This window comes from Heteronotia binoei, chromosome 21 (genome assembly GCF_032191835.1).
Source record: "Heteronotia binoei isolate CCM8104 ecotype False Entrance Well chromosome 21, APGP_CSIRO_Hbin_v1, whole genome shotgun sequence".
Lineage (NCBI taxonomy): Eukaryota > Metazoa > Chordata > Lepidosauria > Squamata > Gekkonidae > Heteronotia > Heteronotia binoei.
The window spans coordinates 155500956-155573044 of record NC_083243.1 but is presented as its reverse complement, the minus strand read 5'-3'; the positions used below and the strand labels follow the sequence as shown (position 1 = coordinate 155573044).

Sequence of the window (72089 nt, the reverse complement as noted above, 5' to 3'; positions counted from 1 at the left end):
GGGCAGCAGCTTGACTGAAAATCAATTTGACCCCTTTTTCCTTTTTTTCTTTCAGCTTACTTCCTCCTCTCACACACTGTACTTCCTTTTGCTACAGTCTTAACTTTGCTAGTGTTATTCCATTTTACTTGCTTCTTAGAAGGTATACTCACCCAGCAGCTCTTCCTTTTCTCTCTTTATCAACTGTGCCTCCTTCCCTTCTGCCCTTACAAACCTCAAGTATTTTCGCTCTTTTTAAAAATTTAATGCTGCACAGCGCTCAAGGTATTCATTACAGAGAGCATCAAGAGGCCTAGCACAATTTCTGTGCAATTGTCATAGCCTCTCTGTAACACTGCCAGACTGTAATATCGCCAGTATAAAAGTAGGTTGTTGGTGATATGTAAAGCTTAAAAAGTAAAGGTAGTCCCCTGTGCAAGCACCAGTCATTTCTGACTCTGGGGTGATATTGCTTTCACATTTTCACGGCAGACTTTTTATGGGGTGGTTTGTCATTGCCTTCCCCAGTCATCTACACTTTCCCCCCAGCAAGCTGTGTACTCATTTTACCAACCTCAGAATGATGGAAGACTAAGTCAACCTTGAGCCGACTATCTGAATCCAGCTTACGCCGGGATCAAACTCAGGTCATGAGCAGAGAGCTCAGACGGCAGTACTGCAGCTTTACCACTCTGCACCACAGGGCTCTTACACACCTACATTTCCTAGTGCTGTTTATACACCGGCAGAAAGCCGTAATGCAAAGCCTTCCACTTCACACATCCTGAGCTCAAAAACCACATCTATCTAATATAGCTTCATCCCACCCTTCCTCCAAAGAGCTCAGGCAGCACCTTCACCTTTTTATCTTCACAACATCTCTGTGAGGTAGACTAGGCTGAAGGAATGTAACTGACCGAAGGTCACCCAGCAAACTTCAAAGCAGAGTGGGGGGATCTGAACCCAATTTTTTCAAATCTTTGTCCAGCATGCTAACCAATACATCATACTTGCTTTCCAAATGAGCTCAAATCCACATGCTATCCATTCACAATATTAGACCACATGATTCAGAATTGATTCATCTCAGTCTGAGCATTATAATACATTGTCCTTAATTCTACCCTGCTGCCTAATGTAGATTCTCCAAGCTCTCACCTTGTATCTTCTTCAATTAGTTTTCTTCCTGGTCTTAAATCATTCCTGTAGTTCTTTTCTCCAAAAAGTGCTGTCAAAATACTAAGCATAAATGGACCACTCCATTGATTTTGTCTCAGTGCCAAGCTATAATCAGTTTTACAAGCTCGGGTCTATTTCCTTTCAGAATGAAATTGGTCTCCCGCTCTCCATGTTATTAAATTCTGAAAGCTAAATGCCTGTCTGCCTTCTGTTGGCTGTTTGTAGAAAACAGAAGTTTATTTTGATATAGGTACAACGTAAGGCCTTATACTGAGTCACACCAGCAAATATATGACATCTGTGCTGACTGGCGGCAGTTCTCCAAAGTCTCTGGTAAAGGTCTTTCCCCAGTCTGTGGTCTAGTTTTTTAAAAGGCTGGAAATGTCTGAGATGGAACTTGGGACCAAAGACAGAGTTATTTTTCAGACTGCAGCCAACTTTGATTTTTGCCAGTGTTATGACAGTTCTGATGATCACAGATGCCAACTTTGTTGCCACTTACACCCGACAACCCAATCACTCAAAAACATCAACTACGCCATCTCAGCTCATTCACTTGTTCATCTTCTAACATTATATATGCCAGTAAATGTCCACAATACCCTTCAGTTCTCTACATAGAACAAACTGGACAAACCCTACACCAAAGGATAAATGGACAAAAATATGACATCAGGAATCACAAGTCTGAGAAATCTGTTGGAGGACACTTTAACCTCCCAGAATATACTATGGGTGACCTCAAAGTAGCTGTTTTATTGCAAAGGAACTTCAGGAAAAAAATGGAAAGGGAAATTCCTGAATTACAAGTTATTACCAAACTTGGAACAAACACCCATCTAGAATTTAACAGGGATATTGGTTTCTAATTCTATCCCATTACATATATTAAACTCATTCGTACCAAGAAGGACTATACATCCTCTGTAAAGACTATACATCCTTTGCATTTTTATGCATCTCTCTCTATCTTCTATACATCCTCTGTAAGCACTGTGCATCCTATGTATTTTTATGCATTCCTATCTCTCTCTCTCTTTTCTCTTTTGAATAATATAATGAATACTTTTTGTAATAGAATGCAATAGATAGGTATAGATTTTTTTCAGATACAACACCTTTAAGAACATGCTGGTATAGTATTGAGAACAACATATAGCAATTGTTACCTTCACGCTTGAGAGGAGGTAGATGGGCATCATAAAGTTAATTTCCCCACAATTAGAAAAGATTCTCTTACACACTTATCCCCTATTTTGACATATTTATTGTTTCAAATGTTGTTTTCCCCTTAATTGGATCCAACCTGGAGGACTCACTGCCGGCGTCCCGGCTTACTGGGCCATGGCAGATGACCCCCAGGTGAAAGGGTGGAGCCAGTACCGCGCACACTGCGCTTCACCTAAAAAATTCCTCTGCGCAGGCCTGAAGGGCATATCCACACACACAACTCACAACGCATCAAGTCCTGCAGCGATAGGCAAGGGGCGAAACGGCAGGTGGAAGGTGCCACTGGAAGCCGCAGTCCCGATCCTGCATGTAGGCGGTTCAGGATATTGGTCGCCTGATGCTAACCCGGAGACGAAAGCATCTTTCGGCAGCACCCTGAACGACCAAGCAGCCTTATCTAGGGACAGCACTGCTTGCTCCACACGGAGAGGGGCCTAGAAAAGGTGGCCTAAACAAAGCTCGTCTCCCCCACCCCAGTTGGCTAGCCGCGGTCAACGGGCATCCTTACTTGCGGTCAAAAAATAACAACAAAGAAAAGGCATGCACCTGCCTCACAAAGTGTGCAAAGACTAAAGCTTGCATGTTGGAACATCAGAACCATGCTTGACACAGTAGGCAGTGGTCGCCCTGAACGACGCTCTGCTCTAGTTGCCCACGAACTTCTCAGGTTGAATATCAACATAGCAGCTCTCAGTGAGGTCCGTTTCCCTGAGGAAGGTAGTCTTCAAGAACACGGTGCTGGCTATACCCTCTACTGGTCGGGTAAGTCAAAGGCTGAGAGCCGCCTTTCTGGCGTTGGCTTCATGGTCAGGAACTCCATTGCCTCCAAACTCGAAAACCTTCCAACAGGTCACTCAGATCGCATCATGTCCATGCGCCTCCCACTTCAAAACAAGCAGCATGCAACACTCTTCAGTGTGTATGCCCCAACCCTTCAAGCAGATCCTGCAGAAAAGAACAAGTTCTATGCTGATCTACGCAACCTCGTACGGAAAACCCCTACAGAGGACAAGGTGATCATCCTTGGCGACTTCAATGCCAGAGTAGGTAAAGACTCGGAAGCCTGGAAAGGAGTACTTGGCAAACACGGCATTGGCAACTGCAATGACAATGGGCGCCTCCTGCTAGAATTCTGCATGGAGCACCAGCTCACCATCACCAACACTATCTTCCAGCAGAAGAACAGTCTGAAGACAACCTGGATGCACCCACGGTCCAAGCATTGGCACCTTATCGACTACATTCTGGTGCGCCAGAGAGACCTTCGAGATGTCTTACACACCCGAGTAATGCCCAGCGCAGAATGTCATACGGATCATCGTCTTGTACGCTGCAATCTCCGTCTTCACTTTAAACCCACACCCAGGAGAGGAGGTATCCCTCGGAGGAAGTTTCAGGTTGGCAGCCTCCAGTCAGCCGAAGTTAAAGCTGCCTTCCAGGCAAAACTCCAGTCAAGAATTGAGGACCTCAGTTGCCCCACAGACCCTTCTCCAGAAGCACTCTGGGAACACCTAAAAACTACCATCCTGCAGATCTCTGAAGAAGTCCTCGGGTTCTCCACAAGGAAGAACAAGGACTGGTTTGATGAGAACAATCAAGAGATCCAAGAATTACTGGCAAAAAAGAGATCTGCCTACCAAGCACATCTTGCTCAGCCCTCCTGTCCTGGGAAAAAAGCAACCTTTCACGCTGCATGTAGCAACCTCCAGCGCAAGCTTCGAGACATTCAGAACGAGTGGTGGACCAAGCTTGCAGAGAGAACCCAGCTGTGTGCAGACACTGGTGATTTAAGAGGGTTCTACGAAGCCCTGAAGGCAGTATATGGTCCATCATATCAGGCTCAGAGTCCCTTGCATAGTGCAGACGGCCAAGTGCTCCTCACAGACAAGGCATCCATACTGAACCGGTGGTCAGAGTATTTTCAGGTTCTCTTCAGTGCCAACCGCGTAGTTCAAGATTCAGCAATCCACCTCACCCCACTTCAACCGGTGAAAACAGAGTTGGATGAGATCCCCACCCTAGAAGAGACTGTTAAAGCCATCAAGCAACTGAAAAGTGGCAAGGCAGCAGGAGTTGATGGAATTCCACCAGAGATCTGGAAGCATGGGGGCACAGTACTACATAGCTCACTTCACAAAGTACTTGTCACCTGCTGGGAACAAGGCAAATTACCACAGGACTTTCGCGATGCAATCATCATCACCCTATACAAGAACAAAGGGGAAAAGTCAGACTGCTCCAACTACCGGGGGATAACCCTGCTCTCCATCGCAGGCAAAAGGCACACTCCAAGACAATGGAAAAACTCATCCGAGAGCTACTGTTTGCTGATGATGCTGCACTCGTCTCCCACTCGGTATCAGCTCTGCAGCATATGACGTCCTGCTTTGCAGAGGCTGCCAAGCTATTCGGCCTAGAAGTTAGTCTGAAGAAGACAGAAGTTCTCCACCAGCCTGCACCCCAGGAAGATTATCACCCTCCCTGCATCACTGTGGGTGAATCAGTTCTGAAGACAGTCCAGCAGTTCAGCTACCTGGGGTGCATCATCTCCTCAGATGCCAAGATCGACAAGGAGATTGACAACAGGCTGGCAAAGGCAAACCGTGCATTTGGCCGACTGCACAAAAGAGTGTGGAGCAACAAGCATCTGAAAAAAGGCACAAAGATCAATGTTTACAAAGCGGTTGTGATGACAACCCTCATCTATGGCTCCGAATCATGGGTTTTATACCGTCATCACCTGCGACTCCTTGAGCGCTTTCATCAGCGCTGCCTTCGCACCATCCTCAACATCCACTGGAGTGACTTTGTGACCAACACTGAAGTCCTCAAGCGGGCAGAGGTTACCAGCATCGAGGCACTGCTGTTGAAGACGCAGCTGCGCTGGGCAGGGCATATTTCTAGGATGGAAAACCACCGCCTTCCCAAGATTGCCCTGTATGGCGAACTCTCCACCGGCCATCGAAATAGAGGGGCACCAAAGAAGAGGTACAAGGACTCCTTGAAGAAATCCCTTAGCACCTGTCACATCAACCATCACCAGTGGTCTGACCTAGCCTCAGATCGCAAAGCATGGAGGCACACCATCCACCAGGCTGTCTCTTCCTTTGAGAACACACGCATAGCTGGTCTTGAGGACAAAAGGAGATTGAGGAAGAATCGCACTGCTACAGGACCAACCCTAAATCAGACTTTTCCCTGCAGCCGCTGTGGCCGGACCTGCCTGTCCCACATTGGTCTTGTCAGCCACCAGCGAGCCTGCAGCAAACGTGGACTATTGCACCCTTCTTAAATCTTCGTTCGCGAAGCCAAGCCGAGAGAGAGAGGATCCATACAGCTGTTGACCCTGTGCACTTGGGTAGGTTTGGGTGGCAATCCATGAGGTGGGGAAAAATGTTCAGATTCCAAGCAATCTTGCAAATTCATTCTGCAATGTAAAAAAAAAGTATGAAAAAAGTTTAGGAAAGAATAGGGGAAATGAGGAAAAACTGGGGGTGTTTTCGCACTCACGTTTTACTGGCGCCACGACCCTCCTCACGCCGGCGAATCTGCATGGATTTCGCACCAGAAGCGCCGGCGCACCCAGAAGCGCCGGCTACTTCCGTCGCTAAGCCAGCGCAAACGTTTTCCTGCATCTTTGCGATTTCCGTTTGCGCTGGCTTAGCGACGGAAGTAGCCGGCGCTTCTGGGTGCGCCGGCGCTTCTGGTGCGAAATCCATGCAGATTCGCCGGCGTGAGGAGGGTCGTGGCGCCAGTAAAACGTGAGTGCGAAAACAGCCTGGGATGTTAATGAAATTGTCTGGACACAAGGGGAAAAAATGGTAACGTGGAGGAATGAAAATGAAACATTAGAAGAATCTGGAAAATGCCAGAGAAAGATTATGTTCTAACCCTGAGGTATATAGCTCCCTCTTCAGTTCTGTCTCTCTTGATTGGCAGTGGTGGTCCTCCAAATCTACTCCAGCACAAAGTTCTACTTTTAAAACTGGAAATATCAGTGTTTGAACATAGGGGAGACCCTGTGGTCATGTATGACCTTTCTCTGAAACTGAGGTTAAAACTCAGTGGGCCATTCAAGTTGTAGCTTTTTCTTTCAAAGGTAGTATTCTTTCAAATACAGTTTTCATATAAGCTAGCATTCCTAATGGTATTTTTTTCAACATTCCTTTAACTGCTCAGCCCAGTGATTATTTTTGAATTTTTAATTGTACACTAAACCTTTTTGATTAAGAAGCTTTGAAGGAGAACAAAACCATGCAAGCAATTGCAACCAAAACTAGTAGTTGAAACAACTAAATAAATATAACAGCAATAAACATTCAACAGACTTTGCCCCCCTAAGTCGGAATGAAGAGTTGGACACAAGGCATTGGTATAACTATGGGCCACTTTATTAAACATAATAAGAATGGCAAGGGCACCCCATAAGTGCGGCCCAGTCAGGGCTAGGGGTCTCAACAGACCACTCCCCTGCCATTCACAGGCGAGAGACCCAGTCCCCAGCCGGAGCTGTGTGACACAGCTCCCACCAGGCCAGCCCAGCAGGGAGGCACGCCCCAGAGGGCCCAACCACCAGACGCACGTCTCAATGGAAGGCACCCTCTGGTCAAGCCTCCAGGACAGTCTGCATTTTTCCCACCCCGGGTCATCAAACCCCAAGGTTGATTATGCCAGACCCCTAACTACCCAAAAGGGGGATGCTTCATGGTCCTCCCCTAGCCGCATAATACCCCAAACCCAGTAAAACCTGCCAAACTAAAGTGACCAACCTATTTAACAGCGCCTCCCGATAGCCAAATCCACAAGCCACTGCTTTGCTATGTAGGGTAGGAAAAAAACTCCCCCCCCCCCAGCACTGCCAATCAGCTGGGGAGCAAAAAATTCCTACCCGGCCTCCCAACCAGAGACGACCAGCAATCGCCTACATAACAAACAGGGAGGGCTGATCGTTGTCCAAGACTGCAACAGGGAACAGAGGCTTGGTCGTTAGCGTGGCCAAGCCCCGCGCCTTCCAACTTGTGCCCAAACGGGCTGAAGATCCTCCTTCTCTTCCCTAGGGGAGCAAAGCTTGCCTGTGCAGCCTAGCAGTGTTGCTGCAGGCTGCAGGCAATAAATTGCCATCAAATAGTGGAAGAATAAAATGCCTTAATTTGATGCCTAAAGCTCACAGAATGGGTAATTAGGTTTGCCAAATGCCTGAAGAAAAAATTCCTGTCCCTTACAAAGAGGCTTAATGAAATGTTATTTACCTGGTGATATTTACCTTCAAGCCCTGAAAAGCTTCAACTGCCCAATTCTACACATTAAGTCTCTATTAAAGGTACAGGACATTTTCTCCAGTTCAACTTTGGGGCCATTCAAATATCTCTGGCAAAAGAGTTGCATAAATATGGAACCAGCACAGGAAATCTGGGTCCAAGGCCGTAGGAGCAAGCACAGGAAATCTAGTTTTCCGCCTAAAACTGGAGCACCACATGTGGCTGGGTAGAAGAAGAAGAGATAGGATTACTCTGAGAATGCATGCCCAGCATTGTCTCTCAACCCAGTGGCTCTCCATCGACGTTCTGCAGCCTCATCCCAATTGACCAGCCACGTCACTGGAGGATCCAATGTCACAAAATATACTCACAGGCAAGAATCCATCTTCAGAATGGATAGCTGTCTAGGATTATACATTTTAAAATAATCCCTATGTACAGGATGACAATGCGTGACTCTTTCCTGCTTTCCACTTGTGGACAGGCTTATCATACAGCATGGTGGCAGCTTCAACATGTCTAGCAACCCCATAGTTTTCTAGCTTTTGTGCCCAGCAGTGACCAAGTCTCCCCCATGCCATCAGAGTTTTTTTCATTGTTTGGGGGGGAATCAGGAAATGAGTATCATTACATCAATACAACATGATCAACGGACACATTCAGGGTCAAGCCAGGCCCTGTTGCTCTACCCAGTAAGCACAATTATATGTACAGAGGCAAGGTCTACAAACCAGTCTGGAGTCAGCAATCACAGGTCCAGTCCAAGGTCAGGACAAGGAAGGTTCAAGGGTCCCATTCAAGGACTGGGGAACAGGTGCAGGATCTGGGTCCAAGGTTGTAGGAGCAGGCACAGGTTACCAGCAATAAGGTACAAGGCAGCAAAAAAGGGGTCCAGTTCTGCTTGCTAGGTACGTCAACTTCACAGAAGTGTGGCAAGCAAGGTGTTCCTTTTATCTGCCTCCTTTCCTGACTCATCCTCCATGGCCCAGGTGTCATGCCTTACAGTTGCAATCACCTTCCTACAGGTGCAGGTCTTTACTAATTTCACTATCAGCCTGTCAGTCCTTGTCCTGAAAGGACACTGCTCTAAGAATTAACACTGATTGTTGGTGAGGAATCTGGTGAGTGCTTTGTCTTCTCTCTAGAGCTGTTAAGTGCTCTCTCTTCCTTCTACACTCTGCTGGTTTAGGAGAGGCTGGTAGAGATGGAGATACCAGCCTCTGTGGCATCTCCTTCTCCTGGAAGACTAAGCTGCCTGGCTGTGACTGGGAAGCATTCTCACTTCTTGATGCTTCCCCATTGGGTCTGCAGCTGGACCCAACTGCTCAGATGGGGACTCCATCAGTGCAGGGTCCAATTCTTTTGATTCCTCTGAGGAGGAGGTGGCAGCTGGCCGGCCGATGACACCAACCCATGTATAATTTTATAATTCCCAGGTTTTTTTAAGTGTCTCTATCCCGCTTTGCTGCAAAAATATACACATTCTATAATAAACTTACTTTAAAAAAATGAAAACTCAGAAAATGATACAGATTGTTATACTGTCGTGACATTGCTATAACATCATAACACTTCTGGTTTTGTTTTGACTGACATTCCCTCACTGACTCTTATTGACCCTTCCTCTCATTCACGTGTTTGTGTTCTGTTTTAATTCTATCTATCGACTGATCCATCGATCCAGGGCTTCTTTTAAAAAGAAAAGGCCCAGGAGGAACTCATTTGCATATTAAGTCACATCCCCTGGCATCACCATAGTTTCACACAAGGCTTTTTGTAGGAAAAGCCCAGCAGGAACTCATTTGCATATTAGGCCACACTCCTGATGCCAAGCCAGCCAGAACTGTGTTTCTGTGCGTTCCTGCTCAAAAAAGTCACCTACCTGTGTGTCTGTAGCGGTTAAGTGTGCAGACGCTTATCTGGAAGAACCGGGTTTGATTCCCCACTCCTCCACTTGCATCTGCTGGAATGGCCTTGGGTCAGCCATAACTTTGGCAGAGGTTGTCCTTGAAAGGGCAGCTGCTGTGAGAGCCCTCTCAGCCCCACCTACCTCACATGATGAAATTGATACCTCGATGAAATTGCTGAGCAGACAGGTTAAAACGGACAAAAGGAAGTACTTCTTCACCCAAAGGGTGATTAACATGTGGAATTCACTGCTACAGGAGGTGGTGGCGGCCACAAGCATGGCCACCTTCAAGAGGGGGTTAGATAAAAATATGGAGCAGAGGTCCATCAGTGGCTATTAGCCACAGTGTGTGTGTGTTTGTGTGTGTGTGTGAATTTGGCCGCTGTGTGACACAGAATGTTGGACTGGATGGGCCATTGGCCTGATCTAACATGGCTTCTCTTATGTTCTTATGTTCACAGAGTGTCTGTTGTGGGGGAGGAAGATAAGGAAGATTGTGAGCCATTCTGAGACTCTGAGATTTGGAGTGGAGGGCAGGATATAAATCCAATATCATCATCATCTTCTTCTGTCTGTCTTTCTATCATCTATCATTTATCTATCATCTATCTTCTCAGTTTTTTTATTGTTTGCTGTCTTGGGTGCCCTATATTGGTGGCTTTAAAATGTTTTAAATAATATTAATAAATAGCAATAATAAAAATATAATGATATTTATTTATTGGTTTTGGAAAAGCCTCCTGATGGCAGAGGGGGAGAAAATGGCCACTTTGGGACAGGGGTGGAGAAAATGACTGACATATGGGAAGGATGGGGAAAACCAAACTTTCTCATTAACAGCACAGCCAACCATTGTTGCTACAATCTTTCCCACAATTTCCTAACAAGGCACATTTGGGCAAGATCAGAAGAAAGCTGTGAAAATCCCAGGAGGTGCACAAATGTAACATGATGCTGTGGGGAAGCAGGGAAAAAAGCCTTCCATCCAACAGCATTAAACCTGGAGCAAATAATCCATGTGAAAATGGCCTTTGTCTCCAAAAAGTGTTAACAGTATATTTATACTCCTCTAATATGTAATTTTAAGACACCAAATCCTCCCCCAATATGTAATTTTAATGCATCAAAAGTTTGGGTGCAATCAGACAGGCATTTTGGCATGCCATAGTCACCTCCACCTCCAGATTTGATGGGTGAGATTGCATGTGTACATCTATTCCCTGTAGCCCACTCATGCCTAGCTCAAACTGCCACACTTCCACAATGCAGTAAAGAGACTCCGAGAACTTCCCAGTGGCAAAGTTGTTGCAGCACTTCCATGGTGCATTTCCAGCCATCTAATCTGCCTGGGCGTGCCATGGATATGCAGGAGCTGTGTGATCGCTCCACTCTGCATGTTTGTGGCCCATGACTCCATTGCTGAGTGGGCAGGCACTGTCTGAGCATTGTGGTGCATTTCAAACTGTATCAGCTTTTTAAAAGCCAAGAGACTACCATGGCTAACTCCTGGTCTGATCGCACCCTTTGTGAGATTCACACAAGCTCTTTCAGTTTGAGTATAAAGATGAACTGAAGTTGGAAACCTTCATGTTCACATTCTATTCCACTATATGATCCTGATGCCATAGGTAAAGTCCCCCACAATAATCTTCCTTTTTTGAGAGCCAGATTGATGTAGTGGTTAAGTGTGCAGACTCTTATCTGGGAGAACTGGGTTTGATTCCCCACTTGTCTACTTATAGCTACTGAAATAGCCTTGGGTCAGCCATAGCTCTCACAGAGTTGTCCTTGAAAGGGTAGCTTCTGTGAGAGCTCTCTCAGCCCCACTTACTTTATAGGGTGTTTGTTGTGGTGGAGGAAGGTAAAGGAGATTGTGAGCCACTCTGTGACTCTGAGTTTCAGAGTGAAGGGCGGGAAGCAAATCCAATATCATAATCACCTTCTTCTTCATCATCATCTCCTCTTGCCTTATCTTAAATAACAGACCCCCCCCCCAAAAAAAAAATACTGCACTCTTACAGAGAAATACAGGGACTGAATGTGAACTCTGATATTTGGAGGGGAATGACTGGGGCCAGAGAAAATTACTGCCATGTGGGCAAGATGGGGAACATCCAAGCTTTCCCATTCACACAGCAGCCATCCAAATCAGATTAAAACTGGGGAAACTCCACAAGATGCACAAATACACCATCATGCTATCGGGAAGCAGAGAGAGAGAGAAGAAAACTGCTTCCCAACATCAAACCCATGTCCATTTACCTATGAGGAAAGGCAATGCCTGACAAATACGGAAGTCAAAACTAACAAAATGAGTCTTTTTCTAACCTTTTATCTCTCCCTTCCTATTTACAAGGCTACAACACAGACACAAGCAAGCATCATGTCTGCAAACCACATATAAGCATAACATTGAGCCCAACAAAATAGTTTCAGTGATGCTGTCCTTGCTTTTCCTAACTAAAGTTGAATGCATCTGTGAAAACTACATAGTTCCAGACCATGAGTGATTCTGCAGCTGTATTTCATTAGCTCTGATCAGGACTCCAAATAAAAATGGGTCTGGACTAAGTGGTATGGCAAGTGAGAGCATTAATTATACCTCAACAAAATAATGGAAACCTAGTGTTACCAACCAACCAAGCAAAAGCAGTTTGAACATTTCCCAACCCAAATATTGATTCTTCTTGGTTACTGCACCTTCACAGCCAAGTTTACAACCCAATGCACTGACGTCTTCATGGTGACTTGTTTCTTGAGCCTTTAACAATAGCTATGAAATTAATTCCCTTGTAGAGGGAAAAAAATCTCTGGTGTACATGCAATAGGGCAACTAATGAAGTACAAATGAGTAAGTGGATACTTCAGGGAGAGCAAGGGAAGTCTAGCATTCTTATGCCCTGTGTTGAGTTTCCTCAATAATATTGAGACGCCAGTGGCATATTTCGATTTCAAGAGCTGCATGGCCAAGAGTGTTTGTTACCCTGTTACCTATTCTTAGTTACATAAAAATTCTGCCTTAAACTTGCTGTTTTGCTGTGAACTAATTTTACCATATGGACTTCTAAACCTCTCACCTATTTGATATGGTTGGCAGGATGCTCTAGTTCTGAGTTCTCCCCACAAATCTTGCAAGAAGTGGAGTGATACAGCTATTTATTTCTCCATGTAGATGTATCAAAGGGAGATTTCCATTTAAAAACAACAGTTGGACTTTTGAAAAGTAAAAATTATTGTTAATTCTCTGGTAGGTCCCTTCTGTGACATCTGATGCTCAACCACCTGTTTATGTGATTATTATTACTATATAGTGTTTTAAGATCACAAATTGAATTAGAATTAAATTAAATTGGTGAATTAAAAGATAGATGCTGATATGCTATTCACTTTCAGGTTTGATTTTGTTCTAGAGATTTGGGATCCTCTGGCCACAGATAAGTTTCACTAAAATATTTTTTGCTCAGAAATTTGATTGAAATTAGCGGGTTACAACTAATGTTAATCTAATTTATTTCATTGGGAATAAAGAATTATTAACTTTTGTTGCATTTGGTGCTTTTATAAACTTGAAATGGCTTTTGGTTTTTTTCTTCTGCACTGCTATAGCAAAAAAATAAAAAGCAGTGGTATAAACTATGGTGTCAATCTATCTCTTGCTGAAATCAAGGATAAAATTCTCAGTGAAACAGAACAGCATTGAAAGTCCCTTCTTTCTCTGATCTATTGATACTAACTTCAGAATGACTTCATACTTACGAAAGCATCAACTTTCTCATGAGTTAGGTTAACTTGCACTATTGGATTTGAATTGTTAAAAAAAAATCAGTGGCAGATTTGTCTGTTGAGAAGACAGAACAAGTTAACGGCATAAGACTATTTTTTAGCCATGCAAAACTCTTGACAAATAAGCAGCCAAAGCAGAAAGTGGCACAGCTCAAGCTCAGAGCAGGTGCCAAGTTCAAGTTCGGTACCTCTTTGACACTGGTCCGTCTTAGAGCGATGGACAGTAATGACTGCCTTGCCCTCAGATAACCTCAGGTCCCGTAGCAACAAAGCATTACTAGAAATATCATTTCTGGACCATGCCACTAGCTCACTGACTCTAAGAGCCCCGAAAAAAGCTACCAAGGAAGCAGCATGAAACAAAGATGCCTCAAAATATGAAGCACACACCATGCCCCAACCCCCCTTCAGACCCCTAAGAATCAGAGGGGAAATAGGTTTCCGTATGTCCAGCCTCTCTGGCCCACCCCTCCAGCATTTTCTGGAGACAAAAATCAGCTGTTTCTTTCTTATAACCCAGCGCCTTACTAGCAAAAGCCAATGCGGACAGGTGCCCCCTAATACATCACACAGCCAGTCCCTCACCTCGTAGAGAAACACAGTAGTGGAGCAACTGCTCCACCGGGAGGGGCCAAACAATGCGATACCCTACCTCAGCCCTAACGTCCTCAAACTGCCGCAAAGCACGTTCGTAAGACTTCCTGGTGCTAGGCGCAATGGTTAGGCCTATTGCTCAGCAGGCCTCGGCTCTCCAATAAGCCATAGTTCCTGGGGGATTTGCAACATCTCTCGATTAGCATCTGGGGTCAGCTGACGAAACCTCTCCATCTGTTTATGAGAGAGAGCCACCCCATTATTCACCCCAGGGACATGCTTGGCTAAAAACAATATGTTAAGCCGCAGACAACGCAGAGTGAAGGCCCTCACCAACCTCATAACCCTGCTGGGATTTGGATGAAAGGGAATTAATGACGTGGACTACCGCCATATTATCGCACCAAAAATGAACTGTGCGTTTGGCCATATCCATCCCCCACAGCCAAACTGCGACTAGAATGGGAAAGAACTCGAGAAACGTTAAGATCTCGGTTCACACCTACGTGCATCCAGGAGTCTGGCCAACTGTCAGCACACCAATGTCTGCGGAAATAGACTCCAAAACCCAAAGACCAGCAGCATCAGACATGGCCTGGAGCTCAGCTTCAAGCCTCATGTCATCTCTGGCCAACTGTCAGCACACCAATGTCTGTGGAAATAGACTCCAAAACCCAAAGACCAGCAGCATCAGACATGACCTGGAGCTCAGCTTCAAGCCTCATGTCATCTCTCCAAAAGGAGATCCCATTAAAGGACTCCAAAAATTCTTGCCAAACCTTCAAATCTTCCCTCATGTTGCTGGAAACCCATGTTCTATGCTGAGGCAAGCGTAAGCCTGCCACAGAACAAGTTAACGGCATAAGACTATTTTTTAGCCATGCAAAACTCTTGACAAATAAGCAGCCAAAGCAGAAACTGGCACAGCTCAAGCTCAGAGCAGGTGCCAAGTTCAAGCTCAGTACCTCTTTGACTGACACTGGTCCGTCTGGTCCGTCTATGGCAGGCCTAAGCTTGCCTCAGCGTCACAAAGCCTACGGAGAAAGGCTCGCCCGGGGCAACCACTTTGCAAGCAAAGTTAAGATGCCCAACCAGCTGCTGCGACTCAATCAAGGTGACCTTCCATTTAAGAAGAAAGGAATGAATCCTGTTCCTTAAATCTACTAGTTTTTGGAAAGGTATCCTAGACTGCTGCGCCAGGGTTATCCAGCTCAATCCCCAAAAGATCAGTTTTTGGGCCGGACCCTCCATTTCTTCCTGAGCCAAAGGAACCCCAAGTTCTGCAGCCAGCTCCATAAAGCCAGATAGCAGCTGTGCACAACGCCCAGTCCCCACGAGACCCCCGAAAAGATAGTCATCCAAATAATGAATGACATCCTGCAAACCCACTTTTTTGCGAATAGCCCATTCCAAGAATGCGCTGAAACACTCAAAAGCTGAACAGGATGCAGCCCTTTGGCAATGCTCTGTCCATGTAAAATTGACCCTTAAAAGAAAATCCCAAGAGCTCAAAATCAGCAGGATGAATGGTAAAAGGCAAAATGCAGAATTAATATCGCATTTGGCCAACTCTGCCCCCACCCCGCAGCGTCGAACCACGGTTATGGACTGATTGAAGCTGGTATACCTAACAGAGCATAGATGCTCAGGAATCCCATCATTAACAGACCTCCCTTTGGGGAAGGATAGATGGTGAATCAAACGAAATTCCCCAGGCACCTTTTTAGGCACCATGCCCAAGGGGGAAACCCTAAGGTTATGCACAGGGGGATGGGGAAATGGGCCCCAAACCCTACCCTCAGTCAACTCCTTGGCAATCTCATCTTTGACTACCTGCTCTAAACCCTTAACAGAACTAAGATTCCCAGACATAAATGAAACCCGGGGCCCCTGAAAAGGCATCCTAAAACCTAACTTAAAACCTTTTAGCAGGTAAACGCTGTCAGCCCTCCATGGATACCTGGACAGCCAGTGTTCAAGAGGTCCCATCTTTATTGGACTGGGACCCTTTTCCAGCCTGATAATTACCTCCCCCTTCTCCTGGTTTCTTTTGATTCTTACGCACCCAGACTTTCGGGCAGTTATTGAAGGAATGAGACCCGCCACACATGGGGCATTCGTGCTTGAACTGACAAGCCTTTCTGCTACACACTCCCTGAGAACCGAACTCCCAACAAAGCAGGCGGGGTTGAACTGCCTGCCCCGCAGAACTGTGGAAAGAGGCTGCCAAGGCTGAGGAGGTTGCAGCTGACCTGGCCACCAAATGCCACTGTCAGAGCAATCGCCCAAATTTGGCCACGCAGGAGACATGACCTGCAGCCACAGCTGCTGGTGAATGCGGTCCCACTGAAGAGAAGGGTACAAAGCGGCCCTCATCCTGAATTCCTCATCATATTGCATCCAGGCAGGCCTGCTAAACGTTGTGTACCCCTTATAAATTATGTCCATGTATTAGATAAGGGCAGCCGCCCTCCAAGGCTGAACCCGTGCAATCACCCCACCGTAGATAAAAAACCCAGGCAGCCAATTAGCCCAAGTCCACTCCACTTTGCGCTTCTTCAACTTTTCTTTTTCTTTCTCATCTAAGTCCTCCTTATCCTTCTTTTCCAACTCACGGAAAAGGAGGGAGAAAATATCCACGTACTCACCCTTTAAGATTTTGTCTTTGTTGCAGGCAAGAAATGATACCCCAAAGGCAAAGCTACATCCTCAAAAGGTAAGGCAGTAAAAGAGGCCACCCCATAAGGAGAAAGGACACCCCAACCCCCCATAAAAGAGCCTGCAAGACCCTGCTGCCCCACACCCGGCCAAACTCCACAAGGGCCACACTGTCCAGTCGGCCAAGTTCAATTTGATGACGAACCCATACCTGTGGGGGTAGAAAACCCTGGACTCACAGCAGGAATGCCCTGCCCGGCAGGTGAGGCATGACCCCAAGGCCCCCAAGGCCAAGCCAGCCCAGCATACGCTTGCAAAATGTCCCCAGCCTTACCAACGGATCCAACAGGCACCAGCGTTGACCCAGTTCCAGCAGGTCCTGTTGATGACACCGATCCCCCATCTGGACTGTCGAGACCCATGGCACTGCCAGTGATGAATGCACCAGACCTGCCCTCAAGAATAGACAACCTAGTTAACACATTTGCTTGGAGCGCCCCTTTAGAAGCCTTTTCCACTCCTACCCTTTCAGAAGGAGGAATACCAGATGCCTCCTCCAGTGCCAGCAGCCTTTGCATTATGCTAGCATTAACCCTCCTCATTGGAAGAAGACAAAGGGGGTGGTGGCCTCTTAGATGGAGCCTTAGGGGCCTTTGGCACTGGCTGTTTGCCCTTGGATTTACCAGCCCCCTTTCTACCTGACATCTTTGCCACGCCCACTAGGTAGCCACCCCTGGGAGCAATGACAAAGCCCTACCAATGACCAGTTAAGGCCACCTAGGGCAGACCCACAAAATGGCCTCCCTTCAAATCCTTCTAAAATGGCCACCCTTCCCAAAGAAGGAAAGGAAGCCAATATGGCCGCCACCCCAGACAACTAGTAGGGGAAGCAAAGAACAACACCCAGCCAGAACAACATTCCCCCCAACCCCTACAGGGTGTCCAAGCGCCTCAAAACAAAAAAACCTTTTTTAATAAAAAGGAAGGGAGAGGACCAACCCCCCCAACCAAAACAAGCAATTTTAACCCGAAGCTGATACACCAGCCTTAAATGAGCTCACTCCAGGCAGCCACCGCAGACCCCAGGAGCATGCCACTCCTGCTCCAAATTGTCCCGCCGAAGCCACAACAGCCACCACAGCTCCCAGGAACACATCACTCCTGTTCCCCTGCACACAAAAGCCGATGCTGGCACCGACGAGGAGGAAGGGCCTCAACAAAGCGAGTACCCCCCCAACGCCTTCCAGAGCATCCGGGACTGAAGCAGGGAGCAGAAGTTTGGCTGTTAGAATGGCCAAGCCTCGCCCCCTCAAACGCATGCCCAAATGGGCTGAAGATCTTCCCTTCCCTCCCCAGGGGAGCAAAGCTTGCCTAAGCAGCCTAGCCGCGTTGCTGCAGGCTGCATGCAATGAAATCTTTAAGCAACAACAGCCCCGCATTGGGTTTCTTCTTGATATAATAAGAGCTAGAATAGATTTTACACTTATGTTGAGTTTCCTCCCATCATCCTCTGGAGTTTCTCCAGTCATGATCCACACCAATTAATGGCTAGGAAAACTCATAACATGATAACTCTGATTCACACTGTGAATTAGTCCAAACAACAAAACTGGGGGTGGGAAACTTGTCCTCAGGGTGTCGATCCCTGTAATACCTAATACTTAGCCCAGCTATCAGTTGGACCTGATAAAGAATTCTTAAACAAATATTAGAAGTAACTATATAAGTCAACTTCTTCTTTAGATCAATATCTATACCAATATATACTAGCACCTGGAAAAACTGAACCTAGGATGATGCTAGTACAACACTGAAAACTCAAACTTTATACTAAAGTTAGAGTAAAATGGCCATGGACACTAGTGTCTCTCATACCCTGTTTTAATAATGGTCTATCTCAGCTTCAGAATCCAACAGAGCTGACCAGCAAAGGCCTTAAATCTGCTTTTTGCATTGTATTGGCTGGTGGCCAAAGAGAAAAGGATTATAAATAGCAGAAGTGAAATCGTATGTCTTGCTACCTCCCATCTCTCCAGCCAAAGCTGTTCAGGAAGTTCGTAATGCACAAGGCAGCAGAAATACCATATTAACTTGCAGATGCCAGACATTATGCAACGCTCTTCTTTTCTAATTATGCTGTCCTTAACAATTCTTCACTGCCCACTTGCACATGAACTACATTACAAACATGCACATGACCCACAGTGGTTTAACCTTTGCTTTGTCAAAATGGAATGTTTTATTATTTGAAATAACCCCACAAAGCAAAATACTGTATTTGCCTGGACAGGCTAAATCTTTCCCTCCTGAACTGGGTGGGGGGAAGGGATGTAAAGATATTTTGGATGGCCATCATATTTTAAACCATTGCTCATTCTCCAGTTGTGCTGAAACAGCTTAGCAAAGCTGCTTCAGCTTTTTTGCCTACAAAACAAAGATGTGCAGCTTTTAACAAAACATCCCCAGCATAATTAACATTGAGAAGAGTGGCTTTTCATGCCCCTGCATTCCAGAGAATGGAGAGAAGGTTTGAGTTCCAACTGAGCCAGGTATCTCCTGGTCTTCCACCCATGGAACAGAATGAAGACTAGAGGCTAGGCAGAATGACCATGTCCCATCAGGATAGAATCATGTGGGTAGCTGTGTTGGTATGAAACAGCAGAACAAAGTTTTAGTCTAATGGCACTTTTAAGACCAACCGTGTTGTATTCAGGGTATAAGCTTTCATGTGGAAGTGTGCTTGCATACAAAAGCTTATACTTTGAATAAAATGTCAGTCTAAAAGGTGCCACTAGAATAAAAGAATCACAGAGTTTGAATGGGCCATACAGGCCATCTAGTCCAACCCCCTGCTCAATGCAGGGTCAGCCTAGAGCATCCCTGACATTAAGACTCAATCATGTCCTATTAGACTCAGTCATGTCCCATCAGATAAGGCTCCTGGACTCTCCTAAAGTAAGAGCAATGTTTGCTTCCAAAAAGCCTTTGATTTAGTATTCAGAAGAATGAAATTTCTCATTATACACAAATGTAAGTAAATTTTTCAACCCTGGACAAAATTACAGGTGCTTCATCAATGACAGAATTCCTATATGAAAAAGATTTATGCATAGCAAATAAGCATACAGTAATTACTGCACAATTTAATTGTACATTCATAAGGTGTATAAATGCTGAGATGCCATGATTTGCAGAATCTTCCTGGGAAGTAGAAATACACATATGTGACAGCTGTGTGTGACCCACCCCTGAGCTACATACAATGTTCTCATGCTGGATTTTTGGCATTTTTGAAACAGCCCTGAGTCTAATGAAAATACCACAAAACTGGTAAAATCCATTCAAGATTGTTCCAAACTTGCTGACATTGATAATTTCCCAAGCATAAGAACTAGTTTTAGGCGTTTGGGTATTCCATGATAATGCAACATCTCTCTGCCATATATATGTCGGATTGTTTCAAATAATTGTTTCATTTTCGCCCCTCTGTAGGCCTGTTATATTGTCCAAGGGGCACGAATTCTGACTGCTGTCATCATTTGTGCAAAAATGTATGTAGAATTAAAATAAATGTAGGTATTTCATCCTGGCCACTGCAAAACAAGGGTGGTGTTAGATATTTTAGCTATCCACAGCTTCTTTTCACCAAAGCTTCCTTTCAGGAAACAGCATAATTTAATGATAAACAGGAAGCATCTGCTTTCTCCTATATGACAATAAAGTGGACTCCTTACTGCACAGCACATAGGAAGGAGAGGGACTCTTGAAAAAAATCCCCACTTCTAAATTGTTTTGCTCAGTAAACTTACTGTCACTGAAGTAAGATCCCGCCCTCCCCCTCTATAAACTGCATTTCAAAACATAGAAAAAAAGGACTGGATATAAGGCAGAGAACAGACTGAATTAGTCTTTGAGGACCGCTTTTCACAATCACATTGGATTTTTCTTTGGAAAGCACTGCACCTTGATAAATGCAGCTGTTTTGCGTGATGAGTATGCAATGAAGCACTCATATACCTGCTTTACCATTTGCAGAATACTCCATGGATTACCTTAATCTACATTTCCAACACACCTAAGTGATCATTTTAATTGCTCCCTCCAATTGTTTTCATCCAGAAGACTGTGCTGTTCAGCTGGTTTCTGCCTACCCCTTATTCTTCCATTTCATCCTAATCTGTTTTATGTAAATTTTGCCATTTGACTAGTCTGAAAGATTGTTTTAGTGTTTTATTTGTAAAATGTTAACGTTATTCGAACAGCAATTAGTTAATCTCAAACAGGTTTGTCACTTGAACAAAGCAGTAGACAAGTTCCAACAAAGTTTTATTTAAGATTAAGTTTTATTCAGAATGTAAGCTTTTGTATGCTCTAAGCAGACTTCGTCAGACCACTTTGTCACTTATCCTTGCTGCAAAACAAATTAATCAGTTGCTTTTAGCAAAATCAATTTTAACCATTAAAATCAATTAATGCAGGCTTTAGCCATGTTAGGTACAAGTTCTAATGACTGACTGAATGACTCTTCTCTTTGACAATTTTTCTGGAAAACCAATTTCAATCTATTGCTGCACTTTTAAAAAACCCAATGAGGCCATGGCGTCAATCCATCTCATGTTGGGTGTTTCTCTGCTCCTACTGCCTTCAGCTGTTCCAAGCATTATTGTCTTTTCCAGTGACTCTTCTTCTCATAAAATGATCGAAATATGATGTCCTTAGTCATTTTAGCTTCTAGGGGAAGTTCAGACTTGATTTGATCTAGAACCCACTTATTTGTCTTTTTGGTTGTCCACAATATTCATAAAACTCTTCTCCAATACCACATTTCAAATGAATCAAATTTCTTCCTGTCCATTTACTTAAATGTCCAACTTTCACACCCATACCTATAATAGGGAATACTATGGCATCAGTTAACTTGATCCGGGTCACCAGTGATACATCCTTACACTTAATCTTTTCTAGCTCCTTTATGGCTGTGCTTGCCTATCTCAGTCTCCTTCTGATTTCTTGGTTGCAGTCTCCCTTTTGGTTGATGATGGAACCAAGAAATAGAAAATCTCAAACAAATTCAGTTTATTCATTGTCAGTTTTAAAGCTGTGCAATTCCACAGTAGTCATTAGTTTTATTTTCTTGTTGTTCAATTGTGATCCTACGTTGGCATCTTCTGCTTTGACCTTCATTGAGTAGGCATTTCAAGTCTTCAGAATTTTCTGCCATTAAAGTGTAGTCATCTGCATATTACAAATTATTAATGTTCCTTTCACCAATTTTCACTCCACCTTTATCTAATCTAACTTCCCTTATGATGGTGCTCTGCATGGATTATATATGGAGATAAAACACATCCTTGCCTGAAACCTTTGCCAACTGGAAACCATTCTGTTTCTCCATGTCCTGTCCTAGCAGAATACAGTTGTTTATAAAAAAATCAAAAGCTGTGGCACACCTATTTCTTTTAAAATCAACCATAGCTTTTCATGATCCACACAGTTAAAAGCTTTGCTGTAACTTATAAAACACAAGCTGATTTGCTTTTGAAATTCTCTCGTATGCTCCAGTAACTAGTGTAAATTTGCAACATGATCTCTAGTGCGTCTTCCTTTTCTGAACTCAGCTTGAACATCTGGCATTTCTCATTCCACATATGGTAACAATCTTTGTTGCAAGATTCTGAACATCACTTTACTTATGTGAGAAATTAATGCAATGGTCTGATAGTTGCTGCAGTCTTTGACATCTTTTTTCATACTGGGAATGTAAACTGAACTTTTCAATTTTGTGGGCCATTGTTTTTTCCATATTTGTTGGCATATTCTTGATAAGATTTTGATGGACTCTGTTTCAGTGCCTTGGAATGGGATATCAGTAGATCCCATTTACTCTTGGTGGTTTGTTTTTCCCAGTTGCTCTCAGTGCAATTGGAACAGTTATAACACAAGATGCAAAATTAATACACACAATTTTAAATTGAGTCAAAAGAATTTATTCTTCACCAAAAGGCTTCTGGAATAAATATGCCACACTTTCCCAAATTGAAGGGGTCAGCTATGCCCACTCTGGTGCACCATCCTAGGTTAGGGTACCATGAGGGGAAGGCTATTTAGGAAGCATAACTGGCACATGGGATTATAGCAGGAGATGTGATTTGAGAGGTATAAGGATCCCAGGCTATAGAGAACTTCAAAGCTGATAACCAGCATGTTGAATAGGGTCTGGAATCAAATTGCAACCAGTGCAGTTGACACAGCTCTGGACTTAAATGTTCCAAATGGCTTTCCTCAGACATATAGCCACATTGTATATCAATGGAAGCTTCCAAAACTTCTTCAAAGGCTGTCCCATGTAGAGCACATTGCAATAGACCAGTCTGGAGGTTATCATAGAATGGCTCAGCATGGGAACAGCTTATGAAGTTGTGTGACATAGTATGCCCACACAGAATCAGAATTCTGAAGAAGACTACAGTTACTTTATCATTAAGGCTTCTAAATCATAAAGATAGAACAACAGCTACTGTAAAGGGTGTTTCTATCAATGAGATGAAATTTGACATGGATTAATCATTATGCCACGAGAGAACAGGATTTCAGCCAGATTCATGATCCTATTATGCAGAAATTACCTGGTAACTCCTTAAGGCAACTCAAAACAGTGGCCACCATGTTCTCTAACAGGAAGTAGCAGGTAAAACATGAGCAACCAAATGGTCATGTTTTTGACAAATACTACATTTCATATGTGAGGGAAACCTAAGTCTGTCAGAGACTACAAAATACCATTTAGGAAAACAGCTCCTTCTTCTTTTAACCAAGCCCTATGTGCAAGTCTGGATCTATCTTTCCTTAGCATTTATTTTCCTAGAGAGTCCTTAAGATCCTTGCTGCTGCATTGTTGGTCCTAACACATAGTAAATCCAGCAGTGGTAGAATCAGCAACATTAATATCAAGTTGTGGCTTGGAATTTGGCCTCTGCCTACTTTAATCATTCCCTGCCTGCATATACAGATAAAAGCAATGAGTAATGTACAAAATTAATCAGTTAACAATAGACTTTAATGATTTAATAAACCTTTTGGTATAGACCTATTGTGCCAATGCTGGGCTTATACTGATTGAATATATTAAAGAACAGGAAGCTAAACTTCACATCTTTGCTTTTTCATGGTACTGAAAGACGCAAACCAGCAGGCTGGTCTTATCACAATGTACAATTCAAGGAAAATGAAAGGGTATTATTCATGAGGGTGGGATAACTGAGTGCTGATTCACCATTCCACCCCAAATCATTTTATTTTAAGTGCTACAGTTGCTTTTATACAGGTTTTTTTATATATAACAAGGCTATTTGGCTAATATACTCTCTGCCTGCCACATGGTATTGTTGAGGTCAACAGCTTAGATTTATTTAAAGACTTGTAATAAGGCCCATTGTGAGGAGAAATACAATGGGTGCTAGAAATTTTGTCTGGGTGAGTGTCATGTCCTTGGTGGGGGAGGCTGCGAAGGGAAGGGAAAGATAGAGGGAGGCAAGGTATGTCAAGAAAGCAGCTGTTGGGAAAGGAAATGGAGAAATTGGGGAAATGTGGGGTAGGTTATCAGAGAAAGGGGTACAGTGAGAAAGAAGGGATGAGAGCAAAGGAGATGGAGGTAGATTGCTTTCCATCTTCTCCCCCTCCCTGCAGCCTTTAATTAGGAAAAGTACAGTGAGGAACAAAGCATCTTACATCATTCACCTCTCTCCCTTTTGATCTGCACAACAACCCTGTGAGGTAGGTTAGGCAGAAAGTATGTGGGTGGTACAAATTCACCCAGTCAGCTTCCCAAGCAGGAACCTGGGTCTAGCAGACCCTGCTCTTCATGTCAAAAAGTTTCCAAGATACATGCAAGAAATGAATTGACCAAGTTATAAAGACTTCACTGATCAGCACTGATTTTTTTCATTCAAGTCAAGTATGAATCTTCAACATTCTCAAGCTGAAAGGAATCAGCACTTGATGTTAAAGGCAATTTAAGTAATTGATCTATTTGCAAAAACAACAAAGAAACTTGTGACATTTGAAGATAATAATATAAATCTTTGTGAGCCAGAGTTTAACTGACAAAGTGGGGTTTAGCTATCAAAAATGTACATCACAGCAAATTTGTCAGCTTTTAAGGCACCACAAGACTCTGTCTTACAAGCAGACTTTTTTCGTATTGGCAGATGTGTGTGGAACCTAGCAAAGCAAGAGAAAGGCAAGTTCTTTACTAAGACACAGGCAATTTTTTTTTTTACTTTACAGCATATAAATGAAAAGATCCGGTTTAGAGTTTTTAAATCCAATCACACAGAGAGAGAGAGAAGCTTGCAGTGCCCTTCTGTTTATAATGAATAAATTGGTCTGTCTCTGTGCAAGGGTACAATGGAAACCTTCAAAAACTATTGATAATAAGTAACAAATCTGAACTTGAGATTATCATACTTCAACAACAACAATAATCACAACAAAATGAAAGGGAACTCCTGACAAAAAGCTGCTGAGTTAGAATTAATACACAAATTTGTCACTGGGCTTTTTCACATTGTCATTACTTATGTGTCGCTTTTGCTTTGGGGTGGGCTGTCTTTTCAGCATGTGTTTTGCTCCCTCTACTGATTGATATGATAGTACCTCACTGTATGTCCAGGCAGGGCTGGCTCTCTCACTAGGCAAACTAGGCGGTTGCCTAGGGCGCTGGGAGTGAGAGGACGCTGAATCAGGTTTCCCCCCCTCCTGGTGCCCAAGACAACCACCTAATTTGCCTTCTCCCCAGCGCCAGCTCCCTGCCGCCTGCTGCGTTTCCGCCCGCCCCCCAGAAGCTTGTCCTGCCGTCACCCACCTCCAAAGCTAGCCCTGCCACCCCCACAGCTAGCTCCCTCCCTCCCGTCCCCTCCAAAGTTCACCCTGCCACCACTGCCAGCTCCATCCCTCCCGCCCCCCCCCCCAGCTCACCCTGCCTCCGCCGCCAGCTCCTGCCCAGTCCAAAAAGCTCGGCACTACTCACAAGTAGGCAGCAGGCATGGGGCTACTCACGAGTAGCCCCGTGCCTGCCAGCCCAACCCCCACGAGCTCTGCTCGCTCCCCCCCACCGCTTGCCACGAGGACACCCAGCCATACCAGCTCCGAGATCTGTGGGTGTTTTGAAGAGACCTCTGGAGGAAGTTTCTTCCAAAGAAAGAGGTCTCTTCAAAACACCCATGCCTGCTGCCTACTCATGAGTAGCACCTGCTGCGGGGACTGAGGGGTGGGCACAGCTGTGCTGCCTAGGGCGTCGGAAGGGCTTGGGCCAGGCCTGTGTCCAGGGTATCTTGCTGCAGATTTAAAGTGCAGGAAAATATGATAGATATCAAGTAATGTAATATCAAAACAATCATTAGAGGGAGCAAAACATGCAGAAAAGAAAAAGCAAAGCCATCAGGACACACAAGAAAATGAAAATGAGAATGTAGAAGAGCACATTGTCAAACTTGGGATTGTCTTGCTCAGTAAAGAAGAAAATTATCTCTCATTAGAGCCAGTTTGTCTCTCATTAGAACTGGAGAGCCAGTTTGGTGTAGTGGTTAAGTGTGCGGACTCTTATCTGGAAGAACCGGGTTTGATTCCCCACTCCTCCACTAGCACCTGCTAGCATGGCCTTGGGTCAGCCATAGCTCTGGCAGAGGTTGTTCTTGAAAGGGCAGCTGCTGTGAGAGCCCTCTCCAGCCCCACCCACCTCACAGGGTGTCTGTTGTGGGGGAGGAAGGTAAAGGAGATTGTGAGCTGCTCTGAGACTCTTCGGAGTGGAGGGCGGGATATAAATCCAATATCTTCTTCTATCTTCTTCTTAGATATTTAGACTGGCTGTTCTACTCTTTTAAGGTACCAGAAGAAACTTAACTGGTTTGGGTTTCCCCTCTTCATGTAGTAGAATTTAGTGAGTTGATTGTTTTAATCTAAGCTTCTTTAATGATGGCTCTGTTAAAATGTCTAATATTTTGTTATGCCCTGCCATTCAGTACTAAATAGTACTAAACAGGAAATGCTTGCAGATTTGCCCTAAAACTAATATTTGTTTTCCTAGTGAACTTAAAGGGGATACAATTTCCCAAAAATTCTTCAATCAATATAAATGCATATGCAATCTAATATTAATAACAACCAGTCTGAGGGTTGTTGGGTTTTTTGTCTGCTTGGTTATTACATACTTGGATAAATTTTGTATCACTTGCAAATTTGGTGACTTTGCTATTCACATCCTTCCCAGGTCAATAGTTAATCTATATAAAATAGCACAGGTCCCAACACAGAGAGTTGGTACATCCTGCTGTTTACTTCTGTCCATTGTCAAAATCGGCCTTTCATTCCTACTCTTTGCTTCCTAACTGTTCAATCAACTGCTGATTCATGAAGTAACATTTATATTACCGTCCATTATGTGCTAGAATTATTTCATCTCAGGGCCTTCATCAGGGAATAATTCTGAATTTCAAAGCGTATCTGAAATGAAATCTTTTTATATTAACCAGATGGAGATTGATGCCCATCAAATACATCCAAAGGAAGCATACAAGTGTGAGGAACTGGTCAGGGTCAGCTTGGAAGGGTGACCACTATAAAATTTTCCCCAATCACCTTTATTTTATTTTTTTAATTTATTTTATTTGATTTATATCCCGCCCTACCCCACCGAAGCGGGCTCAGGGCGGCTTACAACACAAGGATTCTAACATAAGATTCAAATTTTAAATATAATAAGAATATACATAATTAGAAAATTAAAACATTAAAAACATTAAAACAGTGCATCAGTCAAACAGCATACAATCTATACACTTCCTTCAACATTTTGATAGTTTGGTGGTTTGATGCCGGTCAGTTATAGGCCAACCGGAAGAGGACTGTCTTACAGGCCCTGTGGAATTGTCCAATATCCTGCAGGGCCCTGACCTCTTCCGGTAACTGGTTCCACCAGCAAGGGGCTGTTATTGAGAAGGCCCTGTCCCTGGTTGACTTCAACCGGGCCTCCTTTGGCCCGGGGATTGCGAGCAGATTTTGGGAGCCAGATCGCAGTACTCTCTGGGGAACATATGGGAAGAGACGGTCCCTAAGGTAGGCAGGTCCTAGACCATATAGGGCTTTAAAGGTGATAACCAGCACCTTGTACCGGACTCGGTATATTATTGCCAGCCAGTGCAGTCCCCGAAGGCCCGGCTGAATGTGCTCCCGTCTAGGGAGCCCTAATAGCAGCCGGGTGGCGGCGTTCTGCACTAGCTGCAACTTCCGGGTTTGGCACAGGGGCAGCCCCAGGTAGAGGGCATTACAGTAATCCAACCTTGAGGTGACCGCTGCATGGATCACTTTTGCTAGATCGTCCCACTCCAGGAAGGGAGCCAACTGCCTCGCCTGCCTAAGATGAAAAAAAGCGGACTTAGCAGTGGCTGCTACCTGGGCCTCCATAGATAAGGCAGGCTCAAGTAGTACCCCCAAGCTCTTGACCCTGTGCGCCATTGTCAGTGGCACACCGTCAAGGGCTGGAAGGGGAATTTCCCCCCCCAGACCACGGAGACCCAAGCAAAGGACCTCTGTCTTCGCTCAGTTCCTCAGGCACACACACAGAAATCCTGTCAGAACTAAAGTAAACTAGGCGCCAGACAAAGAAATATTTATTGGATTACAAAATTCAAAGTAGAGGGATAAAAATAATATTGATAAGATCTGATCAAATATAATGAATCAGTTGGCAGGCAGATGGTTACTGGGATGATCAATTACTATTTACTAGAGGTTTATCAGGCTGATATAACATAAAAAATAAATATAACACTAGCAGGCTTTAGAACTATACAATACCCTAGAATAGGCAGGCAGTGCCTACTGAGCACTAGGAATGCTTTGCAGTTCAGATGATATAGCCCTCTGCTCTGGCTTCTCAAATCATAAAAATAGCCGCCCTGAGCCTGCCGAGGTGGGGAGGGCAGGATATAAATAAAATTTATTATTATTATTATTATTATTATTATAAACTGTCACTCTTTATCACACACACTGAGAACTCCTGACTAGTGCCAGATTAATTCTCCCACATAGACATACACACTAGCTTCCAGGACTCACACCTCTGAGAGCTAATATCAGCCCCTCGCTCCTGTGTCTCACAGCCCCAATTAGATTCCTTGTCTGAGTCTTGAGATTCCCTTCTAGCCGCCAGAATCCAGTCCTCCCTCCAGAGTGTTTGAGTGATCTCAGTTTATACAAGGAGTCTGCCTAGATGTGCTGGCAGAACTCCCAGAGAGAGTTTCCCGCACAGAAGGTGCCTGGTTTTGCCCCCTTCTGACTTCAAACTCTCTCTCAGATAGAAGCTCAGCCCAACTCTATCTCCACAAGGAACTCAGCCCCACTGGCTGTTCTCAGCTCCTTGTCCAGTTGCTTCACAACACAACTGACCAGCCTAAGTCCCAGTCTTCACACTCCAGACTTTCACTGAAGACTTTCTCTGCAAGACTCCAAATTAAACTGAAAACCCTGAGGCATTCCCTGCAAGCCTCTTCCAATTTACTACATTTCGTTTCCATGGCTGCGTCCCAGCCAATTGTTACAAGATGTTCCCAGCTTTCAGGCTAACTTGCCTGAGTCTGTTACAACACGTTAAGTGCTACACTGCAATATCAACAGATTCTATAAGCAACACTTTGATCCATAGGGACTATCTGTGCATACAGCCTGGTGCATACAGCCTGGTACACCTAGCTACTCACTACTATGTCCAATTTGGCATATCAGTTCATAGTGCATGTGTGACATTATGGGGATAGAATAACGATAATAGATATGTCCGGGGCTTTTTTTCCTGGGGAACGCAGCAAAATGGAGTTCCAGAACCTCTTCATAGAGACAAAATTCTCAAAAAATGTTTAAAAGTTCATGAGGGAACCTCTGTATTTCTCCTTCATTTCCCTCTTGAGAGTTCCGGCAACTCTTTTTGCATAAAAAAAGACGGGGTATAGTAGAATCAGCCAAAGGCATGCCAGAGACAGTGCGAGCCAATCCTGCATAGGCCACATCCAACAAATGAAAATCCTCAGATTTGCCACCATGGTAGAACTTTTATTTATTACTGATTGTTTTAATTTTATGTTGTAACCTGTCCTGAGCTCATATGTGGGGAGGATAGTAACTAAATTAATAACAAAAGCAATAATAACAGTCCTGCAAAAAGGAAACTTCTTATTATAATTTGCAGGTTTCTTAACAATAATTTCACTTAGCACTCCAACTTTCTGTCAAATGGTGGAGGGTATGAGTTGCTGTCATTACCCCAGTCATACATTCTTGATATATTCCTAATCCATTAATGGCTCTCAATGTATTGGTTATTTATTTAACTTTTCCCCAGCTGCTGCTTTTGTCATAGCCTAGGATGGATGATCAAAATAGGCTTGTGAACGGATGCCATTAAGTGCCAAAACTTGGGGCTTATGGTACAGTGGCACAAAGCTTTTATTGTACAACTTTGCAGTCTTGAGAAATGATCTAATTGTCTTTCCCTCTCACACCCCCAAAAACAACTTGTTGGCAGGGAGGTTTGTTTAATTATATAACTGTAGATAGCCTGATTCATAAACAGATTTCTGGAACATGTTTTATCTCCTCTTATTATGGGTAAACAATGAATTGGGCCCAACTGACACCTAGCTGCTGTAATACAAGCAAAAAGCAGAGACATTCACAAAAACAAAGACTTTATAACCGCTTCTTCACCAGTCTAAGAAATCAAATACTCCCCTTTAAATATATTAGTTCATTGCACTGTACATTGTGCTGTACTGGTATAATGTAAAGTAAGAAATGTATACATTGTGCTGAGACAACTACTCAAGGAAGATGTTCCCAAATTGTGCAAAGTGGAGCCTATTGATTCCTCAAAGTGAATTTCTCCCATTGTTTTAGCCAGGAAGACCAATGGGCAAATTCACATGTGTGTAGACCTGAGAGACTTCAACTCAAATATTATTGTGGACTATTGTCCTCTTCTCAGTATCATCAAAATGCTAGCCCAAGGTATTTACCACTCTGGATTTATCCTCTGCTTACCACCAGGTTTCTTTAGCAGAAGAATCCCATAAATACGTAGCCTTTTCACACCAGAAAGGCTATTCCAACTTAAATAGATGCCTTTCAGATTGGCTTCCACAGCATCTGTCTTCCAAAGAATGCTGCATGCAATATTTTTTAGATACCAGAAGTGTTAATACTTGCAAGATGACATTCTGATATATGGCACAGATTAATCTGTACATAATGCTATTCTTAAAAGAGAAAAACTGCATCTTACTTACCACGAGCAAAGATAAATGCCAATTTTATACAGACTCTGTGACTTGCCTAGCACATACTGTGTCACAGAAAGGCATACTGCCAAAATCGGACCTAGTAAAAGCTATTAGGAAAGCATCAAAATCAGATCATAAGGACACACTTTGATTTTTCTTTGGACCGTGTACAAACTGCTTGTAGAACAGTTTGCCTCAAAGACAGGTCATTTACATCATCTTCTTTAAAAAGATGTGAAATTTGAATGAGATGCAAGTATCAAATGAGTTTTAAGAAAATCAAGACTTCTATTCCACCGGTCAAGCTCTAAGCCCTCTTAATTCTGAGATGAAACAATTCTGGCTTCTGATGCTTATGTGTAGTGATAGCTAACAAGTGGCCCATGAGGCCTGGCCCTCTGACAGTTTTTTGGGGGCCCTCACCCTCATCCCGGGGCATTCCCTCTGTGTGATTGCGCAGGAGGAGCTAGTAAGAGCAGCCACTGCCCCTCTCACACCATTAAAAGAGCCACCAATCAGCTGATCGCCAGACTCTTTAAATCACACAGGAGGGAGAGGGATGGCCCCCAGCCTTTTCAGCTTTCTGCACTCACCCTTGTGGCCCCCCAGTGGCCCCCTGCAGCCCCCTCCCCCGTGACCCCTAGTTATGGGGCTGGTTCTGATTTGATGCAAAAGTATGGGGAAAAAGTTACTATTGCATTTGCTTCCTGAGCCGTGACAGACACAGAAATTATATTCTGTTATTGAAAAGGAGGTTTTGATACATTTTTGGGCAATAAGACTGCTTTGGGGTAGAAAAAAATATTTTCAGATCTGACCGCAAATCATTATCAGTCCTATTTGCTACAAAAGATTCTGGTTAGAGCAACTCCAAAAATGGCTGTGGGCTGCAAAGCTCATGGATTTTGACTTCAAAACAGTATATTTTCCAGGAGCCAGGGATGTGACTGCAGATTTATCTTGTTTGCCTATACCTCATACAAAGAATAGAGTAGAATTTGATAATGATGGAGAAGTAATTATTTCTTGTTCATAGTAAGTACTCAAGAGATAATTACAACTACAGAATGGGCAGAATCTATGCAAGAACACCAAGTACCGAATAAACTGAAGACTTACATAGTCAAGGGCTGGCCTTGCAAGAAGAAGATACCCCAAACCTTACAATTGTATAAACATGTACTGCAGGACCACTTCAAGATTCTGAGAAATGATGGCCTTGTGGTTACTATCAATCTGCAAGAACATTTGATTAATCTTTCCCATAAAGGTCAGCATACCTCCAGGACTGCCTCTCAGGGCCAGATCTAGAGGGGGAAGAAGGGGTGGCTTGCCCCGTGCACTGCCTGGGGGGGGCACCAAATTGTATGCTCCCCTGGGGGGGAGCACCTGCTGGAAGGCACATGGCATCCCAAGGCAGACTTGTGGACTGCTGCCCCCCTCCACAGCACAGGTCCATCAGTGGCTATTAGCCACAGTGTATGTGTGTATATAAAATTTTTTGCCACTGTGTGACACAGAGTGTTGGACCTGATAGGCCGTTGGCCTGATCCAACATGGCTTCTCTTATGTTCTTACCCCCACACCTCCTCCCCATGACGCTGCATCCCCTCCTCCCTCCCTTCCCCACCCCAGGTCTATTTCAATGCCTGGATGCATCACTCCCGGGCTATCTAAAGCCCCCCCCCCCCGTCGATCAGCTGATCAGTGGGTAAATGACACTGCACACTCACTCAGCACCGGGGTAGGCCAGCAGCAGCACAAAGGACCCACATCATGTTTTAAATTTTTGTATTAAGTTTGAATATAAAAAGGGTAGGAAATGTGGGATTACAGAAACAAACAAGGAAAGGGGATAGATAGAAAAACATAAACAAAAATACAAACAGAAGCAGCATATACACCTATTACATTTCTACCTCAAGACAAAATACCAGATTGTTTCTACCTGAAAGCTTTAAAGTTTTGCCCATTATAACCCTTTAATTCTACAGTCTTCTTATTTTGTTATATAGTTTTAGCTATTCTGTAGCTTATAATGTAAATCTAAACTTTTCATCTTCATTACATACAAATGAGAAAAGCAGAAGAATCAACCCTGAAACAGAGCTGACTGGTTAAATTTAACATCATTTAAAATAAAAGCTAACTAGTTGGTTTAACAATATTAGCAGTTAACATAAGCATAAAAGGTAAATATAGTTCCTTAATTCTTAATGTTAATTTATTTATTTTTAGCAGAGGGAGAAAGCAAAAACAGAAAACACAGTAGTTTATCTGTTTTGTTATAGACAGTTTCTCTTGTCAGAAATATCAAGAGCAGATTTAAAATTACAAAATATTTGTGTAGCCCGTCTTATTACAAATTTACCCAGATTGACTTTTTATCTACTTTAAACATTTAGAATTCTTTAAAAAATTTGGAGACTGTAAATCCTATTTTCATAATGCTCTGAAAAACACAAGTTAATATGCAATAGTTACCTCATCTCCCATACTCGATTATTTTTAGGTAAATAAAAACCCATGCAATTTCCTTAGCCCACTCTTAATTACATTATTCTATTTAACTTCCATAGATAATTATAACAAACTGAAGAAAGGCATCCCAATTCTTAAATCCTCATTTGCCATTATTTGCCGTCCTTTGTCTGGGTCGGGGCGCCCGGGAAGGGGAAATACCTCTTCCGGTCTTCGACGGGGCGCTGCTGAAAGCGGCGCACCGGGTTAGGAGTCTGGGAGTCTTACTGGAGCCTTCATTATCAATGGAGACCCAGATTGTAGCCACTGCCAAGTCAGCCTTTTTCCACTTGAGGCGGGCAAGGCAGTTGGCTCCCTTCCTAGAGCGCCAAGATCTGGCAACGGTACTTCACGCAACGGTCACCTCGAGACTGGATTACTGTAATGCCCTCTACATGGGGCTGCCTCTGTACCGAACCCGGAAGCTGCAGCTGGTGCAGAACGCAGCGGCCGGACTGTTACTGGGGCTCCCTAAATGGGAGCATATACAGCCTGGGCTGCGCGAGCTGCACTGGCTGCCAGTTACATACCGGGTTCGTTACAAAGTGCTGGTCATCACCTTTAAAGCCCTATATGGTCGAGGACCTGTCTACCTTAGGGACCGTCTTTCCCCATACGAACCCCAGAGAGCACTGAGGTCAGCTGGAAAAAACTTGCTGACCACCCCCGGACCAAGAGAGGTGAAGCTGCAATGCACCCGTAATCGGGCCTTCTCCTCTGTAGCCCCGAACCTATGGAACCAACTTCCAGAGGAAATGCGGGCCCTGCGGAACCTTGAACAATTCCGCAGGGCCTGCAAAACTTTCCTCTTTCGACTGGCTTTCGCTGATGAAGGAAGTGATTGCTAAGGATTACCGCCATCATATAAAGAACAAACAGCACTAGCACTTTTATTACTAATTAATTAATCAATTTTAAACTTATTAGAATTTTAACGTTAAATGTAACTTTGTTGTTTTGTTGTTTTTGTATAATTGAATGATGTTGTCAGCCGCCCTGAGCCTGCTTCGGCGGGGAGGGCGGGATATAAATAAAACTACCTATAAATAAATAAATAAACTACCTACCATTATGGAATCACATTGAACATATGAACATATGAAGCTGCCTTATACTGAATCAGACCTTTGGTCCATCAAAGTCAGTATTGTCTTCTCAGACTGGCAGCGGCTCTCCAGGGTCTCAAGCTGAGGTTTTTCACACCTATTTGCCTGGACCCTTTTTTGGAGATGCCAGGGATTGAACCTGGGACCTTCTGCTTCCCAAGCAGATGCTCTACCACTGAGCCACCGTCCCTCCTCATTAGCCCCTTTCATTGATTCAATATTAACCAGCTAAATGTAAAAAAAAAGGCAGAGCAAAAAACAACCCCAAAGCAGTTTAAAATCTTTTCTTTTTGAACGCTTTCCAAAATTTGATCATCTTGCTGAAATTTGCCTTTTCTCCTCTTGATATCTCCATGCGTTTTGCTGAAAGTGGTATGATCACCGCCTCGTCATATCCTCCGGGGCAGGCTATAGTTGATGCTGATTTCCGTTTCAGCTTTATAACTACGCAGTTATATGTCTCCATTTTGCTTTTCTTCCAGACCTGTACCAACAAATCTTTAGCCTTTTTTCTCAGCTTGACAGACATCACTGGGGACTCTTTATTACTCTGCTCATGTAGATTTTCATTTTCGCTGTATTTCAAAATAAAAGTCCCTGTCTGTTGTTGCAGCAACTCTGCTAAACAATGAAGTTCCTGCTTTAAGGAGCTTATGTTAATCATAATATCACACGTTTTGATTTGAGCTGCCATTTCCTCCATAAAAAAACCCTCAGTCTGTTAATCAAAGTTAGAGAATAGTTGAAAGACCCAATTAACCTGTTTCCTTCAGCTTCAAATTCTCCTCCTGCATTTCAATTATAACCATTTCAGTCCTAATTAAGCATCACATACATTTCTCTTGTAAGTATACCCCATTTTTGTTCAGACCGTATTGTAACCAGAAGGTGATCTCATTGACGCTTATTTATTTATAAACCAAATCAATTCAAATATCTTTGTTCAGTCCGGTTTAAACTGTTGAAAGTTTCCAGTTTGTTCTTTGCTTTCTGAAGCCTTCCTTGCGGGGGGAAAAAAGGGGGGGGTGGAATTTCCCTCCTCTTCACCTTTCTTTTGGAACAGTTCCAATTGTTGTTATGTTAAAAGATCCATAAACTGGTATTGTTAGAAAGCTGACTTACTTTCGTGGTAGAATTCCAGTGATTAAGGTAGAAGAATAATGCATCAGAAGCTTATTGAAAGAGAAAAGCAGCCGGGCAATCACCTCTTGCTGCAATCATGGCGATCTTGGTGGTGGGAGCACTGGAGCAGACAGGCTAAACAGGAAACAACCGCCGTTGTTTCTCTGGATCCTGTCGAGTTCCTTGCTAGCAGGGGGCCTCCCCAAGGCCCCCCTTGGGATGCTATGGCTGTAGCACTCCTCCTACTGCCCGATTAGGGGAGATCATTGGAGCCAAGCTCCTCCGACCACCTCCTAGCTCGAGGCGCTGAAACCCAGGAAGTCCAAGGACCCACATCCTAAAAGGGCTTTGCCGTTGCTGCATCCTCCCCACTTCCTGTATGGGAAGAGGGGCACCTTTAGATAGCCCAGGAGGAGCATGATTGCCCTTCTGGGCATTGAAATAGACCTTGGGTGGGGAAGGGAGGGAGGAGGAGGCTGAGGAGTAAGAAGAAGTGGGGGAATTCAGTGCCCCCACCCTGCTGGCACCCTAGGCCGGGGCAGCAAGCAAGCAGCCCCACAGATTGGCTGCTTTTGCTGCTTCTCTCTCTCTTTCTGGGAGCGAAAGCAGCCTCATGCCTGTGCCTCCAATCTGCCTCCCCTCCCATTTAAATGGGGAGGGAGGCAGATGGGCAGCAGCACAAGCGAGCAGAGCACGTACTGCCACAGCCAGGAAAAAGATCACCTTGTTCTGCTGCACTGCCCCCTTCTTTTGGCCTGCTCATTTTGCTTGGATGGGATAAAGTAAACAAAGGCTGCCTCCTAACCCAATCAATCAGGTGGGGCCAGTATGTATTGTCTGGTGGCAGAGAGGGGACAGAAGAACGGCAAGGGTGGTGAAAGACTCACAAGTATTCTTCAAGCCAGGACCAGGTCTTTTTCCTTCTTCCCTCTGTCACACCCCTCCCCCCTCCTCCATCCCATATCTATTTTTGCAAAGAAAAGTTGGAGTCCAGTCCTACTTAAGACTCATGAGTATTCTTCAAGGCCGGGAAGGGGACTGTTTCCTTCTTCCCTTTCTCCCCCCCCCCCCCCCCATCTCTGTGTTTGCAAAGAAAAGTTGGAGCTCAGTGGCACCTAAGATCCACAAAGTTTTCTTCAAGGTATGAGCTTTCCTGTGTCTTACTACTCTCTCTGTATATGTGTGTTCTGTTGTGCTTGTTTTGCTGCAGTTCTCCCAGATGCAAGTAGGTCTGCATCCCCTCCCTCTTCCCCTAGCCTTGCTACTGAGCCTCTGTGTGTGCAAAGCAAGTCAGGTGGACTGAGAATATCCAGACCACGTTCATCCAGCATATTTTGTTGTATAGACTGGGGATTTTGAACTTAAGCCTCCCAAATAGTAGGCTCATACTGACCACTATACGTGGTCATCTCTTTATTATTGCACTGCCTTTTAGTATTTTTCTGGGGAAGACTATAGTTTTGTAGACAAACACTCCAGTTTAGTATTGTAGACTCCCCACTGCAGGCAGCACAGGGAGATCAGCAATGAAGTATTGCAAGAGTGTTAATGTTCTAAGAATGTTTGTATTTGAAGTAAAAAAGGGTGTGTGGCGGGAAGTATTTGTGATTTCCCTACATTGTGCAGGGGGTTGGACTAGATTACTCTGAAGATCCCTTCGAACTCTATGATTCTATAATATATTTAATTGTATTTTTCTGTGTCCTTTTAAAAGTTTACATCTCCACTACCTGGCATTACATTTTATGGCGTACTTGGCCAGCCAGACAAGGTCTTATTTATGTCACCTCCTCTCCCCACGCCCACGCCACCTGCTCCTTTGGTCAGGCTGCCACTGGGGTCCAAACGCATAAAGGTAGCTGCAGGTGAGCAGCAAGTGACAGCACACTAACACCTAGGAGCAGGAAATAGACCTGTGCAGAATTACTATATTCAATGTAAGTTTAACAGGGACTAACAACAATAAAATAAGTAGCAGTTGTCTAGGAATTGAGGATACTTTATTACATTGGGTGATTTTTGAGAATACCACTTAGGTTTTTAGGAGAAGAAAGAAGATGAACTATAATAACTGGGTGGGATTTTATAAAGTATAAGAAATGTGTGTGTTTATTTCTTTGCAAAATGATATATGTATATATATATTTCCTTTTTTTAAGATTCTTTTAAATTTAAAGATACCTTTTGATATCAGAATTTTAGGTAATTGGCACCGGCAGAAGTCAAGATTTGGGGGGAGGGGAGGAGGGGAAAGTGTAATGTATGGGGAAGGTAGTAAGTGTTTATTAATATTTTATTAGTATTGGATATAATTACCATATATTACCAAATAAAATTGTTTAACACCGAGGATACTTTATTATTGAGCTCAAACATGACCTGGAATCTCTCTTAGATTTTTGTATTCAGATTGGCTTTTTTGTAATTGAATATCAGGAGAATGAATATGTAATTGAATATCAGGAGCAAGCCTCAGATTCGGTGGGAGTTCACAGAAGCACAGCTCCTGAACCTTTCTGAGAGTTCCTCCTCCTCCTTCTGAGAGTTCCACCTCCTTATCCATTGAGTAGTATGTGCAGCTGCATAACAACCCCTGGATGAGCTCCACCACCTATATTTCTACAGAATGACCCCTGATCAGGAGAATGTGCAGTGGTTCTTAATCTTTAATGTACTATTGCACCCCAAGCACTATAATGCATAAGGTCTTATTCAGTCAAAATAACTTAATCCTATTGATTTCAAAATAACTGAACCCTACTGATTTCAGTGGATTACTTCAATGCATGCTTATCTTTCCTGCTGAAATTTTAAAAAAGGGCTTCATTTTTGGCAGAACTGTTATGTCATGGTATCTTACCAAGTCATTTGTTTCCATTGTTCTCCAGTTCTGTAATTGTAGTCTTAATGCATTGTTTATTGGAAACTAGGGATGCCAACCTCCAGGTGGGACCTGGGGATTCTCCAGAATTTCAGCTTATCTCCAGACTACAGAGATCAGTTCCAGACTACTGAAGTCCCTGTTCTCCCCAGGCTCCACCTCCAAATCTCCAGAACCTTCCCAATGTTTATCTGGCAACCCTACCCTCCATTTCCCAACAGAAGCCAGGGAAAACCTAGTAACCCTTGCTTCTTAGCCAGGGAAGGGCACAGAAGGCAGCTGGGATGCAGTTTGCAGGAAGTGTACATGCACACGAAAACTCATACCTTAAATGAATTTTGTTTGTCTTAATGGTGTCACTGAACTCGAGCTTTGTTCTAACTATAGCCAGTTTTGGGGGGGAGGAATCTTGTGAATGATGTGACATGCACTTCGTTGTGAAACAGGACCACCAGATTATATATCTATAATAAAAACACTGATCATATACATATATATAAACAAAAAATATAAGCGGGTACAGTTTTTTACTTCCCGCCCCCCCTCAAAAAAATATGTAGATCAGGCCCTGCTGCCTCTTCCCATATGAGCCCCGCAGGCCTTTAAGATCTGCCACTCAACATCTCCTGGTGGTCCTCAGCCCCAGAGACATCCGACTTGTCTCGACTAGAGCCAGGACCTCTTTGACCCTGGCTCCTGCCTGGTGGAATGAGCTTCCCTTGGAGATTCAGGACCTTCTCCAGTTTTGCAGGGCCTGTCAAGCAGAGCTCTTCTGCCAGTAGAGTTGCCAAGTGCCCAGCCTGCCCGGCTGGGGACTTTCACAGTCATGCTTTCCACACACACGATGCAATGTTGTCACTCAGAAGTGATGTTATTGCACTGGCGATGTCACACACAGCCGCTCTAGGCATTTCCGAGGAAACTCTATGGTTTTCCTGGATGCTCTAGCCATTTGGGAGGAAGAAACTCTATGGTACCATAGAGTTTTCCCTCCCAAATGGCTAGAGCATCCAGGAAAACCATAGAGTTTTCCTGGAAACACCTAGAGTGGCTGCCACGTGACTTCGCTGGCATGATGACATCACTTCCGGGTGACATCATCACAATGATGACATCGGGGAGGTTCTGCCCACTGGCCCAATGTGGGCTGGCGGGTTGGAAATCTCCAGGGCAGGGGAAACCCAGCCTGGACTGGGGGCTTGGCAGCCCTATCTGCCGGGCCTTCAGTTGAGGTGAAACCAAGAGTCCCACAGTACAAAGCAGATTGTGTATGGACTAAGAAAACTATGGGAAATTAACGAAAAATACTGAAATAAATTTATAAATGCAAGTTAATTATTCAAGAAACATTTTACAAAACCATATCACTTCACAATATATAACAATTCATGAACACAGAAGTTGATGTGCAGGGAGAAAATGTAAGAAGTTAATTGCTGTTCATTATGTCAGTTTCCAACCGTGAAACACTTCCAAACCATTTGCCTGACTCTGCAGGTTAATTAAAGTGCCAGTACCAAAAGTATTTTGCATGCAGTTAATTTGGATTTTTCAAAGATTATTTTTCATTTTTAAAGATGCTGCATTAAAGCTTCATTCTTTGTTCAAGCTTTCTTTGTATATAGTGGGTAGCCAATAGCCTCTGACAGTAAAGCCGCCTGTAATACTGTTTCAAACAATTTTTTTGTCAAAGAAGCAGTGGCCATCACTTGCTATTAGGCCTCCTCCCCTTTTTATTCCAGTGAGTCAGGATCTGATGGACCTGTTGAGGCAGGGTTTGTAAATTGGTTTTAAGACTAGTCTGTAATTTTAGCTGTATATAGGATAATTTTAACTTGTTTTTAATTGCTTGACTATATGACTTTCTGATGGAACCCACCTTGAACCTTCTTTGTGGGAAGGGCAGGCTATAAATTGAATAAAATAAATAAATAAAAAAAATCTGGAAATGACCAAAATAATAATAAATCTGGAAAATAAATCTGGAAATGACCAAATTTAACCAAAATTCTCTTTGCATATGGTTGTTTGATTGGTGTGGCGAACTTATGCAAGTCCTTCAGGTATGAAAATGTACATTGTGAGGGTTTGAAAAAAATTATTTATTATAATGATTTATTAAGTACTTTTTTCATTGGTTTGTATTGTTTTTTTAGCAGATGACTACATCTACTGTTGAAATATCCAGCTGAAAAAGGCCATTGATGCCAAAAACATTCCTGGCATTGCAGCTATCTTCTGGCACTGCAGTTGTTTGGCTCTTTAATTGATGTAAGCCTGGATGACCTGACACTAAAACTATTTTGCTCATTTTAAAAGGCTGTGGACTATTGCTACTTGCTCTGGATGGATACACCCACCTTGACTATGCTGAAATTGACTATAGGAACACTGGGACCTTGTCACTGTGGAGGACTGTCTAATTTCAACTGTATGACAGGGTTGTTCATATGTATAAGAAACCTTAAGTAAGAAGACTTTAAATAAGAGTTGCAAATAATGGTTATAGTTTTTGTGGGCTGTTTGTGAGTGGTTGTGGCTTCTCTTGTACGTTCTTGTTTTTATCATTATTTCTGGCCAACACCCCCCTTCCTTTTTTTTCTTATCCTTTTGCATCACAGCTTACTTTGCCAGGCTTGCTCAATTGCACAGGAACTACGGAGCAAAGCCTCTATTTTCTCCATTGCCTGAGGCCTCTCCCTTGGGGAGGAAGAGGGGAGGAGGAATAGCTTGCTTTGCCAGGCTCTCTCAGTTGCACAGCAGAGCTACCAAGCTAGTCCTCTCTCCCTGCTATTGGCTGAGGCTCCTCTCCCTCCTGGTCCCCTGAGGAAGGAAGGAAAGAGTCAGAGCTTCCTTTGCCCAGTTCCCTGGATCGCACAGGGGAGATACAAAGCAAGCACCTTTAAGATCAACGAGTGCTAATGTTTTAAGCATGTTTTGTTTTAGGGGTTTTTTTTTAAAAAAACTTTGTATTCGTGTCCTTTATAAAGTTTATATCTCTGCTATATAATCTTAAATAAGTACACACATGGCCCAGCCTTACATGGCCCAGCCTGATAAGGTCTCATTTATGTCAGATTTGGCTCTCATGAAAAAATGAGTTAATCGCCTCTGCACTAGAATGTTGATATATTGCTGTATTGATAGGTGAAGCAGGTTCTCTGAATTCCCAACTTTCACATTTTTAAACAAAGAAGTCTCTAGCTATTTCCCTTGTGGAGGTACACCTTTTGCCTTATATCTCTGTGAGGGTAGGAGACAAAGACTTTTTAAAAATGAAAGTTGAAAATTCAAAGACCCTGATTAATCTATCATTATAGCAGCATATCAATATATTGATATTCTAATGTTGCTGTTTTTTTTAAAAAAAATTAAAAATGAAGCCACTTGATTTTGTGGGAGAGAGGGGTTGGTTTGGCAATGACAACAGTCCAATTATCGAAAAATGACTTGGAGGAGGGGGGAGGAATGACAAGCATTACACATGAGGAAAAAGTTGACTCAAAATCAGCTTCCAGAACATGATCAGGGTAAATGTGGGCTCAGAAAATACAGAAAAACTCACAGGGGAAAAATTGAAAACTGAAGGGCTAGGGGAATTTGTGAGGAAATCAGGGAATAAACCATAGTAATATGAGGCCAGAATGGACCCCCCAAAAAAGGAAAAAAGCCTACAGTCTAGTAGCTTCAGCCAGAAAAACATATTCTCTATAGCCATGTCTGTCCCCTTTTTTCTACCAGGTTCTCTACATTCTTCTCATCTGTCCAAGAGCCTGGAAGTTGTGAGTCATCAGGAAAATTCAGATTGTAAACTTTCTCTGTAAATTATTGGAATTTTATTTTCCTACAGGTACAATAGTTTTGTTGCAGCCAGTCTACCAAATTACTTTCACTCTTTCCCACCATCAAATAGCTTTTCCAAGATATGCTGCCCAATTTTACTGACTTTAATTAGCAAACTTTTTTTCCAGCATCTGTTTGTTTCAATAGGATCTAAAATGTCACTTCATCCTACATATCTATCAGTTTAGGAATGGTACTGGAAGAACTACTCTCAGAAGACAAAAGTAATTGAGAAGATTGCATTGCACTTTGTTACACTCATAATTTGCTTGCCTTTATATTGGCAAATGTTTATTGACAGTATATCACTTCACCACCAGCTGTTAAAATAACTGCTTCCTTATCTAGGCAATATGCATACTTAAAAAAACTAGACTCTTAGAATGAGAATGTGAGTTACCATAGACTTTTTTTTTTTGGGGGGGGGGTTCCTATTTTCTACATAGCTTAGTTTTTATACATAGATTTTCTAAACCAGATGTGTTAAATTCATTTTTATGAGCACCAGATCTGACATAAATGTCACTTTGTCAGGCTGGGCTATGTGTGCCATAAAATGTTATGTCAGGTACTGGAGATATGCGGAGTTTTGTTAGTTTTAACTGGGTTTTAATGGTGTATTATGTGTTATATGATACTATTATACAATACAATGTTGTGCACTGCCCTAAGCCCTGTCCTTCGAGGGAGAGTGGTGTAAAATCAAACTTAATAAATAAAAATAAACTTTATCAAGGACACAGGTAAACCCAAATAATGATATTATTTTTAGTCAAAATATAAACAAGGCAGTTGATTCCTAGCAACGAAAGCAATTTATTTACTGAGGAACCCCCCAAAAAGCCCCAATAAATGTATTTGATCATATACATGACTAGGTTTTCTCCCAAGAGATGCCATAAAATGGAGGGTATCTGACATTTCAATACAAATTAGTTACTTTTTGTATATATAGCACTTTTAGGAGATGAGTCATCTTCCTTGCAAGTTCCAGCACCACCCATACACCCAGCCTCAGCAGCTGAGTAGGGCTACAATCCTTCTCTTGTTCTTTGTTTTCTCTTTTCCCTTATCCTACCTCTGAGGATCTCGAGGAGGCACACTGGACTCCCCCCTTCACCATCCCATCCCCACCAACAACCCTGTGAGGTAGGCGAGGCTGAACAACTGGCCCCAGATTACCAAGATCACAGGGTCCTGGCTCGGGGGGGGGGGGGCTGAACCTGGGTCTACCAGATCTCCCCACCCCCAGTTCTCTTCCTCCCTATGTTTCCTACAGAAATGACAGGTCTGAGGGGAAGGCCTGATGGAGAAGCTGTTTCTGAAGCCCTCCAGAGGATGTTTTCTGTCATCTTGTGACCTCTTTCCCCTCACAGACTGAGGTGGGGGAGAGAACGGAGCTCACTGTCCCACACCTGCCCTGACATTCACTTTGCCTCCTTGCTTTGTGGCTGGTCAGATGTGCAGTGGCAACAACAGCACCCCTTTCCCCCTTCACTTGCTTCCAAGACTGAGACATCTTTGCCCTCAGAGCAGAATATTCCAGCACCACTCAGTTGCCACCCAGTACAGGCCAGTTGCCTCCCAATCCATGCACCATTCTTGCTCCTGCTCTCTCCTCCATTGGTCTTGTCCCTTTATTGGCAAACTGTCACTCCACATACCTGTTCTTGCCAACCCCTCTCATGGTCACTGTTTGAAAAAATGTGAAGCCAGTTGGTGCAGTGATGGCTGCGCTGTCTGCTCAGCTCCCTCCATCCATGTTGTGTCTTTGCCAGTCCTTGCTGAGCTGTGATTGGAGGAGGTAGCAGGGAGAAAACACCATGCCTCCTCTTTCTCTGCCTTTGTTGCCATTCCCTATTAGCTGCACCCCTTAGCCATTTCCTTTCTTTGACAGCTTTGACCACACACACTTCACCACCTGCATCCCCATGCCTAAGCAGCCTCCTCCCTTCCCTCCCTTGCACCAGTAGTTCACTGGCTGGAGAAGAGCCCTGGACAGGCCGGCCCTAGCCCCTGAACCATATGTTTGACAGCCCTGTGCCAGAGACTCTTGTTTTGGTTGCATAAGTCTAACAAGGCTACCTCTCTGGAAAAGATGTATTATATTAACTTGCAAAGTACACATCATGGAAACAAGAGCCAGGTGTTTTGTTGATTTTTAATTAATAATCAGAGTGGGTGCAGCTCTATCCTAGCTGGTAGCAAATGTAAACCTCTACAGGACAAATATTTTTCTATAGTTTGTTAAGCATCTTCAAGTCCTACTGAGAACAAGTCTGACAGTGTCAAAATTACACATGAAGTCTAACCTAGCAGTTTTAATTACACAATATATCTAACTTTGCCAGTTCATCATTACTTGGGAGCAGACTATATTTTGACCAGATCCAACATTCTGTTAACTGGATATGGTTTTCATCTCTGCTCTGCAAAGTAATATAACATACCTAGGTGTGTGTATACACATACACATATCCTTCTTCTCACTACATGTAACATGTCAGGTATTTGACAAAAGTAGGATTGCTAACTTATAAACTGGTACCTCTAGTTGGAAAACTACAAGTGCTCATTGATGCCTCTTAAACCTCTATTAAAGGGACCTCCCCCGCCCCAGTCAGTTGGCAACCTTAGATAAAAGTGGGAAAGTGCCCTCAGACATGAAAATTTATGTCACAATGAAGGTGTTAGTTTTTTAACATTCCACAGGATAGTTTTGTTCACAAATATGTTTCAAGAAAGATTTCTTCTCAACCCATATGCTGATGATTAAGAGTGGAAATCCATTCATGATGGCGATAAAAAAGTGTGACTTTTCAACTGCTTTTATAATTCAATAAAGTGGTACAGCTTTCACATACACTTGCAAGCTTCCTACTAGTTAATCTCCTAACTGTTGACCTCTCTGAGCCTGGACCAAATAAACTGTCTCTCCCAAGTTTATGTGTGAATCCAATCAACACAGCTAAATGGCTTTGCTTGGATGAGCATCACTGACCTTGCTCAAAGGGTAGCCTTGGGCAATTTATAATCTCTTAGCCTAACAAACCAAACAAATAAAATTCCACCCACCTCCCAAATGCATATTACCCAGGGCTGCCAACTTTTGAAATGCCTAGTGTAGCTGTCCCTTGACAGGCATCTTGATTGGCAACAATTACCAGATAATAAAATTTTAGCTCCACATTATTCTTTCTGCATATCAGACGTCTGATAAAGATACTAGTGTAACACAGGCTGTTATTTTTTTCTGATCAGTTGATTAACCCAAATGCCAACACCAATCATTTTGGGGGAAGAGTAGGATAAAAGGGTGATTTTTCAGCTCTGGATTTAAAAAGAGTCTGTTTATTTTTTTTAAAAAGTCATTTGAGGCAGAAAAACATTATAGCTGATTGCTTTATTGATACTGTATTACGAATGAAAAGTACAATAGGTGCAGAATTCCGGGCAGTTTGACTCTTGCATATTGAGTGCACACAAGTGAAATATTTCAAGATACATTAACACCCATTTCCCCTTCCCCACTCCCTCCCCTCCATATAAAACTTGAGCAGACAATAATACATACAATGACAAAAAAAAGTTTTTTAAAAAACAACAAATACAATTCTTCCCTTCATTTAGTGCAGAGGCAGCTAGGTCCATCACCAAAAGACTGAGCCTTTGCAGTCAGGCAGGATGAAATGAATGAAGCTGTTATGAGACAGTAAGACAGTGGAACCAGTTTGGGGGAACCATGCTCCATCCCTTGAGTGCTGTGGCTGTGCACTGAGGGGTGGAAGAAAACAGATCAGTATGGATTCCAACATTAGGTTTTGTTTTATAAGCCCCTTCTTTAAAAAAAAAATAGTGATTTGCAAATTATATATGTCCCAGGAATTAATTGTGCCACACCAATAAAGGGATTTGACACTTTGCTTCTAGAAGACTGTGCTCAGAACATCTTCCACTGCAGTATTAGCCATCTCTCCCTTGTAGATTCCTACAAAATGTATGTGCCAAAGAAACACCATCAACTGTACTGTACACCTTTTCTCACTGCAACAAGACTGGAAGATAACAATTCCCTTCCTGCCACTCACTTGAATATTGCATGCCTTAGTACAGATTTTGCAGATCAGCCAGGCCAATTTGATTAAATTGCTCTCCACTTGATAATTCTAAGGCCCATAGATGGTTTGAACAGCCAAGTGTTCGGGGGTCTATTTGAATATTCCAGTCCTAAAAACAAATCCCTTCTGGTCATGTTGGCAATGATTTTGCAGAAAGCACATTGCCTGAGCCTATGCATATTTACTCCAATGCTAGATCAAGCTACATAGAGCTGTGTGTAGTAAGTATGCATAAGACTGCAGCCTTAAAGAATACATGAAAGCCTGCAAAAAAGAAAGCCAAGTAGCCAAAATACCACCCAATTCTCTATGGTTTTAACTGTTGTCTTGTACAAATTGTATGCAGCTCTACTTCTTGTACTCAATTCAGGCCTGGATATATTCAGGGAAAGGAATCAGTGTGAGTTCTTTCTTGAATAATTAAAAAAAAAAACCCTTAAGTATACTGAGCTGGAAGCTTCCGGGTATATATTATCATAGAATCTGGGCCAAGGATTCTGACTAATATGGCCTTGAATCTATATTTGTTTAACTTTTAATGTAAATGTAATCAAAGCATACTTAAAACTATTGTTTCTATCTGGCAATAAGGTGATTACACAAACTGAAAAAAAGAGAACCATGAACTTAGGTTCTTCTGTAACAGCTAGAAGGACACTGAACCAACTTCCAAAATGTAAGCATTCCAAAGTCAAATTTACAAGCATATACTTGTTCTTTGTTGAGCATTCACTCCCTATAAGGTATTGGCTATTGAGATTTTCCCCGGTTGACAAACACTTAATAGTATTTTTAACTGTATGGATACTCCATCAACTTTGATTAATATTCTAGAACGTCAAAGCAAGCACATACTTCTTCGCAATATCAGGATCAGTTCTGTTAATAATATTACAAAACTGAGCCCAGACAAATTCCCTTTGCTGTTTCATCAGTGTTATATCTTGAAGAAAATTCTCATTCTTTATATATTCTACCATACCATATATTTTAGTTGCTGGGGCGGGAGGGAGGGGGAAGACTTGGCAGGTTTTTCAGTAAGAAGCTCCTAACAAAGCTTTGCTCTGCTTAATATAAGTCTTTAAAAATTCCTCATTTCCCCCTCCTCAATCATTTTTTTTAAACTTAAACTATTACTCTCGCCTCATTTTTAACTAATTGGAGCTCAGTTGTGTATTGCAGTACCATGGAAAAGTAAAACCCCAATGGCTTCATGGCTCAAAATTGCAAGTTAACAATTTTTTTTTAAATGGATACATTAAAAAGACCTACCCCTTCTTTAAAAAATACAGTTCAAGTAGTTCTTATGTTCTTTTAAATGTTTGGATATATAAGGCAAAGCAGGTACAGAACTGATTAATGTCCCCCTTTCTCTAAGCAATTGAGTATACAGGATGGGGGCATTGGTTTCCCCTCTTCTTACAATCAGACAAGTGACTATATATCATTTTTATCACTTTCTGCCCCCCCACCAATTCCTGAGCTTCAAACTGAACTGAATTTTAACCTTTCCCATCCCTGAATATCAGCTCAGATTCCTTGTATTGATCCTCAAAGGATAGGATAAGGAGTTTTTAAACTTCCCCTCCATCTCAGGAATTGAGGCAATGAAGATGATCTACCTTTCTCTAGATTTGCTACATTATTATCCTCCTCCTCCTCTGGAACTTTAGTACTCAAGTCAAGCCACAATTCTAACCTTTTCCTTCCTCTAGGAGGGGAAAGCAGGATGTTTCATTTGTATTAAGTAGATGACCTGTTGTTGCTGCCATTATAAGATAACTCTCAGAATTGTTCCTCCTTTTTTGACAAGGAAGCAAGTAAAATGAAGCAGCAAAATAATTAAATGATCAGTCATTTAAGCAATTCATCCTGAGGAAGGTCATTCAAGCAATCATCATGTATAATCTTGCCTAATCTGAAATGTGAATTTCATCAGGTCAGAGAGAAGGCGGCAGAGGGAGACCAAAAATGATTGTTGTTAGTGGAAGGATGCTGACTCTCACCCTGCAAAGGCCAATGGCTGCTCTATGTACAGTGAATAGTTCCATGGAGTAGAATGGAATTACTCACAAAGCATATGCCTTTACAATAGGCATGCTTCCAATTCTGGGTATTAAGGATGGTGTGAAAGACTTAAAGGAAAAAAATGTAGATTTAAAATGTATATAGTTGTATTTATGTATTTCTGCATGTGCGTGCGTATTTTGTATATGAGTGAAAGGCAATTAGCTCATATGGTCATGACCAAGCTATATTTCAGAAGAGAAAAAAAAGAACACACTTATCACACTTTCCTAAAACGAAAAGCTAAAAATTTCAAGTTCAGTATTCGAGATCTTGTCCTTCCCACCCCACCCTCTTGTAATTTTCTGGGTTTGTTTCCCCCCTTCCAACTTACATTAGCACCATAACAACATTTAAACATTACAACCTCTCTTCAGTTACTACACAAAAATGGTCCCATTAAAAATAGTGCTTTTCTGCCAAAAAAAAGTTATATATAATATATATTTTATATATTCAACTAAATCCGTGGCAAATGTGCAATGCAGACGTCTCCTCCATTAAAGTGAACCTATGTTCACACTTTCTTCTTTCTGTCACTTCCTCGGTGATTTTAAAGGTGCAAATACATTTGGAATTGTGTAATTAAACAACAACAAAAAAGGTAATGGGCCTCATTTCCTCTCTGATTCTTAAAATGTGCAACCCACCCCTCCAAAACATACTGTGGTTGTGATTCTTTTTAAAAAATGGATGGAAATGAGGCCAGAATTTAAAACCCTCAGATGTCCCCACCCCCTTTTGCGCTTTTATCATCAAGACAAATACACATTGGGCTTCTTTCAATTTCATCATCTTCTCTTGTTCTTCTGTGTTTTGAACATGGGTTGAAAGGTAGTGGCCCAATATTAAATAGTTCAAGTGCCTTAACGGTCCTTTTTAAGTAAAGGCTGTAAAAATGGGTAGGAAATGAAGAAAACCAACAAACAGAAGATTCTTTTAAAATTAAGAACAATGCCACAGAAATGCTGCTGCTGACAACATTGTAATCCTGTTCTTTCTATGTCAGTTGTTTGGTGTTACAATGCCCCTTGTTGTTGCTCCTTGGTGTAAAAGGGCATTTTCCCTCCCCTACTCTGCCCTGGTTTGGGAGAGAGAAAAGGGTGGGGCCAAGCTGGGAATGCCTCCCATAACATTGAAAAAAAAAATTAAGAATCCATTTTGCTAATTGTCACAGTTCACTTCTGAGTGTCTGTTGTTTCTGAGGTGGTTTGCACAAGAAGTGGCTTCTGGGTGGGGAGGGCAACCAAGGGACGATGGACCTTGGATTCCTCAGATTCTTGCAGTCCCTCGGTCTGCCATCGATACCTGCGGGCACGGAGGATGTTGGGAAGCCCTCTTTGAAGGCGCTGTGAGCTTTTCTTTTGCCATATGTCATATTTTGAATACTTGGTATGAGAAGGCTTTTGAAAAGGATCCTGAAGGAAGAGGAGGAGGAGAAAGGGAAGAGAAACTAAGTAAGACCTTTCATCTGATAGTTTAATTCATCACTAGAAAACCTGACAAACTTCTGAACTCAAATGAATTTCTTCAACAGGCACATATCTGAAAAATTGTTGCTTACTTGAATATGCTCAACAGAATTTGTTTCTTAACTAACCTAGAAGTCAACAATGTTGCTGAAAACAACGACTTCTTATACTATTTTGTATTGGACCTATTTCTTATACAGTAGTTTTACAAATACATGTAAAATGTGAGTTTGTTTCCAACAAGAAAAACATACTGGCTGTTGCATAACATGTAAAATATCCTTTCCTCAACAACCGTATTTGAACAGGGTTAATTTTCCTGAATTCACACACTGTGACAGAAGCAACATAGTGCAAGTATAAGATGATAATGAGAGCCCCAACAGTGTTAAACTTAACATGGGATGTAAGTCCCATTGAGTTCAGCAGTGCTTACTTCCAAGTAGGCTGCACTTCCAATTCACCTTTCTAGCTACTAACAGAGACACAAGAGGTTATCCAATTGTTCTCTCTTTTTACTTTACTTTTACTTAGCTATTGAACTGTTGATCCCAATTTTCAGAAGGTTTTTTTCAAATAAAGTTTGAGAAATCAAAATTTATATATGTCTCATGAAGTGGTGTTTAGCCATAACTGCAAACACAGCAGATATTGATGATAAAGGTCCTGTTGTCTTATGGCATTTTATTTTTCAAAATGCATCCTATTATACTTAGATATCATCTTACCTTGTTTAATGCTGGTAAGACTACAAGAGAAGATGATGAGAGGTCCCGCTCCGATTTGACAGATTTTGCACAGTACGTTTCCAATAGATTAAGATCGCAACTCCGGAAACAGCACTCCTCCACTATGCCACGGTTGAGCCGGCCTCTGTTTCTGCCCACCGGCCGACCTGTAATGGCACAGTCATGTTAGGAAAAAAGCCTTGGTACCCAGTTGACTGCATTTTTCTATAGGAATCAGATTTTAGTATCAATTTTTTACAACAAATTGTGATTTGGCCCATTCAACAGATTCGCATCAACATTTTTGGAAAATTCTACAGGTGGTCTTAATGTTTTACAAAGTAGTATGGACAATCCAGAATTAAAAGGGTGTGTGCGGGGGGAGTACAAATCAGAATATTCTAAACCAAGCATCTGAACATTGGTACTACGTTTGGCTTGCTTCATGCAGGACTGTTCTAGAAAAGACTGTCAAATACAAGTTATTACATGCAAATACACTTTCATTTTAATGTGTTGAACTCTAAAATATTAGTGAGCTCAATATTTCAACAGGGTGATAAATCTCAAGATGTCATACACTTATTCTGTTACTAGTTCAGTGACAATTGCTAAGTTGGCTATATTGTATTCTTTTATAAGCTCTTCTCAGGGTCTGCCTCCTTGATAAGATTACATGCGGTGCTAGCAGAGAAAAACTAAGCTTATGCTCAACACTTCAGACACAAATACCCTCAATACTGACAGAAGATGCTCAGCAGAGCTTTGGAGTGAAATTTGTTCAACCACAGTCGTACCAAGAGTGACTGCTAGATAAAACCCTAGGGAAGCCCCCTGTGTATCTCTTCTGTTATGGATATTTCTACCTTCCCTCCCTGAAATGACTACACTTTTCTAGGTCAGTCACCATCATCTGTTTTCCTTTCAAGACTGGTACCACATATTTCCAATTACGTAAATGGACACAGATTTGATTGTGTCCAAAATCAAAATCACCCTTCTGTCAGAGATGCTCTTTGGGAAAACAACTACTAGAAGTATTCCACTACAGAAGTTACCTCTGGAAGCAGTAGCTGAAGAAGAATTTGAGGTTATAAAAATATACAATTAGTTTGTGAATTCATGTCAAGATGCAAGTATTCCTAACAATTTAGCCTGCGATGCAAGTCAAACTGTGAGAGCATGCTGTTTACCTAAGGGGAATGCCATTACAGAAGGCAAACTAACTTGGCACACACTGCAATAATGCTTGACTTTTCAATAGTACTTGTAAGCATTCAAACTCTCAGTAATTCCTTTGTCAATACAAGAACTCGTGGGCATTCGATGAAATTGCTGATCAGACAGGTTAAAACGGATAAAAGGAAGTACTTCTTCACCCAAAGGGTGATTAACATGTGGAATTCACTGCCACAGGAGGTGGTGGCAGCCACAAGCATAGCCACCTTCAAGAGGGGTTTAGATAAAAATATGGAGCAGAGGTCCATCAGTGGCTATTAGCCACAGTGTGTTTGTGTATATAAATTTTTTTTGCCACTGTGTGACACAGAGTGTTGGACTGGATGGGCCATTGGCCTGATCCAACATGGCTTCTCTTATGTTCTTATGTCAGACCTATGTATTATGATTCCTATATTATAGTCTGGACACTGACCTAAGATCACCTGGCTGAGGGGAGATTAGAAGACTCTCAGAAGATCTCAGGTGGTCTCCTTTGCAGATTTAAAATATTGTCTTTCCATTTTAGCTTAATTTCAACCAACATTAAGAGATCCTTTGCTAATGGAATGATACATGTAGGGTCTCTACACATCACCTCGTCAGATGATACTAACTAGTCTCATTTTTAGCAATAAATTATATCAGCCACCTTCATTTGAACCATTCTCTGTGTTTTGAACTTCCTCTTAAGAGAAGGATCAGGGTCATGTTCATCAGCATATCCATCCCCTGCATCCTGTGACTAGAGCATAGCACATAGTATGTGGATTCAGCAGCTAGACACAGATTCTTGAACAGTTCCTCTTTCTTTGGAGCTTCCCCCTCCCCCCCCAAAAAACCCAACAGGAACTGCAAACAGCCTTTTCATAACACTGTCCAAGGTTTCTCAGTACTGCAAATACCCATGTGTGCATTGAGGAAGTGAGGTGGTGGATGTCTGTAGTATACAGGGAAATTTGAGACACACTTCTGAATAATTGGAAAATACTCTAAAGCCTGTGCCCCCTTCCCTCACACACCCCCTAACCACTGCTTCTGTCTGATCAATCAAGCACTAATCCAAGCGTAAGAAAACTTTGGGTGTAAACAATCTGCTCTTCCCCTGTCAGAGGAATGTGGGCACCAACAAGAAGGCCTTTGTCAGATGGCTGGGCAGCAGTAGCCATTGTCCCAAACCCCTCCCCCAAAACAGCTTCTCTCCCCCCACCTTTCTTTTTCCTAGTATTATTCTGAGGGATGCAAGGAGAGAATGTGCTTTGTCAGCATGAGTGGCTGGAAAGAGCTAAATTCTTATCAGCTGTTGGAAAGCAAGAAACAGGAGCTGTTGTTTACAAAGAAGTCAGATGCCTCTTTCTCGCCCCCCCCCCCACACATATCAAACCCATCATCTCTTCCTCATCTAGGAAGATACAGCCAGATCCAATATTTTTACCATTTTTATAAAAACTTTTGCACCCTCTGATCTGGAAAATGTATTCCTCATTGGCTCATGTCCCCTTCAGTGCCTGACTCCTTCCTGTATTTCATTACTAATGTGATGAGCATAATAGCAATAGAAGCTTCTGTGACACTTCTCTCAATCCTTTTACACTGGTTCAAGTGACCATTTTGATAAATGGTTCAAGTGACTATTTTAACACTTTATTATTTTAATCAATAAAAGTGGTTTAGGATAAACAATAATTGGCTTTGTCATTCATTAACAGCTCCTATACAGGGGTCACTTTAGCTCACTTCAATACTGCCACCAGATCCCCTTGCCTCAGTAGATATAGACAGACAGAGAGATTTCAATGGTGCTATAATGAATTGCTCCAAGCTAGGGTCCTGACCTTTGATGGTATTGGTCATAACTGGAGTTTAAAGGGTCTAAGAGGACACTACCCTTCTAAAAATATTATCAGGAGAGAGATTAGACAGTCTACATGAGGAAGGTATAAGGTCTGGTGGTCACAGATATGATCATGTGTTAAGCAGCTCTCAGTGATCTAGTGAGTTTGGAAGACTATTGTGCTAGTCTGGGGTTTTTTTGGGGGGGTGGGCATGGGTGGAATCTATTTTTATTTCCAGCTCTCACCCCTTGGGAATGAAGCAACTAGAAACAGACTTGCTTATGCTGAACACATTATTTCCCTCACTACTGAGTAACCACTGCTCATTAGGATTAGGGGTCAGGTCTTTAGATCAAAGAGAGTTCAGCTGTTGGGAAAGTTCTGAGTCCACTATCAACTCTATTAACCACTACCTTCAGTGGTTTTAAAATGCAATGCTAATGATGAACGTACCTTTCTTGCACCCAAGGAGAACTTACTTGTTAATTCTTCCTGCTGTCATTCCAATACAAAATGAATGCAGGAATGATTCAGAAGCAAAGAGGCAACACACCAGATTTTGGAGATGAAATAGGCAAAACAAGCATGTGTGTATATGTATGTGAAGAAGGCCATCAAGTCACAGTGGACTATGGCAACCCCACAGGGTTTTCAAGGCAAGTGATTAAGTGGAGATGGTTTGTCATTGCCCTCCTATGCAAAGTCTTCCTTGGTCTCCCATCCAAGTATCAACCCTACTTAGCTTCCAAGACTGGGCTACAATATATCATTCCACATCCCCTTTTCAATGTGAGGGTATCATGTCTAAGATGGACACTGGATAAATGGGTCAGTTTCCATGGTGTAGTAGCTGGATTAAGACAGAGACCAGGGTTCAAAAACCTCCACTTTGCCATGAACTTCAACAGGTGACCTTGGGCCACCTGGTACCTTGCAGTGATTTTTATACACTGCCCCAAGCTTTTAGCAGGAAGGGAAGAGAAAAAAACAATAGCATTAAATAATATATCAACTTAGTTCTTCAATAATGAGAAAACAAGAAAATGTGGCTCAGTGAATTTCCAAGATGTGAGCTAATATTTGTCAAATAAACACTCTCCCCATTCCAGATCTGTTATAAAGAGGTAACTGAAGTTTGTTAGTAAAAGAAAAGAACAGCGGCAACAACATTTTCCCTCTCCATTTTGAAATGTGTGGCTAAAGAAATGTAGCTGCACTTCCATGTAATTGTGCCCAGAATGGAAACCAGCTGGTTGAATTAGGTTAATTTGTATCTATTTTTAAAAATATCATGTGTGCGCATTGTGCTAACACTGATATGATGCAAGATGACACGCCACAAAATTTTGAAGTAACATGAAGCAGACTAAAATACCAAAAGTTTAGATCTACATAGGGTTCTTTTAAAACTTGCTTCTAAGAGACATGGTCAAAGAAGATACCTAATGCAAATATTAAACTTAAAACAAAGGCCAATGACTTTGGTACATTTTCCCAAGGCTGGTGTTTGTTTTCATCAATATTACACTCTGTGAATTAGAAAGCAGTGTTTCAAAATTCAATTTGCTCTCTTGTGCTTCAAAAGACCTGATAACTAGGTGCCAAATAAGATTATTGTTTCGATGGATACCCACTTTTAGAACTTCTCTCACCATTTTTCTATAGAGGGAAGCACAGGTTAGAGGAGGAGCCATGGCTCAGTGGTAGAACATCTGCTTGGCACACAGAAGGTCCCAGGTTTAATCCCCAGCATCTCCAGTAAGGATTAGTCATTCAGATAATGCAAAAGATATTGAGAACCTGGAGAGCCACTGCCAGTCTGACTGGACAATATTGATTTGATGGACCTGTGGTCTGATTCAGTATAAGGCAGATTCATGTGTTCATCCTAATTGCATTGTGTTATAATGTCTGGAGTAAGCTCAGCCTCAGTCTATAATCTTAAAATAACACTGGCCTACCTTACAGAGCTGTAGTGAAGCCTTCTCAGATAATGTGAAAAACACTTCTCAAAACATGAAATGCACCTCATAAATGCCAAGTATTATAGTGACAGCTGTACATGGTCCAACTCTACATGTTTTACAGGGAAGAACTAATGCTCACTTCCCTTCATGTGCAAAAGATACTTACTAAAATAAAATCCTCTGTCTCCACAGACAAACTGCAGTGTGTCCACCAACTCTCCACCACAAAGGGTTTCAGCATGGCTGTACGCAGAGGCAGAATCAACCACATATGCCAAGAAGGTGAGTGCTAGCAGTAGTATCCGCTTAGAAGTGCACATCTTCTGCACCTAAAGTATAGGTTAAAAAAAAAAAGAATGAAATTGTCCCTTCTGTATTACTGAGTCAGCTATGAAACAATATAGCAGCGAAGTAGGGCTTGGGATACCACCACTGACTTTTAAGGCAGCTCCTGAGAATGGTCCCCCTCCCCCCCCCCCAAAAAAAATTGTTTGCTTTAAAGCAGTGCTTCTGCAAGAAGGACCAGCATATATTTTAGCCTAGTGGGAAAGGAGACAATGAAAAACTGAACCCTTCTTGATTTTAATGCTAGTTTCAGTTGAGTATAATTTGTATTTGAAGACAAACTTGTTTGAAAATTAGCATGCAAAGACATAGGCAACTGTATTAAATATGCACTATGGAGAAGACTGACAGCAGATTCCTTTTCATACTAAGGTCTATATAAATAGGATAAGGTCTAAAATGCATGTTCCAAGTATTATAAAGCATGTGCTTACGGAACAGAGGTACCAAAGTTAGCCACGGCAGTCACTTTTGGTCAATCCTGTAACATTTTCAAACCAGACATTGAACTTGTTCAAGCAAATGTACTGAAGGAGGCAGAGGCCCAAGTGCACATGCAGTCTAGATAAGAAAGGAACTGCAACTTGTGTTTACACTCAAGCATATGTATTTATTTATTATTATTTATTATGTTAGATTTATATCCTGCCCATTCTATGAAGACTCAATGTGGCTAACAGCATAAAATAAACAATATTAAAACAGTAAAACAATCAGATAAAATCACAATGGTGTTACTTCATCTATTCTAGGCAGGATCATATAGTGTCTTCCTTTCTCCAAAGCCTTCAGATCTAGGCACTTGGTACTAATACGAGGTAGATCCAGGTAAGGTGGCAGCCCTCTCCCATTCAGATGTCATATGCCATCCAGGACAATTCAGTCATGCAGGCCCCGCGGAACTGCAATAAGTCTCACAGAGCCCTGATGGCTTCTGGAAGGGTGTTCCAGATTATTGGGACTGCCACCAAGAAGTCTCTTGCTCTGGTGGAATTTAGCCTAGCCTTTTTTAACTCAGGGACAATAAAGGATTTTGAGAACTTGATCGAAGTGCTCTCTGGGGAACATGTGGGGCAAAATGGTCCTGCAGATAGATAGGTCCTAGGCCATATAAGGCTTTGAAGGTTGATACCAGGACCTTGAAACGGATTTGGTACACAACAGGCAGCCAGTGCAGTGCCCTCAGCACAGGCTAAATGTGTTCTTGCTGGGGAAGCCCCATTAGTAGCCTGGCTGCAGCATTTTGTGCAAGTTGCTGCTTCCAAATCTGAGTCAAGGTCAGCCCTATGCAGAGAGCATTACAGTAAACTATTCTTGAGGTGATCGCGGCATGGATCACCATTGCTAAGTCACTGCGCTCAAGGTAGGGGGCCAACTGCCATATTTGCCAAAGATGGTAAAAGGTGTCTCTGGCAGTGGCTGCTACCTGGGCCTCCATAGTTAAGGAGGACTCCAGGAGCATCCAAGCTCTTAACCCTCGGTGCTGGCATCAACGGCGCCCCATCAAAGGTGGGTAAAGGGATCACCCTTCCCAGGCCACTGCAACTTCGATAAAGAACCCTCTGTCTTTGTTGGATTCAGCTTTAGATGACTCAGCCTGAGCCATGATACCACGGCTTGCAGTGCCAGGTCCAAGTTCTCCTGGGTGCAGCCAGACCGGCCAGCCATCAATAGATAGAGCTGGGTATCATCCGCATACTGATGACAAACCAGCCTATACCTCCTGACCATCTGGGCAAGGGGGCACATATATATATTGAGCAGCATTGGGGAAAGAACCACCCCCTGGGCACCCCACAGATAAGTGGGTCTCTCTGGGACGACAGTTCCCCGATTGCCACCCTTTGTCCCTAACCCTGGAGGAAAGAGAAAAGCCACTGTAAGGCAGACCCCTGTATCCCCACGTCAGCAAGACAGCTGGACTGCAGCCGACTGGTCTAATAGCAGCAATGCTGCTGAGCTGCCTTGATCCAGATGTCTCAGGAAGTCAACCATGAGGGCAACCAGCACTGTCCCATGGACTGGAACGGGTCCAATATGGAAGCATCCTCCAGGAAACCCTGTAACTGCGTTGCCGCTACCCTTTCTATAATCTTACCCAAAAAAATGTAGGTAAACCAAATTATCATCTTTTGGCTTCTAAAGGGGAGGGAGAGCAGAGGCAGAGCAGTGTCCTTAGTTTCTCTGTCTCAGGACTACAATGTCTAGCATCAATTACAACCCTTTCTACTGTGATGGATTCCTAAAGAACTGTTTTGGACAATTGCTTTAATCAGCATTGTTATAACTATAAAGAATTGTTAAAACTATGTTTTCGGGAGGAGGGGGAGAAGCAGTTTGAAAGGGAAGGGAGAGTTTGTATGGAAGGAATTTTTTTTGTTTCAAGGTCTTGATTCTAAAATTCTAGATTGGTTTAAGAGAATATATTATTATTCCCAAGAAGGGATAACTAATGTATGGTCATCACGATAGCACAAGGCAGACAGAGTGACCTTTTGTAGAATTGGAATGAATCCCATGAGTGATCTAGTATAATCTATTCTTGGCTTAGCCTCAAGCTTTCTAATGTGACCCCAGACAGAGTCCAAGGCCAATTTCCTATCCATTAATCCATATTACCAGTGCTGGATTACCAGCTTTTCAGTAATTTATGGTATGTGCTGTCCCCAGTGGGAGATGCAACCTAACTTTCTAAAGTGGTTACTAGCCCCCCACAGGGGAGAAAATACTTACTGTACTAGGCAAGGAAAACACAATGATGATCCAAGGATAATGCTAATTTCTTACTTAAAATAAATCATCTGATTTGGTTTTGAACCAAGTACGCGTTCAGAACATTCAGTTTAAATATTGGACACTAGCTCTTTTCCTGCATATTCAGCATCTAAAATCTCACAGGTAGTAGCAGCAAAAAGCCCTATGCAGAATATGAAAATATGAATAGCTAATCAAATAACCATGTTTGCTTAAAGTAATGTTTTGATCACAACCAAGTTGGGCCAAAATAAAGCCATTTGTGGTTATTTTAGTAAATTTGTTGGGAATAGGAGGATTCTCCTATTTGTCTCTCTTGCATACTTTAGGAAGTTGCAAAACAACAAGTTCAAGTATGCCTCCTAAAACTACCTGCTAAAGAGGCTTCATAAGATTAAGGTAAAGGTAGTCCCCTGGGCAAGCACCAGTCATTTCTGACTCTGGGGTGACGTTGCTTTCACGTTTTCACGGCAGACTTTTTACGGGGTGGTTTGCCATTGCCTTCCCCAGTCATCTACACTCCAGCCCCCCAGCAAGCTGGGTACTCATTTTACCAACCTCGGAAGGTTGGAAGGCTGAGCCAACCTTGAGCCGGCTATCTGAACCCAGCTTCCGCCGAGATCGAATTCAGGTTGTGAGCAGAGCTTAGGACTGCAGTACTGCAGCTTTACCACTCTGTGCCACACTAATCTCCTTCATAAGATTAGTACTGCAATAAATTAGTTTTTATATTTTACAAGAGCTGTTCTCATTAGACATAAAATATTATTTAAAATATTTATACCCCACTTAATTTTCTTAGACAATGAGATGCAAGGACAGAAAAGCCTAAACCCATTAACAAAAGTAAAAATAGCACACAGATTAAAAACATAGCCAGATCTGCCAAAAACTGCTCATTCTCTACCAAATGCCCTCTAGAACAAACTTGTCTTGCATGTCTTCCTAAATGCTGAAAGTGAAGCTATAGACCAAATTATGATATTTTGGCTTGTAAAGGGAGTGGAGGCAATGTTCTCAGTTTCTCTTCTTCATACAGTCAACAGTGAGTAGCATCAACTACAATCCTTTCAGCTATGATGGCACTTTGGAGCAACTGTCCAGCTAAGCTCTGAAGTTCAAATTGGCAGAATAAAGGCAAAAGCAGTCATCCAGGTAGGAGAAGACGATATTGTATATCCCACCCTCCACTCCAAAGAGTCTCAGAGCAGCTCACAATCTCCTTTACCTTTCTCCCCCACAACAGACACCCTGTGAGGTGGGTGGGGCTGGAGAGGACTCTCACAGCAGCTGCCCTTTCAAGGACAACCTCTGCCAGAGCTATGGCTGACCCAAGGTCATGCTAGCAGGTGCAAGTGGAGGAGTGGGAAATCAAACCCGGTTCTCCCAGATAAGAGTCCGCACACTTAACCACTACACCAAACTGGCTCTCTAAGGTATAACCATCTTGCAGAATACCCAGGCATTTACCAAAAAGGAATTCAATGAGCAACAAGCTGTTCAAAGGGCACTATTGTTTTGTAGTACTACAGATTGCTACTAGTTTCCCCCCACCCATACTTGCCAACTCTCTTAAAGAATATGCATTAAGTATGTTAATTTACAACTGTGGTATTTGAAATTCCCTGTTAGATCACTAATGCAAAAGGGCCCGCAGAAAAGATTACATGGTTGACATAGGAAGAGTCTTCCCAAACAGGCTAGAAGCTCAAAGTGAGTTTGTCACATGTTCTATTGCCATGTGCAGGAATCAACTTTTGATCTGCCACTCAATGGTTTACAGCAGCAACCCAGAAACCATGCATGATAACGGATGCTCAACTGGCACACTGTAAGTGTGGAATTGACACAGCTAAGCTTTTCAGACATCTTTCCTATTCCTCTCATACATCCAATAGTCTGTGTGAGTAGGGCTTTTTTTGAGCAGGAACACAGAGGAATGCAGTTCTGGCTGGCTTGGCATCAGGGGTGTGGCCTAATATACAAATGAGTTCTTGTTGGGCTTTTTTTACCAAAAACCCTATATGAAACAATGGTGATCTCAGAGTGTGTGGCCTAATATGCAAGTCCTACTGGGCTTTTTCCACAAGAAAAGCCCTGGTGAGTAGGGTTCCTTCTCTGAATCTGCATGCAGGGGGGAGAAATTGTGCAAGGTGGCTTCAAAGATCCCATTGAGCTCGTTGCATATCAGTCTTAGTGAAGATGTAAACTTACTGCAAGGTACCTCTGCATTTGCAACTTATCTTTTAGGACAGAAGAGGAATAGAGGCTGCAACATTTGATCATGAGTTTTAAGGACAACCAAGAACCACTCCCTCCCCCATTTATCTTCTGCATAATAGGTGAGCCTCAGATAGCTAGTTTAGCCACTTTGTCATCGACCCTGGTAACAGTCAATTTATCACAAAGAGTTGCTTAATTTTTATGTTTGACAAACTCTGAGCAAACAATTTCTTTTCCCAGGAGGCCTCAGATCTGGGAATTTATCTGTCTGCTCACAAATTCTTGGAAAAAAAATGCTGATAAGATTTATTTCCCCTCCCTGTCCTAAAAAATTCTCTCCCCAGCACTGTTCAGTGGGATCACTGCAACAGTAGATGATGTGGCACTTAAAAGCCTTTCCTGCCCAAAATGCAAACACACACACACACACATAGCGAATCCAAGCTAAACAACAGTATTTTGACACAGCTCTGAAAGATAACTGCACACAAGAAATCCTAGCTGACCTCCATCTTGTGTAATGGAAGTGGTGGATGGGAAGACTTCCATCCCAAAATAAAGCCAACTTCCATTACTATTCTGTCTTCTCATTCTGCTAGACTTTTTCCTTATCTTTATCTTACTCTTGAAGCCAATGGCATTTCAGGATGAACAGTCATTGATTCCTTCTATAGTTGTAGATTCCACCACACAGTAACTGATTTTCCATAATATCAAGGATCCCAAATCACTATATTAAACTGTCCTTTCCTATCCTATCCAACCTATGATCCAGAAATTGACACACAGATGAGGAAACAGTTATTTTGTCAGAAGCTGTGATATTTGATATTCCCCAGTTCTTCAACTGCATGGAAGCACCCTTCAATTATCTATTAAAAACTGCCTATGAAGTCTTAAAATGTTATGTTCTCCTTCGGTCATGGAAAGTACAGTCACAGACAATTTATAGTGTCCCCATAGGGTTTTCAAGGCAAGAGACATTCAGAGATTGTTTGTCATATTGCCTGCCTCTGTGTAGCAACCCTTCAAGTTCCCTGAGTGGCCACCCATCCAAGCACAGATTAGGGCCAACCCTGCTTAGCTTCCAAGATCTGACAAGAACAGGTTAGCCTGGGTCATCCAGGTCAGGGCATGTTTTCCCTTACCCTCCATGCAATGCCAAGCCATTTCTCTCTCTTCTGGACAAGAGGGAACAAACAAGGCACACTTACATTACTTTGTTCATAGATTCTGAATGTCTTTTTTTTTTTAAATGCCCTGTAATAAAATGCCCAAAAGGAGATGACACTTGTATTGCAACTTAATCCAACACCCAAATGGATGTCTGTATATTCCAGTGTACAGCTCGGGTATTATGCATTATCTCATCCTTCTTCTTAATGCTGACTTTTCAGCAGTAAGGATGTTCACCTTGGGTTTTCCCCCCTCTCTTTCTCTCACAACTCCCTAAGACAGTAAGAAACCAGGCAGAGAACAGCTTGTTTACTAGTCAGTGCTGAACTCCTCAATGCTCTTTCTCATCCCTACCTGAATCTTCTGCAAACAAGTGAGACAATCTTGCATCTTTCAGCTTACTCCGTAGCAGACTGTAGACAATGGGGCAGGGGGACAGATAAAAGAGGCTTAGTAGAAGGCTTAACAGTGTTGTGATATGGGCTACTACCAGTAACAGCATGACTTATGACCTTAAGGGCTGTACCCAAGGGCTCTGAGAGAGAACAGGAAAGGGACTGAGGGGTGGCATGATACAGGTTTACAAGATTATGCATGGCATAGAGAAAGTAGAGAAATAAGTATTTTTCTCCCTTTCTCACAATGCAAGAACTTGTGGGCACTCAATGAAATTGCTGAGCAGTTGGGTTAGAACAGATAAAAGAAAATACTTATTCACCCAAAGAGTGATTAACACATGGAATTCACTGCCACAGGGAGTGGTGGCAGCTACAAGCATAGTCAGATTCAAGAGGGGATTGGATAAACACATGAAGCAGAGATCCATCAGTGGCTATTAGCCACAGGGTATAGATGGATCTCTCTGTCTGGGGCAGTGATGCTCTGTATTATTGGTGCTGGGGGGACAACAGTGGGAGGGCTTCTGTTGTCCTGGCTCCACTGGTGGACCTTCTGATGGCACCTGATTTTTTGGCCACCGTGTAACAGGGTGTTGGACTGGATGGGTCATTGGCCTGATCCAACATGGCTTCTCTTATGTGCTTATGTTCTTAAAAAGTCATGTTGAGGATATGGTTATTTAGGAGGTAGGGGGAAAAGATGGAATTACACATTACTAGTCCAGTCAGAATACAGCACCAAAGAGAACAGATGTCACTAGCTGGCTGTATTAGAAAGATCTATATTATTGTTTGTTGTACTTGTGTATGCCAACATATGCACAGGCCATCAAGCCTGGACTGGTGAGAAGTGAATCCTAGATATGTATAGATTACACTTTCACAGGAGTATTCTTCAGGAACACCTATATTGCCAGGATAAGGCAGCTCTCTAATTCTACACACTGAGAATTTTTTTTCTATTTAATTGAGTATGCTTACATACTAGGTATGTGTGTGACAGATAAAAACCCCATTGCTTCAAAACAGGAGCCTTTTTAATTCTACGTTAACAACACTAATCTAATTATTGTAAGCTAGTTTTATTGCCTTTGAAATTTCCTTTTTTCAAAAAAAAAAAGATTTGTAATACATCAAAGTATTGATAATTAGACTTTGCTGGATGTTATCTCATGTACATGTACTGTCCTACCACTCCCCCCAAACGTGAAATCAGAGGTTTTTTAATATACTAGAGACTGAAGGATAAACTAGACATAACAGCTGCATGAGCCATGTTGGTCTGCAGTGGCAATGCAGGATTCAAGTCCACTAGCACCTTACAGACCAACAAGATTTCCAGGACATAAGGTTGAAGAATCACAGCTCCCTTTGCTAGGTGGTGGCATTTAAAGCATAGCATGGAGCTCCTTGCCTTCTCCTGGATGGCCCAGGCTAGACCAATCTCATCAGATCTCAGAATCTAAGCAGGGTCAGCATTGGTTAGTATTTGGATGAGAGACCATCAAGGAAGTCCAGGGCTGCTACATGGAGGCAGGCAATGGCAAACCAACTCTATTAGTACCTTGCCTTGAAAACTTTATGGAGTCACCATAAGTCATCTGCAACTTGATAGTACTTTACACACATACAAGGGACTGCTCATCTCCCAAACCTGCTTATCCACAGCTTTCCCCCCTCACAGTGGGATTTACTTCCAGTCTCACAAATCCACCAGAGAAGCCACAGAAGTAGAAAAATAGTTCAGGTCTTCCCTACTGCCTGCCTATCCTGAAACTATTTCTCCACTGCAAGTATCTGATCCTTGACAAAAATGTCTGCTGCCAGTGTCTAACTTGCCCCTTACTTTTGGACCTGTATACAAATAATTTGATAGGACTGAAAAAAAAAACCCAGCTCCAGTACAGGAAAAAATCTTTCCATATATCCTAGCAAAAAAGGTCAGCCTTAAAACTAATGACATCAATAAATGCAGAGCAACATGTTAAATCATACTGGGTTCCATATGTTGGGAGTATGCTAAAGGTCTATGTCATAATTGCACACTTAGAAACACTTGACCAGTAACAGAAATCATCAGATGGATTTGCCATGATTTGAGAATGAAGCTCTAGTTTATGCATAACCATTTTCCTGACTGCCTGGGGAGAACAAGCATTATCTCCAAGCAATGAGGCATGGAAGCTTTTGTGGATGGGAAGTGCCCCCCCCCCATTTCAAGCTACCAGCATCATACAAATGATTAATATCAATATGTGTAGGCAACTGCTAGGCTAGTAAAAATGTTTGTGGGCTAGTAACTTGGGCTGTAACCTTTTGGTCTATTTGATCAATTAAAAAGGGCTCCTAATTAGTTAGGCAGAATATCTTTTGCAACTGTCAGTTATTTAAGTAGTTACACATTCATGAGCAGCAGGTGCCTTCTTTGAAGGATTTCTTTCTCTCTCTCATAGGAAGGAGGGAGCGCTTCTTCTGAAATGACACCAGCTGCTGTGACATGCATCCATCATCTGGAAGACTTCTTCAATGTGTAAATCAATTATTTGTCTGAATCTGATTATGAATCATAAAATCTGATTATGTCCATAACAATACTTTTGTGGCATTTTAAAATTCCCATGGCTGTAACTCCTATTCCCCATTCCTTGCAATTGTCCTTCCGTCCAACAACATTCAGAACTAAATCTGAATGACACCACCAAAACAGAGAGTTTACACAGCTTTCATTCAGTTAAATGTAGCCTGGTCCTCCCTTGACTACTTCCCTTAGGCACACAACACTCCCACACAAAGTATACTATAGCCAAGACAGCTGAGTTAATGCTGTTGCTCTGTCCTGGTGTTCTTTCTTTCTTTTCAAAAAATACATCTTTTTAAGCAGTTCTTTGCTTTAAGGCAAGAGATTAGTGGGACAAGTGAGCTCCACCTAGCTGCAAACTTTCCTTTCTGCCTCCTGTGCCAGCAGGCAACATACACCGTTTTAAGCCATCAGACCTTCGTCTGCATTTATACCACTCAAAAGCAAAACAGCCCAACAGCTGCATAAAATAAAACTACAGAAAGCAGATAGGTAGGAAAGAAAAGAAGCAGTAAACCCTGTTTATTCATCTCACTAGGGTATATGAGTATTGCTTGAACTTTGGTGTGCAGCCCAGAAAAAATGATTTATTACATTAAATAAAAAAGGAAACACAATCCTGCTTAACTTTCTAAAGGCATCTGGCAGAAACAGGGAAAGGAGATTTAAAGTCGCTCTTTTCCCCTAGCCAACTGATCAATTTTAGCTGTCCAAGTTAGCAAGTTGTTCTTTATTGCCCCTCTCTCATTTTTCTGCATTTGTTTCCAAAATCTGAAGTAAATATCTGAAGTATAAACATGTATCTCTCAAACCTCCAGTGAAGTCAGAGATCATGGTGCCTGGTGTACACTGGCAAGCAATGCACCCACAACGCACTGCCAGGAAGTACAGTGAATTCAGCCCTGCCAGTTCCATGTTAAGATGATACAGACTCACACCCCTGCCTTCTGCCTATTTTAAAGCATCCTGTCTCACTTCCTTCTCAGTCTCTCCCATGCCACTGATGGAGCAAGTTCTTTCCTAGCAAAGTTCTTGCTACCAAAAACAAAACAAAAACACACCAGTTAGCTTCACTGCCACAGCACTCTTCATAATTTTTAAAGGTTAAGCATAAACCATTCTACTGCACTCAGCAAGCAGCATCTCTTGTGCCAATTCCACAAACAGTAACTTGCAATCACAGGTTTCAAAGCCCAGATCCTCACACAGTAAAGTATTTCTAAAGTGCTATCTTATGCAGTTAAAAGTCTAATTGATTGCAGTGGACGGCTGTGGAACACCCAACTAGTTAAAAAGAGCAATTCGAGTCGGTGGTCTTCCATGTAAACTATTGGTAAAAACAGCTTTCCACTTAAAAAAAAAAAATACTGGGAAAGCTCCAATAAGTTTTGCCAGACATGAGATTTCTAAATTCATGATCTTTGTCAACTGTTTAGGGAGCCCTTTCCCACAGCTACTTGAATGGATGCACACTTGACTTAAAATCTTTTTAAAAAGCCAACAAGGAGTGCTAGTGCCTGTGAAGTAGTATTAAAACTAAAGGTAGTCCCCCCTGTGCAAGCACCAGTCGTTTCCGACTCTGGGGTGATGTCGCATCGCAACGTTTTCATGGCAGACTTTTTGTAAATAACCATATACATTAGTGCAGAGTGATGTGCCAGCCTTAAAACACCCCCTGCAAGTGTTTCACTTACAGCCACAGATGCAAACCTTTCTCATTCAGCATTCTGAACCGCACAGATTAGAAATTGTGTTAATATATTACTGGCTGAAAGCAGTTCAGACACATCTGCTGGTACAGTTATGTTAGACTACAGTTTCCTCATGTGCCCCAAATCCCTCCTGCTCAGCAGAGTGCTAAAACCTTTCCAAGTTTCTCAAAACAATTACTCTAGGGGAAAGCAGTTGGAAGAGAAGAAAGAGGGGAAAATAATAAAAAAAAATCCATACAAAGTAGAAGGCCCTATGCCAACTGTTAACTCTCTCTCTGTTTTTTTGGCTCCACATCCCTGTTTTTCCCCTTCCTTCTCTGAGTTTTCATTCCTCCGGGACCTAACATGCTGCAGTGTTTTTTAAGAAGTGAATTTAATAACCGCCAGAGCTGAGGAACTACGTGTTCTTTACACAAAATGCACAAATCTTCAGAAGTTTTTCCTTCAAATCTTGAGAAAAGTAGGCAAATGGCTTTGTAATAAAAAGTTAGTTCCATCCAGCACATGACCTTGCATGTCCTTAACACACAGAGATGCAGTCCAGCACAAGTCATGCAAACAAACACCAGGCTGTTAGTTAAATTGGCAGCTAACACTCAAACTTGCATAGTGATCTAAGACTTTTTGATACTGATCTCTGAAATATAAGAGTACCTCAGACATTCTCCCTTCCCTTAACAGCAACAACAAAAAAAACCCTGACACACTGCAGTAAAACACACTTCAAAAAGAAAAGGTAATCCGCGAGAATTCAGCAATCTGCAATTTCTGGTCAACAACTAACTCTCCATTCATGAAACTCAAGGGCCGCAGGGCCAGAATCTTACTCTTTACGCTAGGCATACAGATCCCTTCACCCTGAAATATCTCCCCTTGCAAGCTTCTGGATATCAACGTATGTAGCAGGCTGCAGCGTATTTGCCACAAGTTCCTACAAAGCTATAATGCTATAGGCCCTGGGAAGCGTTTCGACTCGGCTGCTCTGACCTGAAAAGGCTGCCAGAACGCAGGCGTTACGTGAAATAAAAAACGACAGAGCAAAGTTTGAGTTCAGTGGCACCTTTAAGCTTTCGTGGTTTAAAAGGTGCCACTGGACTCACACTTTGTTCTGCTGCTCCGGATCAACACGCTACCCACCTGAATAAAAAAACTATAGATTCTGACCCATCCCTTGGGGTCCCTCTAGTGTCAAAATGAGAGCATTGCAGAAGGGGGGTTAGTTTTTCTGTTCCGAAAGCCTGATGTCTGCACGCACTGGAGGAAAAGAGTAAAGAAATCGGGGAAGGGACGGGGGAGGAGAAGAGACGCGCTCGCTCCGTTGGGCCGGTCCCTTTTGCAGGCAGCTCCCTTTAGAAATGCTGCAGAGATTTAGTGGCAAGAGAGACGGCGGAAAGGTGTGCAGCAAAACGAATGCAACTTTTTGAGGCAAAGGGAAGTTGTCCGTTTCAAAAATCCTTTTTCAACTAAAAAATGCTTTTAAAAACAGAACTCAGGTTCCTAAGAAGGGGCAGATCCCCGCCTCCCCGGACGGATTTACGAGTTCTGCTTCTTTTTTGCAGTCGGCGTCCTTCTGTGAACTCAGGAGCACGTTAAGCAAAAGCGGGCACAAGTATTGGAACCGCACTTACGTTGCAGACGCCCGGAACCGCTTGCTCTCGTTAAGAGCTGTGATGCTGCTGAATTAGCCGCCCTGCTCCCGCACACTTCCCTGCCTCCCACTGCCTCGGAACGAGAGATAAGTCCGGGGGGGGGGGGGGAGGGTGTTTTTCCTCCTTACCTTTGAACTGCCACAACTGCTCTCAACTTCTTGCGTACAGATTTGGAACACGTCTGGGTGGCTGAAGCATTCATCCATGTGGCTCTGTACTCTTGGCATGGTGCTTCTGCTTCGCTTGATTCTGGTTGTATTTGGTATAGCAAGTCCCTTTTAGATTGATAGACAGATACTTTTAAAAAGTTTTTCTTTGCTGCCTCCTGCGTGGATCTTGTTTCCAGAAACCAGGCTTATTTCTCCCAGTAGCAGCTATAGCCTCAATCAACTGCTCCACAACTGAGGAGACAGACTGAGAGCGTTCACTGTCCCTTCTTTTATACACTACCCAATGGGCATGCTCAAACTCCTAACCCTCAAGGTAACTCAGCCAATAAAATTGCAGAGGTTATCTAACCCCTCTCTTCCCCCTCTTCTTACCTCCTCCCTCTTCAAGTCCTCCTGAGCCTTCCATTTGGAGGGGGGGAAAGTTTCAGTAGCGTGGTTTCATAGAATACTCTATCCAAGCATAGTTATATGAAAGTGTCTATTGCTTCCTGCAGAAAATTCCTCTCGTCCTCCCCCTGCCTAGCACACATGAAGTGGAGAAAGTGTGAAGGGTGGGCTTCTCCTGATAGTTAAAGTTGTTTTTCAAGGGTGACTAGAAGAATGTTTCTATTCCCCTTCATATTTTCCCCTCTCACTTTGTTCTCATTTGTAGAATTTGTAGTTCTCATTTGTAGAACTAAAACTCTGTTGGGATTGGGAAATGCCAACACTTGTAAGGCTACCAAATGTTAAACAAAGATTTGTCTTTGACTTTGTTGATGGAATGATTTTAATGTAATCTGTGACCAAGTCATGTTGGTCATGATCTTGTTTATCAGTGACTATTGCCCTCTCAGCTGGAATGAAAACAGGAGGCAGATGTGGAGATAAACCAAGGCACACGTTTATTAAGGATCTGCAAAATGGGATGAAGTTAAAATATTTCTGAAACTTGGGCTTGGTTCACATGAACTGAGGAATGAGTTGACAGAACTTTGAGGTAAGTAGAGTAAACTGTACACCTTCAGCATGTGGGTTCTGGATTCCAATGCTGAATGTTTCTTCACATAATTCTTCTCCATACTTACAGAAAAGCAGTACTGCATGCAGGAAGACTGTGTTCCCCTTCCCTAGCACACACACACACACACACTTGCTGTGCTGCTTTTCTGTTTGCAGGGCATATTTACTTAGGGAAGCATTCTAAAATGCAATTTTCCTGCCTGAAGTGGTGCAGTCCATTCTAGCAGCTCAGATTTCTACCACCTTATTCATCTGCATGGACAAACCAAACCTTAGTATAGGACCTGCCATCATGGTGTGGGGAAGGATGGTGAGACCAAGGTCTTCCAACAATCCTATCCTGCCTCAAAAGTAAGAACAAACAATTTGCATAGTCCCCTGAAGTGTTTAAGTCAGGAGAAAGAGATTGGGTTTCTAGATACTCTCAGTGAGATGGAGCAGATGGTCACAGAACTTACTGGAGGGGAGGTGATCCTGGATTTGGTCCTAAGTAATACTCAAGACCTGGTGAAAGATTTAAACATAATAGCACCAGTTGGAAACAGTGATCATAATGCCATTAAGTTAGCATTTATGTAAATAGAGAGTTGCCCCCAAAGACCAACACAACCACATTTAACTTTTGAAGGGGTAACTTCTCCCAAATAAGAGGGTTTATAAAGAAGAAGCTGAAAGGAAAGGTAAGAAGGGTCAAATCCCTTCAGGAAGCTTGGAGACTATTTAAAATAGCAATACTGGAAGTTCAGATAAAATGCATACTTCAGGTTAAGAACAGTACAAATAGGTATTTAAAAAGGTCTGCATGATTAACAAAGAAAGTAGTGGAAGCAGTAAAAAATAAGAAGGATTCCTTTAAGAGGTGGAATTGAGGTCTGAGTGAGGTAAATAAAAGGGAGCACAGGCTGTGGCAAATAAAATGCAAGACGGTGATCAGGCAGGCAAAAAGGGACTATAAGGAACATATTGCAAAAAAACATAAAAACTAACAATAAAAATTCATTTAAATACACTAGAAGCAGAAAAACAGCCAGCAAGGCAGTTTGGATCCTGGATGTCCAAGGGGTAAAAGGATTACTAAAAGATGATAGGGAAATGGCAGTGAAACTGGATACATTTTTTTTGCCTCTGTCTTCACTGTGGAAGATGGGAGGTGCTTGCCCACTCTAAAACCCCTGATTTCAGGAGGGAAGTCAAAGGACCTGAGTTGGATTGAGGTGACAAGAGAGGAGATACTACAACTGATGGACAAATTAAAAACTGACAAATCACCAGGCCCAGATAGCATACATCCAAGAGTTATAAAAGAACTCAAATATGAATTTATGGATCTCCTGACAAAAATATGCAATCACTGAAATTTGTCTTGAGGACTGAAATATAGATAATGTAAACCCCATCTTTTAAAAATGTTCCAGAGGAAATTCAGTCAGTCTAATGTTGATATCAGATAAGTTGGTGGAATCTGTTGTCAAAGATAGAGTTAGTAGGCATATTGATGAACAAAACCTACTGAGGAAAAATCAGCATGGAATCTGTAAGGGAAGATCTTGTCTCACCTCTTAGAGTTCTTTGAGGAGGTAAATAAACATGTGGACAAGGATGACCCAGTAGATGTTGTTTACCTAGACTTCTAGAAAGTTTTTGATAAAATTTCTCATCAAGGGCTCCTAAGTAAACTCAGCGGTCATGGGATAAGAGGACAAGTCTTTTGGATTAAAAACTGGTCAATTAACAGAGAACAGGGAGTGAGTATAAATGGGCAGTATTCATAGTGGAAGGTGGTAAGCACTGGGGTACCACAGGGATTGGTACTAGGGCTGGAGCTTTTTATCTTGTTCATTAATGACAGTTGGGAGTAAGTAATGATGTGGTCTGTGACATTAAATTGTTCAGGGAGGACTGTGATGTGTTCCAGAGGAATCTGTTGAGGCTAGGCAAATGGGCATCCGTGTGGCAAATGAGTTTCAATGTGGATAAGTGCAAAGTAATGCATATCGAAGCAAAAAATCTTTACTATAAATTTGCATTGAGGTGGTCTGAATTGGCAGAAACCGACAAGGAGAGAGCTCTTGGAGTCATGGTAGATAACACACTGAAGATGTCAACTGAGTGTGCAACTACAATTTAAAAAGGGAAATGCCAGGACTTTTTTTGTAACAGGAATTCCTTGGCATATTAGGCCACACACCCCTGATGTAGCTAGTCCTCCTTAAGCTTATAGTAGGCCCTATAATAAGAGCCCTGTAAGTTCTTGAAGATTGGTTCCATCAGAGGTGTGTGGC

General features: G+C 42.6%; 1 protein-coding gene and 1 long non-coding RNA gene across 2 annotated transcripts; both read right to left on the bottom strand.

Annotated features, from left to right (window-relative positions):
* Nucleotides 1-2407: 2407 nt before the first annotated feature.
* Nucleotides 2408-8619, bottom strand: LOC132589423 (uncharacterized). Its single transcript, XR_009556603.1, has 3 exons — nt 8378-8619; nt 5724-5815; nt 2408-2464 (listed from the first exon to the last, which is right to left on the bottom strand). It is a non-coding gene; the product is annotated as an uncharacterized LOC132589423 (long non-coding RNA).
* A 37160-nt stretch (nt 8620-45779) lies between these two features.
* Nucleotides 45780-69045, bottom strand: IGF2 (insulin like growth factor 2). Its single transcript, XM_060261154.1, has 4 exons — nt 68764-69045; nt 55967-56129; nt 50781-50947; nt 45780-49998 (listed from the first exon to the last, which is right to left on the bottom strand). The coding sequence occupies exons 1-4, from the start codon at nt 68860-68862 to the stop codon at nt 49759-49761; spliced, it is 669 nt and encodes a 222-aa protein (XP_060117137.1). The 5' UTR covers nt 68863-69045; the 3' UTR covers nt 45780-49758.
* Nucleotides 69046-72089: the final 3044 nt, after the last annotated feature.

Excerpts from the sequence above, each read along its gene's own strand:
- IGF2 (XM_060261154.1), bottom strand. The coding sequence starts at position 68,862 with ATGCCAAGAGTACAGAGCCACATGGATGAATGCTTCAGCCACCCAGAC. Across the intron at positions 56,130-68,763 it reads GCAGTTGTGGCAGTTCAAAG|GTGCAGAAGATGTGCACTTC; the intron begins GTAAGGAGGAAA and ends CCTATACTTTAG. Across the intron at positions 49,999-50,780 it reads TCTTACCAGCATTAAACAAG|GATCCTTTTCAAAAGCCTTC; the intron begins GTAAGATGATAT and ends CTCTTCCTTCAG.